Below are 70,870 nucleotides of genomic sequence, written 5' to 3'. Positions count from 1 at the left end.
TAAAACATTTTTCTGTCGACATAAGCTTTAAAATGGCACCACACACAGCCTTATGAACTCTCACAATCACTTAATATTAAATATTAACACCATTTTAGTGAAAATCATTACTGTTTAGGATTAGATCCACAGTGAAGGATAAAAAGCCTCGAATTACGGAGCTTGAATAGGTCAGGGAAATTGTTATGAAATACAGAGAGCAGTGGCTAGCTGGGAACAATGCCATACACAAGGCCAGCATGGTGGCAGTAAAGGCAGGAGCACAGCAAGCTCAGGGCAGGAGCGGGCTGCATGGCCAGACCCTGACCCAAAGCCAGTTCAGAACGCGGTCCGGGGCTGGTGGTACCCGTTTAGACTAAAGCCCATTGTATCACACTCGGTGTTTTTCTTCCGGCCCCTGAGTTGAGTGATTGCTCCCCATACACCAGCTTCCCATGAGCTCCCAGGGTTCTCCTGTCCCAGGCTCCAGCCTTACCACAGGGGCTTCGGCACGACAGATCCCCAAAGCCATTTTTGTGTGGGTTCTGGGTGTTCACAGGCAGCTACTCACACTTATACATTACTTGCTAAGCCATCTCCCTCGCCCCCATCCCTCTATTCTAATAATTCATAGAGGGCAACAACCTGCTCCTCTGTCAGTCAAACCTTCTCTCATGCCAGTCACAGCTGTCGAGTCTCAAGTTCCACCATAATTGCTCCACTTTGCCCCGCTGTCTTCCCACTTCTCCATCACATAGCCACATGTCTTAGTGGCCTTGGGAGCTGCGGTGTGTCACACAGGAGACCCTTTTGTCCAGACAGCTTTACTTATGTTCATTTCAATGAGTTGTTGGTCGGGTTCAAGGCTTCTGGTACACACACCATCTATAATACAGGATGCTCACCTGATGTCTCTGCTACCCTACTGTTGCCCAGAGTTGTAGAGAACCTGCGGCTATGGTGTTACAGGACCAGCCCCTTCACGTGCTCCAGAAGCTCACAGATGGGGTAGATGTTGGGGTTGAGCCAACTCAAGGCCCTGGATCCGGGTCTGGATGGTAGCCGCTGACTTGGTCAGTTGACTCCCACAGAGAGGGCAGGGCCAATAAGCAAATTCTTACAAAGAAAACTATGACACAAGAATGATTATCCAATTATATAATTTACCATGGATATATCCACATATGAAGAATATGACCAGGATATATACGGAAGTAAAGTTGTCTGTCTTAAAGATATTAGTGAAAGTCTGTGGCTAAGGGCTATGAAATTTGGGTGTGCATGTGTCAGTTTATTTATGAGAGATTTTTACAAGACTACACTTGTAAAACATTGGCCCAGAAAATGCTTGGTTCAAATTAAAGATGGAACTGAGTTACAAGTTTAAAAATAAGTGAAACTCTAACAGCCTATACTCTGACTGACAGCCTACACTCTGACTGACAGCCTACACTCTGACTGACAGCCTACACTCTGACTGAAAGCCTACACTCTGACTGACAGTCTATACTCTGACTGACAGCCTACACTCTGACTGACAGCCTGTACTCTGACTGACAGTCTGTACTTTGACTGACAGTCTATATTCTGACTGACATTCTATACTCTGACCGATCGATAGTCTATACTCTGACTGATGGCCTATACTTTGACAGTCTATACTCTGACACACAGTCTATACTCTGACCAGCTGTGCTAGGTAAACCAGGTGTGCTATGTAAGCCAGGGAAAGAGCTAGAAGGGAAAAGTAGCAAAGGTCACACAGAGAACAGACCACAGAATGAGAGAACTGATTGTCAAAAGCAGGAGAAGAAATTAAGAAGGCTTCTGGAATTTGTATCTTGCCTAATTATCCCGTTAAAATCCATGTGGGGGGGGGGGAGTCTGCTGAAGGGCAAGAACAAAGCACAGTTTCTGAGGGGAAGAGCACAGAACCCAGAACCTAACGGCAATTTGTAGTTGGAGATTTCTCTTTTAAGGCAGCAAATACCGACACGAGGATTTTGTTAAAGGAAATTCAATCACAGAGGCATGGGGGATGGTGTTACGGCTTCGCAATCACACAGGCTTTGGATGAAAGAGTGATGTTCAGAAAAACACCAGGTTTAAACTCCAAACAAATGCATGAGATCTCCTGACTAGTTAATGCTAACGAACAGGGTGAGGGGCTTTAAAACACACATATTTATAAAATTAACAGGAAGTACTAGTATTGAAATTGCTGAGTTGAATGGTGTATTAAATTATGATATGAAGACATTTCTGCGATTTTAGCGCTTCCTCAGGCAACTTCTTCAGGGCCCCTGGGACTTGGCATAGCCAGACTTTCATCACTGTTAATTCTTCAGTGCTGTTCTAGGCTATCACAGTCCTTCATACGTCACTTTGATTTGTTCTTTGATAAACCTTCAATGAATCTGTCAGTTTAACATATCGAAATACATGAGTTAACCTTTGATTACAAAAAAAAAATCCCAAGCAGTATAAACTATAGTAACAAATCTAATATATATGGATATCTGAACCACTTTTAAAAACTGACGAAGTAGATTCACATTCCAACAAGCAAAGTCTAGGATTTACAGCTGTTATCAGTCTGATGACAAACTCAGGCGTATTAAATCAAGGTTCTCTTACACATTCAAGCACAATTTAAAAACTCAAGCACTTTCCTTATACATTTCACATTTAAATCTTAAATCTAACATCAAATTATTTTAGTTTTCTAATGTAAATCACAATCAGAGACATCAGGCTCTCTAATTGTTAAAAAAAATGATTAAAACGGAAGCAATTACAGTTTTAGCCCCAAACCTAACCTATCCACATTAGGCTATAAGCTAGATTCACTCTACTACTTCACTACCGGTTGGTCTACAGAGAAAGAGAGATTTTAGTCAGGCTAAGTCAGATATCCTCGATAGTATTAGATATTATTGGCTAAGTCAGATATCCTCAACAGTATTAGATATTATTGGCTAAGTCAGATACCCTCAATAGTATTAGATATTATTGGCTAAGTTAGATACCCTCAATAGTATTAGATATTATTGGCTAAGTCAGATATCCTCAATAGTATTAGATATTATTGGTTGGACATGAATTGCTACTTCCATGTCCATTCTGCCAAACTCATAAACTAATCCATAGTGTCCTTGAACTTCTGTATGCACAATTGAGATTTTGCTTTGTTTGTGGTTGCTGTTGTTTTGAGACAAGGTTTCTCTGTGTAGCCCTGGTTGTCCTGGAACTCACTCTGTTGTACCAGGTAATTTTTTTTTGGGGGGGGAGCACCCACCAGCTCCCAAATCATGACATAGGGATTTATTAGTTATGATTGGCCTTATCTTAGCTCTTATTTTAGCTCTGTTTCTCTTCATCTACGTTCTGCCTCAGGGCTTTCTGTCTTGCTTTCTGTATGTCCTTCTCTGTGTCTGCAGACTGGCAGCCGTCTGACTGGGCTCGGGCGGCTCCCTCTCTTCTTCCTTAGTTCATCTTCTTACTCCTCCTATGTATTGTCTCTGCCCACCAGCCTCGTCTATCCCTCCTCTGCCTAGCTATTGGCTATTCAGCTTTTAATTAGATCAATTAGCCAATCAGGTGCCTTAGGCAGGCAAGGTGAAACAGCAACACATTTTTACATAATTCAACAAATGAAGCATAAACAAATGTAACACATCTATACACAGTTAAAGTAATACTCCACGGCATAAATAAATATAACACATCTTTACATAGCTAAGAATTCCACAACACTCTGTAGATCACCCTGGCCTCAAACTATAGATTTCTCTGCCTCTACCTCCTGGGCGCTGGGATTAAGGACTGTTCCACCACTGCCTGACTGTACTGTCTCAATTTAATGTTGCATAACAAACTTCCCTGAAACCTACTATCTGAAATAAGTGTAATTTGTTTTGTTTTGTTTTTTTCAAGACAGGGTTTCTCTGTAGCTTTGGAGCCTGTCCTGGAACTAGCTCTTGTAGACCAGGCTGGCCTCAAACTCACAGAGATCCACCTGCCTCTGCCTCCCGAGTGCTGGAATTAAAGTTGCGTGCCACCACCGCCAGGCTGAAATAAGTATCATCTGATTGTGAATTATGATTCTTCAAGCCAAGCAGAGACTAACTGACTAGGTGCCTCCTAATCCTCTGTAACTTAAACTAAGGTGGTGGTGTACTCAGCTGGCATCTGGGCCTGGCCTGGTCTGTGACAGTGGAACCCTGGTCCCTAGGTCAGGGACACATGTGTACCAGCTCAGAAGACCAGACTTAGGCAGAACCCTGCTCCTGTGCTCTCTCCTGGGAGATGTTCAAACTCCTTAAGTGACTGTCAGTCAGCGTCCCAAAAGGGAGTGAGTTTAGAAGTTAGACAGAAGACTAGAAATGACTCCAAAGTTCCAGAACATTTTCTCCTCTCTCTGCTGCTGGACAAACCAGTTAAGTCCAGTTTAGACTCCAGGACTGAGGATGTAGCCCTCAGCTCTCAACGAGAGGACCCCAAGAGGAGTGTAGCCATCTTTTATTCACACTGGCCCTGCTATGATCTACTTCCCCTGGAAATCAGACATTGCTAACAGCTTCCAAATTTCACATTTTCCAAGTTTCTGATGTAGCTCTTTTCAAAACTGAATTGCCTAATTCAAGAAAAGAAAGAATGCTCCCATCCATGGTGAAGCTAATGTCTGGCTAATAATTATTTGAGCTAATTTGCTTCTGTCCCCTGCCACAACTTCTAACTGGCTTCAAACGAGGATTACGTTTTGCTTCCTGCTTACCTCTCTAGTCCCAATTTCATATTTACAGCATTGTATCACTAACCGGGAAAAGTCCAGAGGTCACCAGGTCCCAAAATGCCAGCACCGAGATTGAGGTCAGAAATCAGAGCATCTGCAGGACAAAAGAGCTGTCAACTAGCAAAGGGTTCCCACGTCCCAAGCAACCAGCCATTACCTGTAAGGGGTGTGGCAAAGGCTATTTCAGCAGCAGGCACAAGACCTTGTAGCTTAAATGTGGGCATCTGCAGGGAATGCCCAAAACTGACTTGAGGACATTCACAGGAGGGAAGCTTTGATGCCCCACCCAGGAGTGAGGGAAAGCTCCCTCATTAAATGGACTTAAAACCCCTACAACAAAAACCAGTGTGCTGTTATTTACAGATGGGAGCTCATTGCATTCAGCTGCAGCCTTAGTAATATTTTGTAACTTTCTTACTAGTCTTTGGTGAAAAGTCTTCTACCCTGCAGACTATCCCAAGCACTACAAATTTCCAAAGCGCTGCTGTTATCAAGGCCCTTCGTCTTTCTCAGCCGCTGACCCAGCTTCCGTCTTCACAGACACCCTCAATTTCCTGTCCACCTGTTCCCCAAAGCTCCCTGTGCTCGTGTGTGTGCTTCCTCATTAACACATTGCTGTCTCTTTTTAGCTCTAGATCAATACTTGCGTTCGAGTTAAACTCCATAAGGAACTAAACTAAGAATAACTGGAGGAAGCCAACCCGACCGCAGAGAAGAGCTGCGTTCTGGCCTCTCCTCGGGGTGCAGGAAGCAGCCACCTTTTAGGTAGAAAACTTGAAGGGGCACCTCTTGAGAGATGTACAAATTAGGACCTAAAGAAAGTAGGGGACTAGCCAAAGAAAGAACAGAAGAAAGTGAATTAGGCAGAGAAAGGCAAAAGTCCCTGAAATTGGGATAGATGTGGTGTCTTTTAAATATTAAAGGCACCGATGGCTGGCGTGGAAACAGGAAGACAATACTGAAATACAGACAAGCCTATAGGTCATATCGTTATCCTTTAGGTGAAAAGTATAGGTTTAACTTCAAATTATACATCACAGTGAGATCTATAGGTAGAAAGAATTTGGGGAAAGGGAAGAGTAGCTGAGGAAAATTAGGACCGAGACTAAGGAAAAAGACATTCATTTCTGACATACTGATTGTGAGACAGAGGCGGGGCGACCAGGGCTTGGAGTCTAATCAGGGCTGCATGAGACCCCATCTCAACAGAACAAACGAAAGCCCCAGACCCTAATCAAAACAATGTCTTTTAGTCTATGGGGGGTGCTTCAGTGGGTATATTAGGTGAAGTTAAACTTATACCTTAGGGAAAAGGTTCAAAGACAGCAATACATTAAGTTCTTGTATGATGCAGTCCCTTTAGATAGTGAAATATATTTGGAGAGTCCGCAGCTCAAAGCACAACCTGAGACTCATTAGCCATGAACAAAAATCTGGTAATGAGCTAGGAGACTTTGGGAAAATGTCTACGAGACAGGGAGCCTAGAGGTGAATCATAATGCAGGGTTTAAAGGTGAGAAAAGACGGCAAACCAGCTAAGCCGTTTGCATGATTAGCTGGGTAGCTGAGGAGCCCAGGGAGCACAGTGCTGAGGGAGACACTCGGGAGAGGATCAGGGAGGAAAGAGGGTTGACGGTGCTGTTAGCTGGAGAACACCCGCCCAGGACACACTAGGCCTTGGGTTCAATCACCAGCACCCTCCCCAAACAACGAATGGGTGTGTGCTTGCCTGCTTCATACAGTGCCAACAGACCGCACTAGAGGAAGGAAGAGGGGTAGCAATGCTCACCGACACGCACGGTAACCAGGGAGAAGTGGGCACCGGATCAAGACCAGACTGAGTCAGTGAATCCATTAGGATTAAAGAGATTCAAGGAAATGGCGGTGGCTAGAAAATACACAGTTGGGGATACGGGGGAAGGGGGACAACATAAGACAGAAAAGATGGATGATTACTATTAAGATGGAATCTTTATGGAGAACAGAGACAGACAGAACACAAGAGGGAGTGAAGACCATCTCCTTGCCGTCTGGGAAGAGAGAAAACCGGTACAGTACATGTGGTCATGTTTACAAGTGAGTGGTAAGACCAGGGCATTCCTGCCAAAGAACCCAGTTCCCAGGATAAGATAATATTACCAGCTGAGAAGGAAGGTATAAAATGATTGATTCAAGGTGAGGAAACTACATTCACCAGTAGTTTAAACATTCAATATAATATATTCAGTAAAATATAGTCCACACACTGGAGAGTGTCTCAGTTAAGGTTTGTGCCTGTGAAAATACGCAAAACCTCTTACCTGGGCTTACACGTCCAAAGACTATAACTATTATTTATAATAACTACAGTAGTATTGCTATTAAATGACAGAAAAACAACATTGACAATAAAGGAGGGCATACACTTTGAGAGGTAAAATTACAGAATGAAATACTGTGTGGCTATGAAAAGAAGTAAGTAAGTTTATGTGAGGCCAGAGACAGAAGTCTAAGAGCGATTACTCTCAGATTAGAACAGCATATAGGAAAACTCAGGTCAGGCTTGCACAAGTTTCTGTTGTATATATAATATATGCACATATATTATATAATATGTATAATATATAATATATGTATATATAATAGTATACAGAGGGGGGAAATATATAAATTTGAGGTCTTCAAGACAACCAAACACTTTCTTATCTACTACAGTTCAGAACAGAGAAATGAGTCAAGGAAATAAGGCAGCTGCGAAATTGTAACTTTCACCAAGTTGACCTGTTAACACACATACGTTTCCTGTGGGTAAACGACACTCTGAACACCGAGTCCCATTACTAGAGTATTGTCCATTTGCGGTGCCGTCCTGGGCACTTACGGAGCTGGCCATCGGAGGGGTTCTCAACCACAGGTGCTTCCTGTCAGCAGGCTTTTCACCAAGGAGGAAGAGTTGAGCCGAGCATCGCAGAGTCTTCTTCAAAGACTCTGCAATCCCAGCAGCAGCAGACAGAAGCAAGGCTGTGTGGGGTAAAGAAGCCGCTGTAACTATCACGGCAGAATGTAAACCCGAGAAGAAGGGGACAGGAAGGAGGGAAACCTGTCACTGACTGTGAGTCAGGTCAAGGTCTGACAGCACAACCTAAACAGAAAGCAAGCGCTTGAGGGAAAAGAAGAGAACTTCCTAACAGTCTCTAATTTTGCAAGGGTGTACAAATGCCAGCACAAATTCTGGAATTACTACTTGTTCGGACCCATTTATCACATCAGGCAAAGGCTCCCTTCTCAGGTTGTGACTTGTAGGCAGTAATAAATGTTAATCTTCCAGTCACGAATGTGGAATCTAAACGATTTACACGTTTAATGGTAGACCCGTGAGAATATGCCAACCTGTAAATGGACTCTCACACTAAAAATGCAGTCATTTTTAGCTCGGCTTCCGAGGCTCACAGACACTATAAAGCCAAACAATGGGCCCAGTTTAAAATCTGTTGAAAATAAAATCAGGATTTGGTAGTATAAAGTTTCCCCTATTTATAGTTTTAATTTCCTTAATGAAAATAGACAATGTTAAAATTTATAATTGTTCAAAAACCAATCCTATCCTGCATACAGCTTAAAGGATATTGTAAAATAGATTCATTGCAGAGTGAACTTGTCAAAAACTGACACCACTGGGTTAGAAATTATGACGACACAAGGCACTCGCTTTTCCCATCTGCAAAATAGAGTAATTAATATTAACCACGCACTCCGCAGCTCGGAACAGCATTTGCAACATGTTAATAGTTGCGAACTTCCGGGCCCCATGGGGGTAGTCTCTCATTCAAACCGTTGTTTCCTTACTTAGAGGCGAAGTAGATACAATGGCTCGGCTGTTACTTCAGCTCTTCTGTTTTCTGGGAAGGAACACCTGCCTGGAACGCACCTAAGGAGCGATTCCTTTGTTTTCTGATAATTAAAGTACCTCCGTGTTGATGGCCGACATCTGGATCCACTTTTAGCGCGCTCGCTGTGTTTTTCTGCCTCCTCGGAGACTGGGGAGGTATAAAGCAGTAAATGTGAATGCGTGATGCGCTTCATTTCGCAGCGGCAATTTTCTCCTGGTTTGTTGTCTCTCCGCCATGGCGAGTGGGGGGCCCGCGGCTGCCCTGAGCGCTTAAGGGAACCGAGCTGAGCTCCAGAAATTTAATACGCTATATAATGCCTGATTTATTTTTATTCTGGCTTTGACTCGACTTGATAAACTCGCCTGGGACCTTTGTGCAGAATCAATACCCAGGGATTAATTTTTTTTTTTTTAGTTTTAGACAGTTTTTAAAAAGTTCATTTTTGACATTTTTAGATTCATAGGGAACATTAAAGTTCACGTCTTCTGTGTCTAATAATACCACTAGAGAAAAAAAAAAGAAACTTGGGAAGCCATTTTAATATTACATATCATTTCCACAAGGGTTTGTTTTCTTTCACTATACACCTTGGTTTCAAATTATAATGTCTTAGCCTGTTACACACAATAGAACCTATTCTGACTGCGTATACAGAAAAGAGGTGTATTTTAAAAGTATCAGGAAACGCAGAGAGTCCCTGGGACTCCAGAGAAGAGTGATCCCATAAGCTAACTCGTTTCAGGGCTTAAAAGTCTCCCTGACCTGGCCTAGTGAGAGAGGCGGTCACACTGATGCGCCCACACTAAGTCTGGTTGAAGCCACTCCTGTTGTCCAGCAAAACTGCAGCCACCTTTGGAATCCGGCCTGACAGGGGGCCTTTAACACACGCTGGACTTTTTGCAGTCTCCTTCCTTTCAGCTCTTAGCAGCCAAATCACCATGTGCAGGTGAAGCCGAGGCCACAGATCTGCACCTTTAAGAGTCTGGAAGCACTTTTAGGGTTCCTCTTGAGGGAAAAACACACAATGATGTGTCTCTTATTTCCTTTTCTCGTTGCTTTGATAAAGCACCTTGATGAAAGCGGCTTACTGACGAAAAGTATTTAGTACTGCTCATAGTTCAAGGAGCCGTCCTCCATGGGGGAGAGGGGGGACGCAAAGCAGCCAAGGCTTGGAGTCACAAATGCCCTCCTCCACTTAAACAGTCCAGGAGCCAAGCCAGGAAATGGCTTTCCACCTCAACAAAGCCAATAGGACCCCGAGGAAGCCTCGCCCCAACTTCCCACACTGCTGTTTTAGACTCTATCAAGTTGACAATTAACTATCATACTGTGTGTAAAGGGCAATGGTTGCTCACACCTTTAATCCCAGCACTTAAGAGGCCGACGCAGAGGCAGGCAGATCTCTGTGAGATCTAGGCGAGCCTGGTCTACAGAGTGAGTTCCAGGACAGCCATGGCTGTTACACAGAGAAAAACCCTGTCTCGCGAGGGGGGGGGGGGGCACACGACGACAGGACAAAAAACCTCTAAACAAAGAAAAACACATTTTTAAAACCTTGGATACTAGAAAATATTAAGATGTCCATGACAAGAAGGAACCACATTTCCTTAAGAGTGCATGCTAATCATCATTGTTTTAAATCACAGTTTTTGATAGTCGCAAAGTAGATACTGCCATGATTTTAATTATGGGAAAAACTGAGGCTCAGAAAGGTTATTTACTTATCCCAGGTCATTTCATTGGTAAAACAGAGAACAAGATTTATATCCAGTCCATTTCCTTTCCTAACCTTGTGAGTTTTGCAGGTGATTCTAAATTCTATTTCCCCATTTCTAGCTCATTCAGAAGAAGGAGTGACACAGCGAACTAAACAGGTCTGCTCTTTAGAAACGTTGGAAGATGTCGCGAGACTTCAACTGTTGTGGGATGTTTGTGCACTGTGTGAAGATGTGCTGCTCTGATTGGTGTAATAAAAAGCTGAGCGGCCAATAGCTGAGCAGGAAGGACAAGTGGTTCTTGGTGGGGGCGGGGGGGGATGGCGGGGGGGGGGGGCGGAGGGGTCGGGATGGAACTAGGGAAGATGCTGGGTGAGACACCAAGGAGACAAGGAGGAGTCAGGTTACAGAACAAAAGGAGGATAAAAGGCTGCGAGACAGAATGTAGATTAATAGAAACCGGTTAATTTAAGTTATAAGAACTAGTCAGGAACAAGCCTAAGCCTAAACTTGTTTCACGGTCAGTAAGAAGGTGTCATTTGGGAGCCAACTGGCAGGACAGAGGAAGCATGGTTACAGTCAACACTAACCAGGGTCAGCAGTAAAGGGTCCTTCTTCTTGGTGATGGTGACCTGCAGCATTGGTTGGTGCCTTGGAGCATGTAAGAAGTCCTCAATTCAATCCTCAAAATATGTGGGAAGTTTATAGGCTGTGGATGTATGTAACTCACTGGTGACTTGCCTAAAAACACAAAGCCTCGCTTCTAATTCCAGTACATGAAGGATAGAAGGTGTGAGAGTACCATGACAGACTCCAGATAAGTCAGTTAAGAATGAGGCCTCAACAGGCGGATCTCTGTGAGTTCGAAGCGAGCCTGGTCTAAAAGAGCTAGTTCCAAACAGCCAGGATTATACACAGAGAAGCCCTGTCTCAAAAAACCAAAAATAGAAAAAAAACAGGCCATGCCCAATCTGCTTTCTCTCCTCTCTGCTCTGCACTCTTCCAGGTGCCTGTAGAGCTTCTCTCTCTCACACACACCACAAACCCTCCCCCAACAATGGAGCACTGGCAACAGCCGTTTCTCCACTGTACCCCCCACAAACAGCACTCCTCTACCTTTGTGTTCGACCATTTTATTTGAAATTCCCCAAAAGATAACTGACTTGTGATCTCTCAACTTCTCCTGGTTTCTTTGCTAGAAGCACTGACTTTGGCGATACCACAGCCCTGTGCACCTCTCAGGAGTCATCTTCTTCATAACGAAAAGAAAACACCATGTCGTAGACATTTTATCTCCTGAATGTCTCTCAAAAATGTTGTTTTTCCTTTATGGCCTATTCCGACCCTAAACCACTCACCTAAACCACCTTGACGTGCTGCTGGCTGGTCGCCCTTTCTGCTGGCAACCTCGGTTCATGCGGATTCATTGTCCTTGAGTTGTTGGGGTCCTTTAAGAAGGACGTTATGAAATTTACTTGCTTCAGATGTACAATGCAAACTCTTCTGACTGGGTGTACAGAAAAGAAGTTAATTGAAAGAAGGCAGGAAACCCAGAGAGTCACTAGGAAGCCAGAGAGCAGTGATGCGATAAGTTAATCATTTTCATGCTCGGAAGTCTCCCTCAACCTGGCCTAGTCAGAGTGGCTGTCACCAACACCGAGTTTGCTGGAGGCTATTCCCATGGCTCAGCAAAGCCAGGGCTGCATTTGCAATTCATCCCTATCAGAATTTCTAGCAATTATGAGATTATTATGGACATTATAAAATTTACTTAAGATCTGCAAACTCCTCTAGCAAAACTTTCCCAAAGATGCGAATACATCTTACTTGTATAGATGCGTCCCTAAAAATGTTCTCAGATCCCAACACTGGAGTACTGAAAACTTTGGAAGTCTCACCTGTAGAGTTTCCTTAGCCCTTCCTGTGAGTGCACAGGCTGCTAACTGAGCTGCATAGCATGCACTGGTTCCCTTTCCAACATCTAAACAATGTTGAATATGCTGGGCTCTCTGTTCTGTCCCACAGCACGAGAGAAACTACGGGAAAGGGCTCGTTCTCTTGTCTGGCTCGCTGGCTCGTAAGCTGTCATTAAGGTGGTGGCTTTGTCTTTTACCTTTGGAACTGCAAAATGTTGGGTGGGAATATTATGTGATTAAAAGCCAGGTCCCATGTGCTGTATCAATTGAGGAGAGGATAGTCTAGATAAACCAAATACATATAACCAAAACAGAAGGCATAGGATACAACCCCGGAAAACTCCAGGGCTGCTTCTTTTGTTCCTACTTTGAGGAAAGAATGCTTAATTTCAGATTTAGGATATAATGGGGGCACACAATTGAGAAAAGTTAAAGAAAAAAACATGGCAAGTGAGAAGATTAACAAGTGGAATTTCAATACCAAAGATTCCCCCAAGTTGGAGGAACAGTTTGGGCTCCAACCCTGATCGCATAAAATGGAGTGTAATATAAACCTAGCAAGTGGTCCCACTGAGCATGTAATAGAGCCCTGGAAAAAGCTGATGATGCAAGCTAGGTATTAAACGCTGGCTAAGGAGACATCATTGCATTTCGAAGGAACTGCAGGAGGCAAAAAGCCATGATTAGCAGAAGAGTATTTCAACAACAGTGATGGTCCAGGTGAGAAGAACAAGGTCATTTGTCATCGTTCACCATCAGCCACATGCAGTAAGCAAACGGCGGTTCAAATGCTGGCTCCATTAGTTATTACTGAGATGACCTTGAACGTGTTATGTAACCTGGCTAAGTCTACAGTTCCTTGCTTATTAAATTTTTATAATGAGATGTTCAGTGTTCAGATAAATGACTGATTTATTTCAGCTGCAAAGAATAAACATCCAGCCCAAATTAGCATAAATACATAAACTGTTACAAGACTACTGACTAGGTCAATGGAACAAAACAGAGACATAGGCTCATACCAATGTAGTGATTGATCTCTGATAAAGGAGCAGGACAATGCAAGGGAACAAAATCCATTTTTTTCCAAAGAGGGTTGAGCATCTAGAAGAGTTAGCTGTGTATTCACTTAAATAAATGTTGACATGGGACATACAAACTTCAGAAACGTTAATTCAGAATTTATTGAAGGCTTACATCTAAAATGCAAAATTATAAATGGGGGGAAAACCCTACAAAACCTTTGGCTTGGCGATACCCTTTTGGTATCAAGATGATGCGTAGAAGAAAGAAAAGACCCCTAGTAATCTAGTTAAAGCCTTCCATCTGGTGAAAGATGTTAATGTAGCTGCAACATTTTTTTTTGAGACAGATTTTGCAGGATACTTCTCCAGTGAAGGACTGGTAAACAAAAGAATGAAGAACTCTTACACTGAAACAAGATAGCAGATATGTCAATTAAAAACGGGCAAAATTTACTCAAAAACTGTACTTGGAAGTGGGCCACAAGCTATTTGTGTTACATTTTGGCCACAGAAAGTTACCTTGCGCCTGGGTCCCTAGAACTTGAGTGACGCTTACTCAACTCTAAAGCGACGGATGAGGGATGCAAATGGCTCAGTGAGTAAAAGTCACAACACCAAGGCAATCCTTGCAATGTATGGAGGAAGAGGAAAGCAACTCCTAGAAGCTGTCATGTGTTACCATGGCACGTGCGCACCTGTGCCTATATACATAAATCACATGCATTTTTCTCTTTGTGTGTTTGTTTGTTTGTTTTTAGTTTTTCAAGACAGGGTTTCTCTGTAGCTTTGGAGCCTGTCTTGGAACTCGCTCTGTAGACCATGCTGGCCCCGAACTCACAGAGATCCACCTGTCCCTGTTTCCCAAGTGCTGGGATTAAAGGTATGCACCACCACTGCCTGGTCTGCACACCCAGTTTTTAAAGTAACATACAAATGTTTTGGTAGAGAAAGTTTTGGTACAGGACAGCATTCAGGTGGTGGTGTGGTTACCAATCACAGCTCTTATTAGGGTTTGTAGTGAGAACAGACATAAAACTACAGTTTGGTAAATAAAGGAGCATGGCAAGTTTTAAGATCACAGACTCCATGGGATCAAACTATATACACACACAGAGAGAGAGAGAGAGAGAGAGAGAGAGAGAGAGAGAGAGAGAGAGAGTAGGTGGAGTCAAAGGAGGCAGATGCCATGGAGCTGCCCAAGAAGCGAGAGGTAACAAACCAGGAGCCTCGTGGCAATACATAAAATAACAGAAATGGGTTGTTTAAGATGTAAGAACTAGTTAATAAGAAGCCTGAGCTAATAAGCCAAACAGTGTTGTAATTAATATAGTTTCTGCGTGATTATTCAGATCTGGGAGGCTGGAAACTAAAGAGCAGTCTTTATTTACAGTCAGGAGTGTAAAGGTCTCTTGAGAAAAGCTGCACACATGGTACAGAGCTAGACTAAGAGAGATTTCTTAACCTGTGGGTGGCAGAGCTGGAGGAGGGGACTTCGCAAGGCTGCTGGGGCCCAGATGATTCCATTAAAAGCCCCAGACATTAGAAATGGAACTGAAGAGGGCGGTACTTGGCCTGTTAGGTTTCGGTCTTGCTTTGACCTGATATTTCTTTGCTATGCCTCTATTGCTCCCTCTTGGAATAGGAATGTTTATATTGTGCCAGTGTATATTGGGGTATGTCATCTTTAAAACAAGAAGCACTGAGATTGCCGTGAGTCTCAAAAGACATGGTTTTTCAACAGAGCTAAGCTTGTTAGACCATGCAGACTTTTGAAGTTGTAATGGATGCGTTTTAGATTATCAGATAGTTGTACACTACTTGGGACCAGGGCTACAATGTTGCCATTTGAATGTGAAACATTTGCATTTGCTCCATTGTTGGAACACTGGGTTTCCAACATGTGGTGCTGTTTTGAAAGATGTGGAAGCTTTAGGAGGTAGAGCCTTGGCTAAAGAAGTGAGCCCTTCCAGGAGGACTCTGGGATTTTACATCCTGGTCCCTCCTCCTGTGCATTTCTTCTTGATTGCGGACACAGTGTAACCGGCTGGACTGTCACAATGTAACCGGCTGGATTGTAACAATGTAGCCAGCTGGACTGTAACAATGTGGCCGGCTGGATTGTAACAATGTAGCCAGCTGGACTGTAACAATGTTACCAGCTAGACTGTAACAATGTAGCCGGCTGAATTGTCACAATGTAATCAGCTGGATCCTCCTCTTCCTCCCTGCCCTAAAACAGTGAGCCACAATAAACCTTTCTGTCCTTAAGTGCTTTTATCGTGTTCTGCCAGTACTACATATGGAAAATCTGTTCAGTGTTTTTAAAAACTATCAAATGTTCATCAAAAGCAGTTCCATCATTTTTATTAGCAATGCATGAGCCTCCTATTTTTTCCACACCATTGTCAACACTGGTTAGTAGATGTTGTAGCCCTACTAGTAAACATGAAGCGAAACTAATAATGGTTTGGATTTACATTTCCCTGGTGACTAACGCTGAGTGCCTGCTAACAGGATTATTGTCCATTTGTATGTCTTTTGTAAAACGTCTATGTAGAACTTTTGCTTATTTTTAAACCTGCCCTATGTTCATTACTGAGTACCAGAAATGTCCATGTTTTGGGATCGTCTTTTTCACATTTGACTAATATCGTTTGAAATAACAAGTTGTTTTATATAGCTAAAATTCAGCTTGTCTATTTTCCCTTTTGACTCTTTTTATTTTGTATTATTTACAAAGCATTGGCTGGCTGAGCCCAGTAACTTTCATTTTCGTATGGTGAGCGTTAGGCCAGAAAGTCTGGTAGCTTCTAGAAACTTCTGGAACCAATGTCATGGCTTGTTCTCTCTGTCAAGGACACTGGTATTAGAAAACAGAAAACCAAAGCCCCTTCTCCAGAAACCTATCTGCCACTCTCTTTTGCTGAATTTTCTTGAGCTGGGAATCCTGAGAGGGTGGGCTGGCCTCTAACTCTTCCATCTCTTTGTTAGTCTCTGCAGGACTGGGACTCCAGGCTGGAATGACATCCTGCTATTCTGGATCTTCACAGCGGGCATCTCCTCCTCATGGTAACTTGGTCTATGCAGAGCCACCAGGCTCTGGGAAGACCTGCTATCCTAACCCTCTCCATTATGACTGTAGATATCACTTTAATCAACACAGCATTGCTGTTTTGAAATGGAAAATTGTGAGTCTTCCAACTTTTTTCATCTTTCCGAAGAAGGATGTAGATTATATTTTGAATCCCTGGCTCTGTGCATCTCAGAACCAGCAAAATAAGACAGGATTTTTAATGTGGGTAGCACTGAATTAACAGATCGACTTTGAAAGAAACAGCAGTTTTAACAATATAACATCTTCTGACCCATGGACATTAGCTTTATTTCTACCTATTTACGTTTTAATTTTTAAACAGCTCCATGGCTTTTAGCATGCACGTTCTACATTCCTTTCATTAAATGTACTCATCAGTATATTTTTACTAGAGTAAATGAAATTTTTATTACTTTATTTTTAGATTTTCCATTACCAACAGCTGAAAAACACTTGATTGTTACATATTGATTTTGTAACACTGCTCAACTCATTTATTACTTTCAGTAGGTTCCTTAAGATTTTTCCATAGACAGTATCAAGGCATCGGCACAGATTTATGTCTTCATAAATCCATTTATGTCTGGATTCTTTTTTCCTTGTCTAATTACTCTGCTAAACTTACAGCATGATACTGATCAAGGCTGCAAGAATAAGCATTCTATCTTGTTCTATTTTTAGAGTGAAAATATTCAATCTTTTAACCATTAAGTATTACATTATTGTAGGTTTTCATAATGACTTTTATTGGGTCGAGAAAATTCACTTTTATTCCTGGTTCGCTGGATGGTTTACATCATGAGAGTATGCTATGTTTTGCCAATATTATTTGTGTATGTCTATTAAGATGTCTATGGTATTTTTAGCTTTATGATATTCATATGGCATATAATATTGATTTTCCGATGTAAAACCGATCTTTGATTCCTAGAATAAATCTCAAGATTTATTCAAGGGAGCAATATCTTTGTTGTGTCCTTTTGAGACAGGGTCTTACTATGTAGCCAGACCGGTCTCGAACTCGTAATCCTCCTTCTCATGGGCACTGGGGTTATAGGTGCACACTACCATGTCCAGCTACACACCCCACTCGGTTATGATGCATAATTCTCATTATACATTGTTGAATTTCAGCTGATAATATTTTGTTGACAATTAACTTGTTTTTAATTGATTATATTTTCTTGACAGTGAGTCATGGATAATGTATTTAAATACTGTTAGTTAACCATTATATGCAGGGCTGTGCACGTGTGACTGAACAGGGCTGTGCACGTGTGACTGTGCAGGGCTGTGCACAGGTGACCGAGCAGGGCTGTGTACGTGTGACCGTACAGGGCTGTGCACGTGTGATCGTGTAGGGTTGTGCACGTGTGACCGAGCAGGGCTGTGCACATGTGACCGTGCAGGGTTGTACACGTGTGACCGTGCCGCGGGGAGTTTTGCTCACTTCAGTTTGCTTCTTTGTTCTTAAGCTCTTCTTCTGTGTTTCTCAAAGGCCTCAATTATCTCAGAGATACTGAGACTACTTTAAAATATTTAGTATTTGCTACAATTAATTTTCTTTCTAAACACAAGTACGCCCTGTTCCCTTCAACGTAGGACTGTTTCTGTAATCAGTTAACCTGGAGAACCAAACCACAGGAATCAAAAGCTACATTAGCAACACAAGTCCTACTTGAGCTTGGAGCCTGGAGCTTACCAGTCCTCTGCCTAGTGGAAGTAACATGTGACTTGCAGAACTGAAGTCCAGACTGGCTTCCTTGGTGGGATTACAATAATCATTGTACAATTAACCTCCATTTCTTCTTAACTAGCTATTTTATAAAGCAATGCTTTGTAATATGAATTGAATAATTTTTTTGGTTTGTCTTACTTTTCTATTGCTGTGATTAAACAAACAACAAAAACATGACCAAGGCAACTTACAAAAGAAAGCATTTAATTTAGAGCTTACAGTTCCAGTGGGTTAGAGTCCATGGCCATCGTGGCAGGGAGCATGGCAGCAGGCAGGCATGGGGCTAGTGCAGTCGGTGAGAGCTTATGTCTTGATCCAGAAGCACGGAGCTGAGAGCAAACTGAAAACAGCGTGGGCTTTTGATAACTCAAAACCACCTCAGTGATGCGCCACCTTCATGAGCACACATCGTAATCCTTCTCAAACGATTCCATCAGATAGAGACTAAGTGGTCAAATATGAGTCTATGGGGTGGCGGGGGGGGGGTGTCATTCTCATTCTAAACACCTGTTATATTTATTATGTCAGATTGAAGCCAATAGTTTATATCCAAGTTGATTGACAAATTACACTTCTCTGACGCCACTAAGAAAATGGTGGTTAGTGAAATTCACTAAAGGAATTTTATTTTATTATTTGCTCCGTTGTTTCTGCTATAAATAAAAGAACTTTTAAAAGGCAGAATATGGCTGGGAGATGACTTAGTTGGTACAGTGCCCCACTTCTTTCTCCAAAGTGTGTGAGGACCTGAATTGGGATCCTCCATCGTCCACAAAATGCAGAGAGCCCAGCGACCTACAGACATAATCCCAGAGCTGGGAGGGCAGAGACAGGCAAACCATTGGGGCTCCTTCGCTAGCTCAGTGTAGCCCACTCCATGAGTTCCAGCTCAGCGAGCTGCTGTCAAACAAGAAGTCAATAAATAAAAAAGTTAAAAAGGTAGAGAGGGAGGACACAAGACACTGCTCTCACCTCAAAGGCAAACTGAGTTAGTGAGCTGAAGATTTACAGTATCAACACAGAACATCTTAAATAAATTAAGTCTTTCCAATACATCGGTGGAGACGTCAGGTGGAAGATCTCTTTTCTGGCCCCTATGTAATCTCTGAACTTTCTTAGCTTCTGGGCTGGTGGAAGGAAGCTGGTGCCCTACTAAGAAGCTAACACATTCCAAGGGTCTCACGAGATATTCACCAGGAAGCTGGCCATTCAAGGACACTGGAGGACTTGAAAAAGGCAGCTCAAGATAGAGTATAATGAGGCTCCGGACTTGCGGCAGTGTAACTTCTCCCCAGTCCCTCAAGTTCTAAGCAGTTTTTCACTCTTGCAGAACCTTCAATTTAAGTTTCGACTCCTTTCCAGAAATCTCCTTCCTCACACCCAAAGTCCACCTCAGGCCTACACCGGTAAACAAACCCAAGTTCACGTCCACAGTATGTACGCACACACAGCGTTAAAATAACACTTCTTGGCCGGGCGGTGGTGGCGCACGCCTTTAATCCCAGCACTCGGGAGGCAGAGGCAGGCTGATCTCTGGGAGTTCGAGGCCAGCCTGGTCTACAAGAGCTAGTTCCAGGACAGGCTCCAAAGCTACAGAGAAACCCTGTCTCGAAAAATCAAAAAAAAAAAAAAAAAAAACACTTCTTAATTTAAAAAGAAAAATGCATAAACTGGCCCAGTTCTATTTCGACACAATCAGACATCAGAAGCTGCCGTTCTCAAGGTTTTCCTATCGTTTTCAAACGGATTACAAAACTCTACATGGAAAGTCCTACTGGCTGTACACATCCGCTACAGTAAATGTGCGAGCAAGCAGGACGATCCTCAGTCTCCCCATGTGCCCTGCTCCCTCTACCAACGGGAAATGCACACACTCTCTTTTTGCAGGATAAAGGAGATCGCTTCCACTCGGGGACACGCGAAAGACTTCCAGAATTACCCTGCTCTGTCCCTGACCTCACCGTGAACTCCTACACCCGACTCGATCGCGCAGCGACCACGAGCAGCCGCTACCGCGCAGGAGCCCGAACCGCCGCCCTCTCCAGGAACCGGGCTCCCCGACTTCACTCGAACTTCCCGGCGGGAACCTCGTCCACCAATCACAAGCGTCCTTCCGCGGGCTCCTCCCCCTCCCGCCCCGCCCCCCGACGCACGCGGCGCGCTGACGCCAGCGGCGAGCCGGGGCCGTTGGGCAGCGGAGGCCCCGCCCCGGCTGCCCGGGTGCGCGGCCCCGGCGGCTCGACCTCCCTGCCCCTCCGCCCCCGATGAGGTTGTTCAGGCGGCGGCCGCGGTCCCCGGCGTTGGTGCTGCTGCTCCTGCGGCCGCTGCTCGCTTCCTCCGGAGCCTCGGTACCCGGCTCGCAGCCCCGAGCCATGAACGCGGGCGGCGGCGCGCGGGGCTGCTGTCCCCGCTTGCTGCGCTCCACCGTGCCGGGCTCCGACCCGCAGCGCTGCAACGAGCTGCTGCTGCTGGCGGCCTGGGACGGGGCGGCCCTGGAGCCGCGGCACCACGTCCTCTACTTCCCCGGGGATGTGCAGGTAACGCGGGCCGGGCCTCCCCGACACGCCCACGCGGGTTGTCACACGGGAGGCGGGCGGGGTGGGGGGGTGGGGGAAGGGACCTTGGAGGCCGTGGTCTGTCTGTCCCGGGGCCGCTGGGGTGGGGGGAGAGGAGAGGCGTTGCAGGGAGTGGGACATGCTCGCACAGCTCCAGCCTTGTCTGGGACGACGGTGTGCGTGCTGGGCACGGGGTACTGCTTGGAAAACGCCGTCTCACTAAAATAACAGCCGTTGATCCGTTACTAAAGTGTGACCTCTTCCGTAACCCTCAACACGGAGTGGAAGAAATTGAATGGCCAACCCCATGCTAGGGATGCTGAGGCCCATTTGAATGCAGCGCGGTGCGGTGTGCGTACTTGGTGTTGCTGGGTTCACAGCTGCAGAGCGACGTCCACGCTGGAGCTGTCCTGGAAGCCGGGTTTTCGTCTAAAACTGCGTTGTGTGATGAACACATTAACCAACCACGTGAGAGTGTCTGAATTGGTTAACAGGAAGAGGCAGGGCTATCTGTCTCTTTAGTTGTGTGCCGAGTGTCAGTCACCCCAGGTGACTTGTGTGTACTATGTTGGACGGCGCAGATCGCAGATCCACAGAGCCTTTCCATCGAGCATCAGCCAGCCCAGAAAGTTCTGTTAGCGCTAGGGTAGACATGCAAGTTAGAATAGAACAACCGGATGCTTTCCCCATACTAGGATTTGGTCATTGTGTGAAGTGTGGTGTTTTATAGAGGGAAGGAAATGGAAGGAAGGAGGTTCCAAGGCCAAACTGCCTAAATTTAACACTCCCTTCCCTGCCCTTTAGCCTAAAGCCTGTAGGGAGGGCAAACCTCTCCTCTGAGGGCTTCAGTCAAGGTTAAGTACAGGAAGAGCCCAGAGAGTGCCACCCCTCCTCCCCTTCAGGCACTGGAGTGCTCCCTGTGTGGACTTCTCTACGCCTTCACTCTTGTGGCTCTGCCTATTGTTCCCTGACAATATTTATTTCGTCTAGACATAAGCTGGATGTTTATGGATTCACCAATTGCATGCCAGTTGCTTCCTTTGGATATTTAGTAGCCGTCTAGAACCGAAAATCTATTCACTCCTCAGCAGTCTTCCTCGTCCAGGTTAATGAAAATACCACTTAAGTCGCTCAGCTCAGAAATTTGAAGTCCTCCTAGGTGGATTTCCTACCTTATCTCTAACCCAGCGCTAACTGCAGTGCCTTCACCGTGCCTCTTAGTGCATCTGAAACGGTGAAGGTCTCCTTATACCGCCCCTTTCGAAACCCTCCACAGAAAGAACCAGCATCCCCGAGTACCGGAATCGCTGATGTCATCAGATCTTGCTTTCCCGAAGGGTAAATGACCATGAGAGTATGTCTTGACCTTATTCTCTGGGGTCGTCCAGCCCTTTCTTAAGCCGTTCCCTTTAGCTGGATCCTAGTCCCTGCTTAGTTGGGCTGTGTACTTTATTCCGCTGGTGCATTTTTAGAGATGTGTAGCTTCTCTTGGCGTAGCGCTCCTCTTCCTTCTCAGGTGGTTCAGAGGGTAGCTCATCAACTCTAGATCCTCGGATGACTGTTTCTAAACTCTGGGAACCATGAGGTTTTTGGAAAAGATTTTTTGGCCCACTTCAGTGTAATGTGGGCTGGACCTCTGAAGTACCTGCAGGCCAGCAAGAGTCTACCTGGGCTGAGCCCTCCTAGGTCCACCTCACTGGGCATGAGCAGAGGCGTAGCCTTTACCTACTTCCTGCAAGCATAGTTAGTGTGGCTTATCCCGGTAAGACAAAGATTCGAAAGAAACCCCTTCCAGTCAGTTAACTGTAGTTAACAGCCTGGGTGTGGAGAGAGTTTGACTATGGGGTGTCTGGGCCACATCTCAGGGTGGGGAAGCACCTGCCCATGGTTCTTGGGTCTGGATTTGATGTAACTGTAACCGTAAGGATCCCAGTGTTCATTTTGCTGCTCAGGTCGTCAAATTAACACTTTCCCCCATTTTGATCATGTAACTGGAGCTGGTGGGGGCTGATGTTTAGATTTACAGCCCCTGCTATAAGGCACAGCCTGAACTGAGTCAGCAAATCTGCTTCACTTGGCTCATGAAATAGTAATGCAAGCAATTGTATAGGTGCGGGACTTTGGAGTTCTCAATTATAATAAGCTTGCTTATTTTTTTATTTATTATTTCTCGATGGCTTCACTGTGTGTAGCCCAGGCTGCTCTTGAATTCTGGATCCTCTCGGGCTCGGCCTCCTGAGCGCTGAGATCACAGGCATGTGCTGCCACACCAAGCTTAAGAAGTGAACTACGTAGGCGGCAGGAAAACAGCACAGTGTCTTTCCAGCTACATAGCGGGTTCAAGGCCAGCCTAGACCACCTGAGACCTTGTCTCAAAGACAAGGTGGCTTAGTGGGTAAAGGTGCTTGTTGTCATGCTGGACATCTGAGTTCAGTTCCCAAGACTCACAGGGTGCAAGGAGAGAAGCTTTCCTGCAGACATCCTGTGGCTTCCACACACGCCAGTACTCACAAAAGTAATGTTTAAAAACAGTAACAGAAAGTAACAGATAAGCCCTTCCAGATCTAAGCTGCTTATTTTATGAATTTTTTGTATAATAAACCTGGATGTGAAGAAGGTAATGGCAAAATCCATAAAAAGTCAACTTAAGAGCCGCTTGGAATATATTTCAAACATACACAGCTACTAATAGACATGTGACAAATGATTAATGAAGTAAATTATTAGGAGTTGAACATTACAATGAGGAAGTTATCAAAGGACATAAACATAGTATAAACAAAAATAAAACAAAATAAAAAATAAAATAGCCAGAAGGCAAAAAATGTTTAACCTAATTTGAAATCCAATATGAAAATTAAATCTAGAACATTGCATAATCTTATCCTACCAGGATTTTTAAAAATGAACCATTAGCATTGAAGCGAAGTAAGAGTGTGGAAATCAGTGTGTTCTTGTGCCTTGCCAGAGAGTGTGGAAACCAGTGTGTTCTTGTGCCTTGCCAGAGAGTGTGGAAACCAGTGTGTTCTTGTGCCTTGCCAGTGCAGGCTTTACTGTTAATTCCAGGGGTATTTTACTGACATTCAAATACTGTTATGCAAGTCTGTATTGCTATAGAGTCATGCCTTTTAGAATAAGAGAAAATTATATCTAAGCTTATGTTTGCTTAGTGGAAACCATGAGGTAAGGCTTTTTCACTTTAAAGCCTTTCACAGTTTGAATATTAAGTGTTATGTACATTTTTCCTGTTAAAAATAGACTACTACCAAAATTAACTCTACCTACAAATATATAAAGAAAAAATTCTAAGTTCAGCAGTATCAGAAATGATCAAAATGTACATGGCTAGCAGGTCAGTGTTCTCTAGTTACACATGTACATGTGTGATTATGTATATGAGAAATACTGTATGGGCAGAACAAACACCATTACTTTATACAGAATGCATCTAAACAAATAAAATCTGTACAAAAGGCAAATGGTATGGACAGACAAGAGCAAAGATCTAGATAGTAATAATTTTTAATACATCTAAATTTGAGCTGTCCCATGCCTGTGAAACTGAACAAGTTAAAAAGAAAACCACGGAAGGCAATTTTGTAGTCTTGATCACCAACTTTAACTTGTGATTATTTAAAACCTGGTGTCCCCTCACGGGAGTTTTAGATGTTACGGATTCACGTTAAGATTTTCTGTGCCGTCCTGCAACTTTGCAAGAGAAATACTGGCGTCAGGCATAGCAGTCAGGACGCTGGGAGAGTCTCCATGCCTGGGACAGGCTTCATCCCGGATAGCAGAACCGCAGCTCATAGCAGTCAGGACGCTGGGGAAGTCTCCATGCCTGGGACAGACTCATCCCAGAGAGCAGGACCACAGCTCCTTGGTCAGAAAATATTCCTAAATTATGTCTTGATCAAAAGATCTGTAATCAAATTTATATTTTCAGTTGAATTAGGGAACTTCATTACATATGCACTAAATAAAAGTTATAAATGATTTGTAAAGCTAAAATTTATCTTTCTAGATTGTTTTATTCAGAAATTCTTAATACTTAGTGCAAGTATATTTTATTACCCTGTCTCTTAATGAAATTAAGGCCAAGTGAAGTGTTTCATTCAAAATCTTAGAGCGAGAAAGCACTAAAAGGTTTTTGATTTTATTTTGAGTACATTAGCCATAGGTCAACAAACCTTTGAAAATAATGCAAAGCTTTCTTTATAGGCAAATACACTTTTAATGTGTGTTCATCTTTCTTTTCAGAATTACCATGAGGTCATGACTCGTCATCCTGAGAATTATCAGTGGGAAAACTGGAGTCTAGAAAATACCGCCGCCATCCTGGCCCGTCGTTTCCCCGACAGCTTCATCTGGGTGGTCAAGTGCTCGCGGATGCACCTGCACAAATTCAGTTGCTATGACAACTTCGTGAAAAGCAACATGTTTGGCGCACCTGAGCACGACCCGGACTTCGGAGCCTTTAAGCACCTGTATATGTTATTAGTTAACGCTTTCAGCTTAACTCAGAACGGCTCGCTGTCCAAGACGAGGAGTGTTTGGAATAAGGACTGTAAAGCAGTTAACTGTGAGTCTAATCCTTCTACTCCTCGTAATGGTGGCCACGAGGAGAACGAGAGGACCTGTGGAAGCGCTGACGAGGCCGCTGTGAATTTCGCTCCACTGTCACTGAATGGCGCCTCGTTCACTTTGGTTGGATTCAGTAAAGGCTGCGTAGTTTTGAATCAGTTGCTGTTTGAGTTGAAGGAAGCCAAGAAAGACAAGAACATAGACACTTTCATCAAAAGTATAAGAACAATGTATTGGCTGGATGGTGGTCATTCTGGGGGAAGCGACACTTGGGTCACATACCCAGAAGTCTTGAAGGAATTTGCTCAAACAGGGATTACTGTCCACACCCATGTGACACCGTATCAGGTACAGGATCCAATGAGGTCCTGGATTGGCAAGGAGCACAGGAAATTTGTTCAGATCCTTGGGGATTTGGGCGTGCAGGTGACTAGCCAAATTCATTTCGCAAAGGAAACTCCCTCCATAGAGAATCACTTCAGGGTTCATGAAGTGTTCTGAGACCTAGCATGCTTCCTCAGCGGGAAAACTGCGTCCTTGGTCATGATTACAGATGACGCAATGTCAGGGTAGTTAGACGCTTTGTCAGCGCATGGGCTAAGAAGATGCACATTCCAGAACTCTTGAGTGTCATACACAGTAGGACTCCTTGCTTGTACATGTGGGCAGCTTTAACTTTGGATTGGATCAGAATTAATTTGAAGTCCAGAAGGGTCGTGTGTGATAATTGTATGTCCTTTGAAAATGGGAGAAACTTGGTGTTGGTCTTTAAAGGTGCCCGTGTTTGTGTTGAGAACAGCTGATCTTTAAAGGTGACCGTGTTTGTGTTGAGAACAGCTGATCTTTAAAGGTGACCGTGTTTGTGTTGAGAACAGCTGATCTTTTGCGACCTCTTCCCCACTAACATTGGCAATAACAGCAGTTCAGCTGTTGACCACAGACATTTCATTCTTTCTCTGTCCAAGGGTCCTGGGGAAGACTTGCACCCTACATCCTCCCTCCCGGGAAAGTTTTGTGAGCCCCTGAACTCATTCTCAGTTCTCCCAAGTGTTTGGTTTTTTTTGTTTTTGTTTTTTGTTTTCTAAAGTTAAAATATATTTATTCCTGCATATCCAAGATCATAGAGTTGTACAGTTGGTTTTTAAAACATAGTAGACTAAGCACTGTAACTTAATTCTTAATTGACAGTTTTTAATTATGTTAGTTTGCTGTCATAAGGAGACAGATTCCACAGACCTAAATCAGTGTTTCTTCAGAAGCATGGTTTTGTCTGCCAAGAGAAAATAGCTTTCTTTGGCCAAATGTAAAATTACATTGAGATAAGAAAGGTTACAAAGGAAAGTTTGAAGACACAAATAATTTAAATTTTGGCCCAGAAACTGAATTTGCTTAACACTGCTGCATAATTTGGGTGACGCTTCCTTCTGCCCATTTTTCTTTACTAGATAAATGCATTTTGGAAAAAAAAAAACCAAAATCTAACGAATTTCAAGTAATACTGGAACAAAGCTGTGTGACTATTGAAAGTGGCACTTTTTATTTATGAATAAATTTGGTTTTTTCATGACCTCTAAAGTTTTAGCCAAATAGGGAAATAACACGCTGTTTTGGGATGGAAAAGAAAATGTATTCTAAAGCGCAGTGTTAATATACAACATGTCAATTTCTCGATCTCTCCCAGAATTACAATCACTCTATATTTCCAGTATTCACTCACGCCAGATGTTTGAAATGAATGTAGTTCTGTCGACTACAGATGAGTAGCTGTCTATTGTTTCACTTTGAATATCTTTTGATATAGCACTTCCCATAGTAGACCAAGTCACCTGGTTCTACCTTATTGTGCATTTCCTTAACTTAGAGCCCTATGATTGGGTGACTACATTCAACTTGTTTAACCATCATCAAAGGTGCCACTCACTGTAGAACAGCTGAGTTCGAATGGTCATATGGAGGGAAGGCTTGTCTCGGTCCTTCAGTCTCCACTCATGGGAGTATTCTGTTGTTGCGGTAAGTGGACATTGATCCGAGGGACACCTAAAACTGCCATGGCCTCTGGAGACGGTGTTGAGTAACACGAGTGCTTTGGAGTGGAAATGGTTGTTTGTCCCCACACGGGCATTTCTGTGTAAAACTACAAATTCGTCCTCTTCCACATCTGTTTCAACACTGTATGCGTTAAATCTGTTACTGTCAACGTGGGTCCTACTTGACTGTGCCTTTGTAAAGTCACCGAGAGAAGCGGTCCTAGAGATGTGAACTTTGTTCCCACCACAGCATGGATGTAAACCTGTATTAAAAATGGTAACCCACAGAAAGGTCGTTTGGATGTGTTTGTCCACCTTGCTACTGTGTCTGCTTCGACTTTCCTGTCTTTTCCAGGCAAACAGCTGTCCTTCCACTGAGTACACCCGTCAGCTGCTCCGTAACTGTCCGTAGGACACTAGAGGAACTCCTAAAACCTCTCCCTTTTCTTTGCTGCTCATCTTAGCTATCTATGCTCCTTTATCCCCATAAAAGACTGTTAGAATATAGTGTGGTTCACTTCATTTCTGCAGTATCCAAGCACCCGCCTAGTCTAAGGAGAATCTAAGCCACAAGGATCTAACAAGTCCCAACAACATGTTAGCGGTGAGACAACACAACAGACCAACATTTAGGAAGGAACATCTTATACAAAGTATCCCGTTTGAAGTCCTCTTAGAGGAAGGTGAATTAAGAAACAAGGGGTAATGATCTCATGGGTGACTCACACTGCTGTAACTGAAGTGGACTTTGCAGTTCTCAGTGATGGAGACAGTGTCTCCTGGATGTTTCCAGTGATGACTTCCGCGTTTGAAGCAAGGTTAACACCAGAGTGCCAGCCTGTAATTCCTCTTGACCCACCTGTCAACCAACACCGGAGGAAGGAGTCACCACAGCCCACCTTTCACCTCCCCGAACGACCTACCCTACTCCACACCTAAGATTTAACGTCAGCTTTTTGTAGGTAAGTAGATGTTCACATAACTGCTATAAAAGGGTAAAAGAAACCTAGCCTTGTGGACTGTCTCTTGGTATTTCATGTATTTTGAAATTATGGAATACCTGCTCTTAATGTCCTAGGCCAAGACAAATACTGAGTCATGCAAAGCTAACAGTGTTTTGAAATGTCTTTGAACACGACGTACCAAGTCACAGGTGTGTCTCCCACGGCCACTCGGCCTCATCTCAGCAGCTGCTGTCACTAGGTTGGCTGTGTACCTAGCAGAGCTAATTCTATGTAAATGTTTACAGAGCACACGCAGTACAAACGGCAGAGGTCTAAAGGTTTTTGTCTAATTAAACTGGACGAATTCGATGCTAATTCGTGTCTGGACTCCTTGGGTGCATATTTTGTATATATTCTGCCATCCTCCCATTGACTGTTGGTTTCATTTATGTTCATGTCTGCATCTAGTAAGCTGTATATTCGCTTTGTTGGGAGACAGTGAACTCGTTCAGCCCTGGACCAGCTGGAAGGATGGGGTGTGACTAATATGGCCACCACCACTGTAATCTGTTTCTGTAGCCGCTCAGTTAACCAGAATCTCTGCACTCCAGGGTGAGTATGTGATTTCTAACACACATTCACTCAACAATTAAGTATTTTGAATCCAATGAATTAGTTAATGTTTATGTTATTCACTTCGCCTAAAACCAAAAGATGAAAACATCTTTATTTTAAAATATGAGCAGGAGAATTGTCTGAAAACTTCTCAAAGGATTCATTGCAGTGCTGTAGACTTCAGGAGGAGCTAGCAAGTCTCAGAGGAAGTCGGATGACTAGCCTCAGTCAGGTGCTGGTCCTTACCTGACTTTGTAGACTGTTATAATCGCTACACTTTCAAGGTGAAGATGAACAGAGCCTCCAGTTCCCTAGGCTACCTAACAAGGGTTCTGTGTAGGTCGGTTTGGTTCTGGTGACCAGGTCCCTGTGCTATGTGAGTGCTCTACCACCGTGCGTTCCCAGCCCTCTCTATGACTGGTTAGTTTTTCTAAATACTGTGTGAAGTAAGGATTTATATCTTTTCCGTTCTAAGAGAATAAGTGCTTTGCTCAGGCTAAGAAGATGAAAAAAAGAGTCTGATAATCAGACGTGGCTGATGTACTAAAACATTTTTTTCCAGTACACATTCCACCTTTGCTCATTTCAGTAACTTCAGTTTTACTTCCAAAGATGACTAGGAAAAGTCATGATTCTTGTGTACTTTTCCTTTCTTTGTTCAATGCCTGAAGTTACTCCAGCTCTAAACAGGGCACCAGTGGATGAGCTACCTTCAACAGTAACAGTTTCCTCTGTAATTAAAATGTATTTAATTGCCGGGCGGTGGTGGCGCACGCCTTTAATCCCAGCACTCGGGAGGCAGAGGCAGGTGGATCTCTGTGAGTTCGAGGCCAGCCTGGTCTACAAGAGCTAGTTCCGGGACAGGCACCAAAAGCTACGGAGAAACCTTGTCTTGAAAATCAAATAAATAAATAAATAAATAGATAGATAGATAGATAAATAAATAAATGTATTTAATTGATGAACTCATTACTTTAGATGGACACTTGTACATTAAAGACCACTGTTCTTCAATGGCACTGAGTAATAGCCATAAAGAATAGCACACACACAAATGGGTCATTATCTTCAGAGATGACATCCGTGGGCTTTCTCACCTTTCCAGCTATTGAAGTTTTAGATGTAAATATTTACTAAAAAGAGACAGACAAGATCAACGTGGCAGGAGAGGCCAGGGTCAGACGAGATACTTGTTTTGGACAAATCCCAGAACTCATGATCCATCACAACATCAAATGTGTTCATTGTTAGCATCCTGTAAGCTTTACTAAGTATCTAACCCGTTCTGTTCTCTCATACACTTCCATCCCCCTCAGTTTAATCTTACAGCGTGTGACGACTGGCTCACTGACGGACAGGCTAAGCCGCTCGGAGCATTAAGGCCACAGGCTTGGTAGGGAATGCTGGAAAGCGGCTGCATGGAAGAAGCCTGTGGACTCCGGCAGGCGACTCCACTGCATACAAATGAAGACACACAAGGCCCCAGCTGCTACTGGCAACCATCCAGGACCACGAGGGCAGCTGGACCTAGGATGATGCCAATCCTGTGGCTGAAAGAGTGGGGTGGGGCGGGGCGAACAAAGGTTTCTGGTGGACTAATAAATCACTGCGAAAACCAAAGGTCATTCCACCAGCAGACTTCATGTAGTGATTCAATACATTTTTTATTAAGTAGGAATTTTACTTCTTTATGTCTTAGAACACAAGAGTAGTTCCACTAAGCACTCTCAGCCTGTACCAAGTAGAAATCAGATATGCATCTCCTTTTATACCACAAATCTGAGACTGATTTATCCAATTTTTTAAAAAAAGCATCTTTAAATGTTTATATATTATAGTTCTTGAGCTGATTTTTATTTATTTTTAAATTTTTACTATAGTTCATTATTCTTTTACTCCAAGTTCTTGCTGTAGGCTTTGTCTTGAATACGTAGGACCATTTGGCGTGCATAGAAGTCCCTGTACTCCTCTGGTAGTTCAGCCAGTGTTTTCAAAGCTCTGTCCAAGATTTGCACAGCTCTGGACGCGGCCACAGGGTCTTTGTTGCCATAGGTGTCTGTCCTGTCGTAGCATTCCGATGGAAGGTGCTTCCAAAAGATATTCACTCCGACTCCAAATGCCTCAGAAGTCACATTATGGAACCATAAAGCTGTACAATGTTTTTTTAAAAAAACAAGTTAAAAACAAAACTTACAGTTAAAAAAAAAAAACAAATGTCAGTGAAATATCACGACTGCACAGAGCAGGCTCCTGGGGCTGGCATACCCTGCTTTCCAGTCAGAGTGTCACGAGCACAGCCTGTTCTAAACCCCTTAGGGATTTTCATTTTTCCCACCTAGCTTGAAAGACATAATAAAGTGTATTTGCTTTGCATTCTCTGATTTGGGGCAGGCTTTTGTGCTACATGTTTACACTTCCTGACGCACACAATCACATCAGAACATGGAGTGTTTTTGTACACAGAGCATTTTAGTTATTTGAAGACCATGCCTGGTCCTTTGTGATTCAATTCCGTACTTGTTCTCAAAATCTTCCTGTTCCAAAGGCAATCTAGTCCCCTGACTCAAGGTAGCACACACCGTAGCTTCAGGTTTTAGATTCTAAAACCAGACAGATCCAGTCCTTTACCATAACTATGAAAACCACAGTCAGCCTTGGGTGGTGAAGAAGAAACCCGACCACACTAGTTAGCTATTTTTCATTTTCACTAGCAAGTTTACTGTTTTCCACTAACATCTTCACAATGTACACGCTATAAGAGTATTAACACCTCCATGTAGCAGATGGGGCGCTAACCATGCCAAAGTGTTCAGTCTTATGAAGGAGGGTTTAAATCTTAAGAGACATTTGTTCTAGGAGTGTTCATGGAAAAACAGTAATTTATAAAAGTCGTCTTCAACATTTTGGTTTTAATTATAAGGTCTTTCAGAATCTTTATTTACTTGTTAATATACCAGAAAAATCTAACCATTCTGATAGGTAAATCTAAAGATGGAAATCTTTTTACATTAAAATATACGCAAATACTTAATTTCCAGATAAAATGAATATAGAGTAAGAGAAAACTACATAGCTCTAATCATGTTCTAAAGACACAAAAAACAAATTTAATTTATTAAATGGCAATAGACTTTAGATAAAGGAGTAGCTGCTGAAAAAAGTACGGTGCCAAGTCAGTGCATCACGGCCCTGACCAGGCCCCGACCAGACATGTGAAGGGTGCTGCCCCGGAAGAGTACAAAGACTAGCAAGGACGTGGTTCCTGCCGCTCACGGGAACTACAATCTACCCTCAAGTGTGTCAACTGACTTTCACTGGTTATAGATGTTTCAAAAGTTAATACTATCACTGAATAAAGATATAGTTTATGAACTACAAACTTATGAATTACAGCAAATAGAATTCCACAAGGAACCTTGGTCAATAAACCCCATTACTTAGGTTCTTTATAATTGTAAGGTATGCACGTAAATGATAATTACAGATAATAACTATCACCATAGTTACTAACATGGAAATTTTATGAGCATCCAAATTAATGTTTATTGAAACTGTATACAGAAAGGTTTTCAGATGTTGATATTATAATATTTTGATATTAACAAAAATCTATAATCTTCTTAGAAAATATTTGCCATTTCTAAAATGCCTATATATTTCAGAAATAAAATAATTTTTTTTTTTTTTTGGATTTTCGAGACAGGGTTTCTCTGTAGCTTTTGGTTCCTGTCCTGGAACTAGCTCTTGTAGACTAGGCTGGCCTCGAACTCACAGAGATCCGCCTGCCTCTACCTCCTGAGAAATAAAATAATTTTTAAAAAACAACCAGGTACAACCTTTTCCCAGATATAAGATATATTAACACACACGGAACAGCCTACTACATCTCTAGACAAGATGGCACAGCCTTGTGCAGCAGCAGCTCACTGTCCTGAAGACGGGAGGCAGCTGTGATCCGATGATAAGCACCTGTATATCTAGACAAGAAACACAGCAAACACACTAGTGTGCTCTAGAGGCCTTACCAGGAATGAAGAGAACATCACCGGCTTCCAGGGAGCACTCATACCTCCGCGCCTTAGGGAAGAGTGGGTATTTATCTAGGTCTGGACTGTCAATATTCAGCACTTCTGACTTAGAACCTAGTTCCCAAGAGAGATCACACAGATTGAACCAAGTCCCGCACTGTTTAAAAAGTAATCACAAATATGAACTTGAAACTTAAATCTTTAAATATTGTATTTACACTGTGAGAACTATCTTCTGAAGCCTAAGATAATTTTCAGTGACCATTCTTTATACAGACAACCAACATCCATCATCCATGCAATAGAGTAAAATAATCTGAAACCTTTCTGTGGTTTTCTGAGACAGGGTTTCTCGGTCCTGGCTGGCCTAGAACTCACGGAGATCCACCTGCCTCTGCCCTCAAGTGCTGGGATTAAAGGTGAGCACCACCATGCCTTGCCTTGAGACTCATTCTTTATACTGCCTGTTTTCACTCACACACACAATGGAGACCACATCCTAAAGTGTGACCTTCCTACATTATTAAAAACAACAGAATAAACTGTAGAAACATAAACTCAAGCCATACCTGATAAATATAAGTAGTGTGCATCTCGAGGACTGAACAGTGTGACTCGCTTCTTCCCTGTCACTTGTATTAAAAAGTTATCCATTACCTAAAGATCAATGAGATTTACATATGAGCAGTATCTACAATTCAAGTCAACAGAGCCAATGGCACTCTAGAGTTAACTTCAAACCTCAGGAGCCAAAGACAATCTAAAGAGTTAACTTCAAACCTCAATCTTTCCTTTTCTCCTTTTTATTGAAAGGGGGTTCACAGGGTCTCACTATGTTGCTCAAACTGGACTTCTGATGCTCCTGCCTCAGCTTCTGAGTAGCTGGAATCACAGGCATCCGTCACTGCATGTTAAACCCTATCCCTTCTGTGAAATTCAACCCACATAAAAAAACAGTCATAATTGAATCCTAGTAATGAAAAGGTTGTGTTCCATGTACAACTATGTCTTTATTGAGGACACTTCCCCATGTTTCTGAACATGGGAAAGACCAGCATTAGGAAAACAGGAAGTGGAATAACAGCGCCCATGCGCCTGCACTGCCCTGGGTTAAGGTTTGTCTTCTGGGTTATCGAGCTGTGCCCTGGGCCAAGCAGAAAGCACTGCTGCAGCTGCTGCTGACCTCTGCAGACGTGTCCACCCACAACGTGGTCATCAACACCGCGATTGTGAGACTATTGTACAGGCCTCCCATGAGGCAAATTCCCACAGTGTACTTTCCAATGAACCAAGGCTGACTCTCCCTGAGCATAAAGACAGTGCCCTCTCTGCACTGAGCAAGATGTGTGCCTGGTCATCATATATTAGCAACACTGACACATTTCTTCTTTCAGTACAAAACCTTTACTTAGCAAAGTAATTCTGTAATTATAATTACTATTCCTGACTTTTTTTCTTTTTTCTTTTTTTTAAGTTTTTCAAGACAGGGTTTCCCTGTGTAACAGTCCTAGCTGTCCAGAAACTCGCTTCCGCCTGCCTCTGCCTCTCAAGTGCTGGGATGGAAGGTGTGTGCCACGACCACATGGCTCCTCTGATTTATTTTTAAGACAAGCATTTATGTAGTCTACTGTAACTCAAGGTCAAAGGAAACTACTTAAAATTTAAAGCATGATCAATAACGTTAAAAATACATGAAGCACATTATTTTCTCACCAATCATTCAAGCAGAACTTTTAAAATATGCTAAGACTCCATGTTTGTCTCATCTAATTATAGAGTTACTATACTAGAATCCCCTGTAAGTTCTAAATGTCCTAGAAGAAGTATGCACGTGCCCTAACAGTTTGGCATGCTGCCACATGCTGGAATTCCTGCCAGCTGGGAGGCAGAGAAAGAAAGCTCTGAGGTCAATCCAGTCAGTGCTTCAAAATGTAGCTCCTGTTTCAACACAGTAAAAGCCTATGGAAACGCTACAGGTGTTACAGTTTCCTGTTTCTCCAGCCGCCAACACCAAACTACTTACAACAGCACTTAAAATCTGCTTACTGTACTTACAAATACTGTCAGCAGATAAGCCAACGAGAAGACAGAAGCAAGATCAAAGTCTGTACACCCTGCTTGTGTACAGATCAGCAAGCATTTCGTGTTCTCTAGGGGTACATATCCTAAGGCCTTCAGGGACCCCAAATTCCTGCCCTTGCAAACCATCCCCCACAATTTCTTCCGTTCACCTAAGTAAGGACGTGGATGGCAGTCAGGTGTTTCACTGAGACACCGTGTTCCCACATCTCCCCCCGCTAAACCATGACCCATCTCATAGCTACAGTAAGAACCAGACCACAGAGGAAGGTGTAGGACTAGGCTTTGCTCCAGCCGACACCACGGCACTACTGTCCCGCAGATGGCTGACTCTCTCAGCTCCATGTTCCGCCAGCGGCAATGCTCAGGTCTAACGGGGCCAGTAAAGCTCAATCTATGAATGTCAGACCCGCAAGAGCAGCAGATGTCTGAACCTTTCCATTTCTTATTCCGTAATTTACGCACATCGTAGTGAGTCCAGAGCTGCAGGCCAGGTGAACTGATTCGAAAAACACTGGAGAAGAACTGCTCCTCTTTGAAGAACGCTGGAAACTTAATATCTCCTCCTAGGGAGGGAAACTGCTGTCGGATGTCTGCAACATCCTGCATTGACAGACACACACAATATTTAGATTAAAACAGTATCTGGGAAGAATTCAACAATAGCACGTTGGTGCGATGGTTCCTGGAAGGCACAGTACGTGGGCAGTAAGGACGAAAGTGGCAGGCATCTGTCGAGTGCTGTAACGCCTGCTGAAGCAACACCACCAGCCCCTCCCCCAGGGCTGCTTAGCCTGTGGCTCAGCACTCCTGTGTGGTCACATCAGAAGTCACAGTAGGTTCCTAACAGTAGCAAAGTTACAGTCACCAAGTAGCAACGAAAATCATTCTATGGTTGGGGACAGCACAGCATCAGGAAGGTTGAGAGCCGCTGCTCTAACCTTTCTAGTGAAGGAGAAACGGACTGAAGTATCACTACTGTCAGCTTCAATATAGGTAGTGAGATTCTGTTGTGTTTTAATAAACCTCGTCTGAAGATCAGCATGCAGAACTAAGCCACTAGAGGCCAGGCAGTGGTGGCTCACACCTTTAATCCCAGGACTCAGGAGACCTCTGTGAGTTCAAGGTCATCCTGGACTACTTGGGATTGATCCAGTTTCAAAGAGAAACAGCCAGAAGGTGGTGGCCCACAGCTTTAATCCCAACACCAGGGAGGTGGAGACGGGAAGTGACATGGCTGGGCGGAGAGGAATGTAAAGCTGGAGGGGACAGGAGTTGGGATGCAGTCTGAGGATTAGAAGGACACGATGCCCCTCGGTCTGAGCACTGGTAGTAGAAAGAACTCCCTAGTGGCAGGCTGCACCGCATCTCTGACCCTGGTATCTGACTTCAGGCTTTCATTATTAACACAACTAGAATCTGTGCTACAAATATCCTCACTAATACAGCTCATTAGCATTTTCAGCAGGATTCACAGAACGCATATCTAGTCTAGCCTTATAATTTGCCTCTGAATATATAAAGGCTCATCTAATGAATCTTCAGGACTCTTAGGTAAGTATTGCATTAGTTGAACGGCCATCTGTAAGCTATATAGCAGTAGGGACTCTTATTGCATAGAAATTAGATGACTGAGATTCTACAGTCCTGAGTGACTAAATAATCGTCTTTTAAAGATTCCTCAATCAGGGACACAAATCATTAAAGAAACCAAAAAAGGCCGGGCGGTGGTGGCGCACGCCTTTAATCCCAGCACTTGGGAGGCAGAGGCAGGCGGATCTCTGTGAGTTCGAGACCAGCCTGGTCTACAAGAGCTAGTTCCAGGACAGGCTCCAAAACCACAGAGAAACCCTGTTTCGAAAAACCAAAAAAGATGAAATGGGTTATGTATCCAATAATATAAACTTTTTTTTTTTTTTTTGGTTTTTCAAGACAGGGTTTCTCTGTGGTTTTGGTGCCCGTACCGGAACTAGCTCTTGTAGACCAAGCTGGTCTAGAACTCCCAGAGATCCACCTGCCTCTGCCTCCCGAGTGCTGGGATTAAAGGCGTGCGCCACCACCGTCCGGCCAATAATATAAATTTTACAGCGACAGTGTGAAGATGCTCACGGACATTTTAAGTAACTGCTTTAAACCACAATTCTTACCTTCCTCGGGTCTTCTCCCAGTGACCGCAAGTAGTATTTCTCATCCTAAACATCCCAAAGAAGAGCATCAGCATTGACTAAAAAGCAGTGAGACATAAGAGATGGAGCAAGTCTTAAAGCGGCCGAGTTAACCATGTAAAGATTATTATCTTACCCTTCCTACTGATGCCCCCTGGAGGCCACATAAAGGAACGTTTTTATAAGCTGCTCAGGACTGGATCTAAAGGCAGCACAAGCCACCAATAACCAGTGCTTCAGTGTACACTGCTTTAACACTAGGTAAGCCAAATGTGAATCCAACAAACAACTTCTTAATACAACTAAGAAATGAGATAAAAAAAAAAAACCCTTATCCTTTAGCACATTAAAAAAACAAAAAAACAGGGAGACCTTATTAAACCAGACCATGCCTAGTCCAGCAATCTGCATTCTCCCACCGTAACCTTAGGGTCAACTCATGCATGATTTAGAAATGCATCATTTATAAGAGCAGAATTATATACGAAGTTTTAAAGTCAGCATTTACACTTCTGACAACATGAGTAGCTAAAGAGGAGAACGGATTATAGATTGGTCACTGCAGGGCTGGGACCCGTGACGCCAAGCGCTGTGTGCATTTCCCAGACAGGTCAAGTAAGGCACGGCACACTCCAGAGCGCTGCCTTACAGAAACCAATGCAGATGCGTGAATTTGATATCTCATTCAACCCCACAATAAACTATCAACCTGCACTCACAAGTAACAGCTTAGCTGTTCTCACATTTTGGTGCCACACTGAAATGGTCCTTTAGCTAGACTCCAAAGCACATTCTTCAAAATCTGAACTGTCACTCAGCAAAGAGGCACTGCTAGCCGCTTCATCAAGAAAGGGCTCTTTGCTTATCTGCAAAGAATGTATCTAATTTGGGGCTGCAGCTGCCGATTTCGTCAGGTTCACTCAGCATCTGACGCAGGGTCACACGGGATAGATCCAAGCAACAACCAAAGAAGATGGAAAGCGGTCTGGAAGCTGCCATCTATGCAGGACCCCTCTAACAGAAATGTTTGCTCAGGGTTCCGTGAACTGGCAGACCATCAGGTGTGTATCGTTGTGTCTGATGGACACATGGGCCGTGGGCATGCACATGTGCACACACGCACGCGCACACACAAAATCCATTTAGTATATGTCTATTAAAGGTTTCTAAAAACATTACCTCTGAAATAAAGAATTCTTTATGCGTTTCTTCAGCTGCTCTCTGGACCAACTTGTTAAATGGTAAAGTTCTGAAATAAACATAACAGAATCCTGAGACATAAAAATAACATACCAACTAGCAATACCATCATGATGCATGCAGGCTTGGCGCAGTTGGATGCCATGAGCTTTGTAATACCCAGCTTTTAGTATAATCCATGTCAACAGAATTCTGAATATTCAAAATTCATTTAGAGGTATATAAATTTGACCTGTTACCTGAAAATTTAGACTTAAAGATTTAAAATTTATGGTTCAGATGGCTCTTCAAAGGTCAACATCCTTCTTCACAAGAGGGATGCTGCCACGGTATCAGGTACTGGGCTGAAGAGCGGGATCAGCGTAAGAGCACTTGGTCCTCCTGAGGACAACGTGCACTGAGCTCCCAGCGCCCACATGTGCGGCTCAAACGGTCCATAACTCCAGTTTCAGAGGATCTGTCACCCTCTTCTGGTCTCCATGGGCACCCGACACACATGCAGGCAACTCATCCACATACAAAGTACAGTCATAAAGTAAAATACACCTCCTCAGCACAGGAGGGGCAGTACTCTCCCATCTCCTGCCTTCCCTGTCACCTCCTCAGCACAAGAGGGGCAGTACTGTCTCACCTCCTGCTTTCCCTGCCGCCTTATGGCTTCTGGAGAAAATGGCTGGACATTCTAGAAACAATGTTTGCTTCCATTACCACACTCTTCAAGTTAGAGAGTTATCCTTGCTCTACTCATCCGAGTAACTAAAAGCACTTCCTACATGGAGCTCAGGGGCAGAAGGCTTCCTAGTTCCATTGTCCAGTCATGAAGATGCTACTGTGTCAGTAGCACGACGAGGAAATCCTCCCAAGCTTGTCCTCCAGTCCCTCACTGGAATTTGTCCATCTCATCACCAAGGATATGTAGGGGAGGAGGGAGAACTGTGAACTCTCCTCCACGAGGAGCTGACCTTGGGCTAGCTAACGTCCCCTAGTATTGCTCTTTCCCTAGAAACACACGGAGTACGGATGAAGGTTTAATGTTAGCTAAGATACCAGGCATCACAGTTTACTGGACGAGAAAGTGGTTTTCCTGGGTACAATGTGTGAATATGCCCCCGTGGCCTATTTCAACTTACAAGCTTTGGGGGACACTGCCCTAAGCTGGGGTTGTGTTTCAGTACCACCTCCATGGTCTTGCTTTGTTATAACTAAGCTGCCACTGGTTGACAAAAATGACTCTTGAACCACACAATTCACTGATAACATTCTCCCAATATGCTGCTTCCTGCCTCGGATTTTGTCACCCCCCCCCCCCCCCAGCAGCTCCTGTGGGTGTGACCATCAACCTGAACTGAGGCTGTTGTGGGATTGGTGCAGAGAACGCAGGAAGGAACCAGCCCGCCATGTACTGAGACCTACGCAGGTCTACTCAAGGCTCTACCAAAGGTTCACCATACACACACCATTCAGACCTGCAGGCTGCTGTGCCCAGCTACCGGTGTAACTGCTGCACTGCCCACACTTAGCTTCTAGGAAGAACGATGAATGCTTGTAACTTCTTCCCCAAAGCAGCACTGACCAGTGACCCTGCAAGAGCAAGATAAAGCAGCTCCGTGCAAGGTCAGGCGTCTGTCTGCCCACAATCTGCCCCTACACAGCAGCTGGGAACTCCTCAGCCTTAGGCTTGCACTGTCTGGCCTGTTCTAAGCAGGAGGTCTTCTATTACAGTGCCTCTTCTTAAGACCAGCACACAAATCCGTGAGACGGTATCAGAGAAGGCTTCTCATGGATTCCGGGATGAGCAAATTTGAATATACACCCTGGGTTTTTTTATTTTAATCCGCACGATCCAAATTGTTTAATATTTTAAATTTAATTAAAAATTATTACACACATTTATTTGTGTGGGGGGGCCTGGATGTGGGTGGGTGTATTCATACCATGGCGTGTGTGCGGAGGTCAAAGGACAACTTGGAGGAGCCGGTATTTCTACCAAGTGTCCAGGGCACTGGACTCAAGTCACACTAAAGTGACAACATGCACTTCATCCTCTGAGCCATCTTATGAGGCCCAAGTGATGTTTTTAAAAACCTTCATTTCTCATCCATAAAATCACTATAAGCAATATCTACATTAGACTATCTTATAGTTTAAATGGGAATATAACTTAGTGTTGGCATGGGACCTAAGACGCTGTGATAGTGGCAATGCACCTTTACAACATACATTAAAACACCACCAGCAGCCCTGAATTCATCGCCCAGGGGTCAGTTTCTGGAATGGCTGCTTTCCGAGAGAGACAGTGAGAAGAGGGTGCAGACAGAATCAGGTGCTGCAGTGAGTGGAGTCTCCAGCGCAGCTCACGGGTGCTCCTGCTGAGAGCATCGTGGCTGGGGAAGGGGCAGGGGCAGCACACAAGCGACATGGAGATGCTACTGCTAGTGAGTTCAGGCGCGACCTCTAGACAGCTGAGAAAGGATAAGAACAACCAGAACCGATGTGATTACATATCAATACATGTTATGGACATGTTATCCACACGGTCCCTGATGTTTTAATATCTCTAGATTAAATTCCTTCTGTCCTTAGTAAACACTAAAACAAAACAGAACAAATTAAATTTACTTTTATCCTTGTGCAAAAATATTTTTTCCTGTTTTTAGTAGCTCTAATGAAAGGCTTTGCAGAAGCTGCAATAGAAATTATTACATAATATATGTGTTTTAAAAGCAAGTTTTGAAAAGTTTAGAGGACATGAAAAATCATCCGAACCATTCGAGATGAAGTTTCAACACCCACTTGCTATGGCCTTTGTCTGGAGCATAAATAGTCCTGACCGCAGGCTGAGAAACACTCAGCCCTCCAGCACTTTCTTCCACCTTTTTGACTGAATACAAAGTGCAAAGTTCTTACACTTGGAAAAACTTAAGGTAATTAAGTTCAATCCATGGCCTGTTCAGTAACCCGGAACTACAATGGTGAGGGCTCGGCTGGAAACAGAGAAATGCTTTGGCGGTTACTACATAGGCTTGGACCGCACCGGTGAGAGAGGGATGGCCCGACACCAGAAACCTCTCTCCGTTTAGCTCATCTCTAACCGAATCTGTGAACAATGAGGTCTTTCAACAGATTTAATTTGCTGGGAACCGCACAGGCTCAGAATGTGAAAGTTGTCTTTAATGACTCTTGCAGGAATAAGCAGCACATGACTTCTGCAGGACGGCACAGCTTTCAAACGTGGGCGTTCAGCGGCCGATTCACCTGCTAGAGCGCACAGCACACAACCAGCATGGAGCTACCGGCACTCGAAGCTCAGCGAGGTTTTAAATGCTACTAAATGGAAGACGGTGTGCACCAAGTACAGCTGCCCTGTGCTTCTTGAGAGGCAGAAAGAGATGCCAGCCTGGGACAGTGTCCTGCACCGGGCAGTCAAGACTGGACGAACACCGCACACAACTTGAGAGGCCACCTAACTCCAAGAATAGAAATTCTCTGTTCCATGACTCCACAGGCTACAGGGTGCACCCTATATTAAAAGAATAAGACTGTGGAAGTGTCTCTGTACAATTATATAAACTCGGAATTCTTGTCTTTTAAGCCACTCATGAAAAAGCAGTAAGCTATTCCCTGATTACATAAACTGGATTAAAGATGAGACGCAGAATGGTCTTATATAATGATGTAAAAATATTTTCAAAGGTTTAAAAAAGTTATTTGTGTCCCCGGAGTAACCTCAGAAGAAAATACCTATACACAAAGTTCTTACTAATGAAGTCCATCTGTGGGACGGCAGCGACGTGAATCTTCACCTCTTTCACACCCCCAGCTCGGCTCAGGTAATCCACTGTCCATTTGCTTGTACAGGGCCCCAAGTCGAGTCCTTCCAACACAAGAGGCTTCCTCTATAACGAAGGGAAAAACACAACTGTGAAAACACACTCCACGGGCCTGCCTTGGAGTCAGAGGGTGGCTCTGAGCTGAGCAGAAGGAGCTCCGACTGAAAGCATCTAACAAGTTTGTGCTGTGACACAAACACTCAGATCACCTGATCACACACCCAGAACAAACCTAAGGTCAGGAAAACAAACAGCCTTGTCAGCAGATAAATTCAAAATATTAAATATTTTCATGTTATTTATGGCAAAATATACTTAAATTTTACTTTGTTTTTGTAGCTTTTAATTTTGCTATCACTTCGCACTTTTGAAAACAGTGTACGAACGTGAGAGCCGTCCGTCTGCTGGCTACCTGACTCTGCAGTGTGCAGCCCGCCTGTGCTGTCAGCTGTGCGACCACTTCAAAGCGAACTGTTAATATCATGTCCTCATCTCTAAAACTGAAGTATGTTTTCCGAAAACAGGCTATTCTCTTCCAGAGCAATTACCCAAGATGCATCTCACACTGACGTTATTGTGTAACCACCACGCACGTTTAGGTCTCACTAATCATCTCCTTCCTTTCCCTGACCCAGAATCCAGGCTGAGAAGCACTCGGATTCAGGGATCACAGCTCCTCTCATCTGGCTCATCAGCTTTCTTTGTCTTCTTTGCTTTGAATATTTATGAGCACATGGGCCAATAATTTTGTTGGAGTCCCTTGGATTTGGGTTCATCTAGTTTCTTCATGGTTAGATTTTAGGTCCCAGAGAGGAACGGAGTAGTCCCCCAGGGCACACCACGGGGCACATGACATTCAGTCTCTCTTGCCTCCAAGTTTACTGGTATAATTCTAATGCTTAAATTATCACAGATTTGACCAGTAGGTCTCTTTGGATTGGTCCCTGTGACTTTTAAAACTAAGCACCTCCTTATTTTATAACAAAATAAAACAATCCAGGTATCTTTTTCATTGAGTCTGCAATCCATCATTTCTTTAAGAAACTCCGGCTTCTCTGAAGTGAGAACTTTTCTTTTGGCATTTTAATTATGCAGAGTGTATTTTTATTACATGTATCTACCCTAAAGGGGCTCTTTTCGTGTGGTATAATAACTTCCGCCTTCTCAACAGTAAGAGCTGAGAAACATATAAGGGCATGTGTACACCCTCCAGATACACAAATCTAGACTCACAATCACACATCTTTATCTCTCATCATCTGCACCACATGTACATATACATAAACTTAATGTATTATGAATAATACATGCATCAAGGTTAAATCTAGCCTTTGTTGTTTGTATTTTTTTGTTCAACAATGAAAAACTTACTTCCCATTATCGATATTTAATCATCTGCAAAACTCCAGACTATTTTTTTTTCAGAAAACAGTTTCAGAACTGCTATTTCGCAGGGCTATAAGAAACTTACCCCATAAAGCCACCAAACAGGCTCACTTGTTACTTATTTCCTTTCTTTCCTTTTTTTTTCTTCCTGAGACAGAGTTTCTGTGTAACCTTGGTGGCCACTGGAACTCACTCTGTAGACCAGGCTGGCCTCAAACTCAGATAAGCCTGCCCCTAAAGGCACGTGCCGCCAACAATCCAGCTATTTCTACTTTAGGGTTATTTTGTTTTTAAATCATTTCTCACTTCTGTTGAATTTTGTTTTTGTTTTGAGACAGAGTCTCACTAAGTAGCCACGGCTAGCCTAGAACTCACTATGTAAACCAAGTTGGCCACGAACTCACAGAGATCCATTTGTCTCTTCCCAGCCCGGTCACTGCTTGTTTTTTGTTTTTTGTTTTTTTTTTAATTATTACTTTAGAATGTAAAATATTAATCTAATTCCCCTCAAAGTCAGCTATATCACCAAATTTTTCCAGCACATACTCACTCATCCTCTAAAGACAGCCGATTAATTATTTTCTTCCTTCCTTTCTTCTTTTTTCTTTTCAGTTTTTCGAGACAAGGTTTCTCTCTGTAGCACTGGTTGTCCCAGAACTCATCCTGTAGACCAGGCTGGCTCCAAACTCAGAAATCTGCCTGCCTCTGCCTCCCAAGTGTGTAAAGACTTGCACAACCATTGCCTGTATTTCTTTTATTTTTGAAGTGCCCCCAAACACACATTTGTTTTGTTCTCCCCATCCCCCAAAAGAGTACATTTTCCTTTTAAAAGTTTAAAAACATATACTTTGAAAATTATTGCTATCAGTTCCCACATCATTCTTTTTTATTGCTTCGTGTATCAAAGAATAAAAGAGCAAAATGTACCTAATTTCCCTCTCTGTAGGGGCCCACGGAAGTGGGTCCGCTGGCCTTGGTCCAGAGTCAGACTTTCAAGGTTACTGACCAGAAGTCTGATTTAAGGTGTGGCTACAAACAAGACACCTTGACCTAGGGTCTATTCCTGCTCCTTCAAGGCCGTGACAGGAGGTTTGTCGGGGGCCTACAGGATGCTAGGTCTAAGGTGTGTCTCTGCTTGTCCTTCCTAAACAACAGAAAGCGTAACTCAGGAAATAGTCACTTTATGTTTCAGGTACTGAAGCAGAGTAACTACTCTGTTCTTTGTGCCCCATTAACGCGGTCTTTTGCCTTCTCCCCTCCTTTTGGATTGGGGTATAGAAGCATATGGAAAATAAACACAGATGAATTCAGTATTCACTAGCTTGCCCTCCTGAGTAGAACCTCCTGGTTCTGTTCCTTTTCTTTCCTATCTCTTTTTCTCCTATCTAATATTTCTAATCTACACACCCCCACCATGGAACGTGTGAACCCCCTCAAGGCTGGACCCTGACATCTCTCATGTATACTTAGTTTATTTCTAATAATAGTATAATAGAATCCTGTAAGTATTATCATATATTTAGAGAAATATCTGCTAAGTAAATCCCTAAATAAGAAATTGTTTGGTTAAAATTAAACTCACTGGGACACTACACACAGCCATGAAGCAGGAGAGAGACTTGTTGATGAAGTCGCAACAGGACAGAAGTGAAAAGGAACAAAATTCATTTTGTCATGTATAAAGCTGTCAAGGAATACAGATAAATAAATTTTAAGAATTGCTGAGTTATAAAGTAAACACATAGCGTGTGAGTTGTACCAACAGTTCAATCACTTGGTCTAAATCACTTGGCTGCTAGTTCAATACACCCCCACCAAGGGGAAATTATGTCTTTAATCTTAGGCAATGTAGGTGGTAAGAATTAGTATCTCAGTGCAGGAGTGAGCAACCCTGCCTGGTTCGCAGACATAAATGTTGATTTAAAAACTGCTGTGTTTTTCTGTCGGTTCGTTTGGTTCTGCCTCAAACACACTGTAACTGAGGCTAGGCAGAAAGACAGGGAAAACAATGGGGGACCTCCGCCCTGCAGTCTGAAATCTCCCACCAGCTGAGTGTGAAGAATTCAGCACAGCTAGACTGGCACTGTGGTACACACCTTTAATCCCAGCACTGGGGAGGCAGAGGCAGAGGCAGAGGCAGAGGCAGGTGGATTTCTTTAATTTGAGGCCAGCCTGGACTACAGAGTTAGTTGCAGGACACAGAGAAATCCTGTCTTGAAACCTCCCACCAAAAAAATTCCAGCACAAAAATTAACAAAATTCACTGGGAGGTTGCCTCCATGAAGACAGTATTCCTTTTTATAAGGAAATACTTCAAATAAAAATATTATAGCAAAAATCATGTCTAAGGCCAAAGCATATATAACCAAGTATGGCTTTTCTCCTCTCCCAAACCTGTAAACCAGCTATTTTCTAGGATAGTAAAAGGCGGGTCTTAACCTCCGTGTGTGACCCACGGTTTTACCCGATAAGATTATATCACCCAAAGCATCTCTCTGCTGAAGCAAACTTAAACTCTACCTCATACGGACTCGATCAGAAACACTGCATTAGAGCGCCGTCAGGAATTCTGTCTTCCGAGCAGAGAGCTCTCAAAGGTGCACACACTGCGGGCTGGTCCAGCAGCACGCAGCAGCTGGGATGTCCAGATCCCATGACACTGCCACTAACTACCTTAGACACCTTTTCCCTTTGAATATTCGCCAGAATCCTTACTGGTTTTCCTGAAACTTGGACTATCTTGCAACATCCTGAAAGCAAACCCTTTTTCTTTTCATTTTAAAAACTACTTTCTGCTATTTTTTTTCCTTCTTTGAAAGCTAATGCTAGTTTTTCTTTTTTCTTTAAAGGCTAAAGGGTTTATTAAGGCCTTAATAACGATTCAAGTTAAAAATCAAAGACCTATACCAGAGAAAACGTCAGGGGAGACGCCCATTGGTTTCCCTGCTGCCCATCTCTCATTGAATTGAAATGTGGTGCTTCAAAAATTTATTACCTCGAAATAGAGACTGCGAGGACCGGGGGTGCGGGGAGAGGATCCTATGCTAAACTTTAGGAAACCCCATAGAAGAGGAGCAAGCGAGGCCGGAAAAGTCACAACACTCGGCGTGCCGCGGCCGTCCCCGCCCTCCACACTGGGGTCGCAGGAGAGCCGACGGGAGCCCCGGTAGATCTTCCCGCCGCGGGCTCCTCACCTGTGGGTAGAGATGCTCCAGGAACTGCTCCCGAGTGACGCCCCGAAGCCTGGGTACCGTAAGGCTCTGCTCCGCCATGCTGGGCCCGGGCTGCTTTCCCCGGGCGGACGTGTCCTTGCGCGAGTGATCCTCCCGGAAACACAACCCCGGGAGAAAAGGGCCGCCAAGGGGACGGACGCCAGAGGGCGGCTGGTTCGCAACGCGGGTCGGGGGAGCCCGAGGCCGGCTGCCTGGGTTGGCTGCTGTTTGGGCGGCGTGTAACACAGCCGCGACGGGTGGACTCACCAGAGGCGGCAGCAGCAGGCGTCCTTGGCTCCCTTTCCCCGGCACCGCGGAGCTGGTTTCCCTCCGGCCTCCTTTCGGGACTGCACAGGCGTTCAGAGGTGAAAGGTCACAGACATGGCGCTGGCCGCCCGTCTCCTGCCTCTGCCCGGCCGGGCCGCCCAACTCCGGACTCTCGGCGCCGCCGAGGTGAGGCTGACGCTGGCTGAGTTTTGCTGCTTGTGCCGCCGCCGCCTGAGCTCAAGCGCGGCCGCGATCCCTCGCTGCACTTGGGTCCTGTCGAGCCCGGCGCTGCGCTCCTGGGGCCCCCGGAGGCCGCTGCTCCGCCGGGCAGAGCTCCCTCCGTCCCTCGCTTCCTTCCCCGCTGCTCCCAGCCGCAGCTACAGCACCGAGGAGCAGCCCCAGCAGCGCCAGAAAACCAGGATGATCATTCTGGGCTTCTCCAACCCCATCAACTGGGTCCGGACTCGAATTTACGCCTTCCTTATCTGGGCCTATTTCGACAAGGACTTCAGCATCGCTGAGTTCTCGGAGGGGGCGAAGCAGGTTGGTTGGCTTCCCCTGACCTGGGCGCCTCATGCGTTTCCGCTCTGACATGCTCAAGATTTTAGCTGTGAACGACTTCGTGGCAGCCCGAGTTACCAAACGATGGTAGGGACCCAGACACTGAAGGTTTCAGCCTCTTCTTGGCGTTAATAAGCAGCTAGGTGTGTTTGCGTGGTCGTCAAGAAGGAGGGGCTCGGTTAAGTTTGAATCCAGACTCTGTGTGTGCCTCTTTCAAAGACGGAAGGGTATTTTAATTTTCCCTTCACCTTTTTTGGCCAATGCCTGACATTTCAGAGAACTATTGACGGATAACAAAGGGAGAAGGCATAGTTTATCCCCCAGTTCATATTGCCAAAGACCAAAACTTATTAAGCATAATTTAATAACACTGACTATAATTAACTATTTGCTGGTATTTATACTATTACTCCTGACCTATTTCAGATTTTCTTTCATCTCGTAGCCATAGATACTAAACTTCCATGTGATAGATTAGTTAGAAATTAGTGTTTTCAACTTCCTGTAATCAGTGCCAGTGTTAACTTCAGTGGCCTTGAATCAGCTCTTGGCTAGTACGGGTGTTTACACAAAAAATAAAAAGGAGCCAGCTTGAGTAATATTGCCCACCTCAACATTCGGATGAAGGGTACATTTGCTAGTCGGTGTGCTGTGTCCGTTGTGCACGTAGAGGTACATGGGTGTGATTCTACACTCTGCAGTGCTCACGTGAGAGTCTACCTGATCGTCTGGGCCCGACTACACTAGTATGCATGCATGTGTCAAGGATGAACATCCTCATATAACATGCAATTGAAAGGCCCTCTTGTCTAATCCTCTTTTAGACACGATGAAATCAGGTTTTAGAAAGGTTAAATTTAGTGTGCTTGTCACCACACTGAAAGAGCTCACTGGTTAAAGAACGCAGGCCACTTTACCATTCCCAGCACCCACGTGCCAGCTCACAACTGTAACTCTGGCTCCAGGGAATCTCACCCTATCCTCCAGCCTCAGAAGATACACTGTGCTCACGTGGTACACAGACGCACATGCAGGCAAAGCACTCACACACATCAGCAGTTTTAATGGGTAACAATCTAGGCAAGTGTTTATCATGAGATATGGGAATACACATTCTAATGCACCCACTAGTTGTCCTTACATTAAAATAACTTTGTCTTCCTAACTACCATTGAGCCGTGCACTGTTTCTTAGAGCTTTCTTGTATAGTTGTTCAGTGCTTTCAATGAAAAAGAAGGCTATTTCCGGAAATACCTTGAGGAAGACATTCCCATGCCACTGAGATCTTGCCAGGGTAGCCTCATGATTATTGTTTAGGGCAGTTTTCCCAGGTATGATTTTGAGCACACAGACTAGAGATGAGGTTTCTGCATAGTCCCTTTTGTCCATAGTTCCAGTCATATTACAAGTGAGAGCTTCCCAAGCACTGTAAGACCTCTGGCCCTGAGGACCTTTAGTATTCAGGGAGACCCTGAGTCCATTTGTCCACGTGCATTTTCTGGGCATCATCTGCACTGATGGTAGTTGTTCACTAAGTGTTACAGCGGAGGACCACAGACTGTTTCAGCATCTCAGCAGCAGCAGCTGCGCCCAGCCCCTGCTTGTGTTTTGTCCTGGCACCTGGCACCGCTACACGCTTCCTCCTGTCGTGGATGACGGTGGTCCTGGCTTAGGACCTACTGAGCGTGAGCCCCTCATAAAGGGGTTGTCTCCAGATGGAGTCACAATCCCAGGGAGAATTCTGGGCTTCAGCATAAGCGTGACAGAGAGGACAGCGGAACCAGTGATACTACAAGGTGTTCTCTGTCTCCCACAGTTCTCCAGACCTCAGCTACTTCCTCTGAGCCCTCTGTGTGCCCCCAGGATGGGAGGAGATGTCTCTCTGTGCGCTTCTCATACCCACTCTTTTTGCCCTCTGGTAATTCCTGAAATTGTCCTCTCGGCAGGCTGAGGGCTCCTGAAATACAAGCAGAATCAGAATGTGCCAACTTCCTTCATTGCCGGGAATGTATAGAGTGTGCTTTCTCTTCCCGCCTTAAATCAAGACCTCAGAGTTGAGGCTGAGGTTCCCTGGTGGAGATGAGAGACTGGTTCTTCTCTCCCTCTTCTCCTAACCTATCTTATATCTCGTCTAGGGGTTCTGTCTGTCATTCAGCTCTCTGCACTTCCAGTACAGCCTAGACTATAGAGTGCCCTACTTTCTCACCGTTGTCTATAAATGACAAAGTGGTAGATCATAGTTACTTACATCATCATTTTAAAACACACAGTAATATTTTATTGAGATATCTATTATATATGCCACACACTGTCATTTCCCAGGACGTAAAAATGGGTTCATAATTAGTAGTTTGTTGACTGAGGTTTTCTGTCCTGCCCAGTCCTGCAGCTGTTAAGTCCCAAAGAATCACACAGAGGTCTACATTAGTTACCCAGTAGCTCAGGCTTCTTTTTAATCCATTCTTATAACTTATATTAGCCCATAATTTTTGTCTGAGTTAGCCATGTGGTTCGGTACCTTATTTGGCGAGGCAGTCACATCTTCTTTCTCTGCGTCTGCAGAATGAAACTTCCCTCTTCCCAGAATTCTCATTGCCCCGCCTCTGCTTCCTGCCTGGCTACTGGCCAATCAGCATTTATTTAAAATACAAGTGACAGGGTACAGACCCTTGCCCCACAGCAGTAGTGAGCTCATTTGCAGCTGCTCATTTCTGTGGCCATGCCATCTGAAAATAGTCAACTTACAATAGCCGCCAGACCCAACGTTATTGCAATAGTTACCATAGAGCAAATCTTTGTTACAGTAATCACTTATGTATGTTGTATGGTATTTTATGTGATTTTTTTGAAATAATTGTCATCTTTACCCTTCTGTTTTTGTTTTGCTTTTCAAGGCTTTTGCTCATGTATCTAAGTTGCTGTCACAGTGTAAATTTGATCTATTGGAAGAACTTGTAACCAAAGAGGTAAAGTTTCCTTTTAATTTAAAAAGTGTATGATTCTTGCAATAGAATGATACAAACATAGTCTCACATTCTATCAGAAATTACTGAGTTGAATAACTTTTATTCTTGAGGATGAGTAGATAAGGCAGATATTTTAAAATAGGTTTTGGAGAATTCCATGATAAATACCACTTTTTAAAATGCTCTAAAAACTTAAATGGATAAACTTCTTGTTTTCTTTCTTCGACTCAGGTGCTTCAGGTATTAAAAGAGAAGGTCACCTCGCTGTCTGATAACCGTAAAAGTGCCCTTGCTGCCGATGTCGATGATATTGTCTACACGTCAACAGGAGACATCTCTATCTACTATGACGAGAAAGGTAACGCTAGCCGAGACAACTTTATGACCCTTAATTGAAGTAAACCGAAACAGTGAGTGCCACAGGACAGAGGAGTTACGTCTGTGTGAGCAGACGCTTGTAGCCCTTCAAAGCCTGTATCAGTTTTCTAGTTTGTAGAACCAACCATGTATACATAACAAATGAAGAAATAGAGGAGTTTTAAAAGAAAAAAAAAAAACTATACCATATTTGCTGTTTAAATACCTTACTCTGGAAAGAGTTGGTCCCTGGTAGCAGGTTCTGGCTAGATTTCTGCCTGGTTACTACTGTTTACTATACAGTAGGAAAGCCCAGGGCCTGGTGTGATGGCTCACACCTTTAATCCCAGCAGAGATGGGAGGATCTCTAGGTTGAAAGCCAGGCAGGATTACATAGACCCTATCTCAAAAACAAAAAAAAGAGAATTCTCACATATGTTGATGAAAATAGTTTGTTTAGAATAGGCTGCTCCCAGCCAGGTGGCTACAGACACCTTTGCACACCTTTAATCCCAGCAAGCAGGAGGCAGAGGCAGGTGGATCTCTGCAAGTTCAAGGCCAGCCTAGTCTATAAAAACTCGTTCTAGGACATGCACCAAAGCTATAAAGAAACCCTGTCTCAAAAACAAACAAACAGACCAAAAAAACAGGTTGCTCCATGTTTCAAATAAAAATATTTATATATTGGATTTCCTAAAGTGTAGAAAACACTTGAGTATTTTACATTTCTAGCTGTGTGTTATAAGGAAGGAATAAAGTATAAAACAAAACCAAAACAGCATCAGAAGATAAAGACGGATGAGAAGATTATAGAACTCCCAGATTGAATTTGGCAACAGTGGCAAAGCTGGAAGAACTCTGGTGGTTATCTGGTTCTCTTCCTTTTCCAGTACATGAATTTTCCAATAGCACACCCAAAAGTTTATCGACTCATCGGTCCAATTACAGATTTCCTATGTATGCATCCCAAGGCAGGCACACGAAGGGATAACCTCTGCTCATACCCTTTCAGGCAGTGATAGCACGGACCTTTCATAGATAAATTCGCATGCAGGTTGATTGGAAATATGTGGAAAGGTATCTGGGGTGATATTTTATCCTTCCTGACATTTCAGATTCCATGTTAGCACCCTTGTTGTTAACCGAGTTACACAGACGCTGTCAGACTTAGGGCGCAGCAGAGTCAAAGGACAGAGACCATTCTGTCAGAACAGCACTGTAGGTGTGGGGTGGAGCAGGCATTTGCCTTAAGATTCTTTTATTTTAGGAAGTGGTGTGAGTTGAGAATGATCCCTCTGCTTCACTCAGTAAAGCACGGATTAGCGGGCAGTAGATTGGTTATTGAGATGCAGAGAGGACAGAAGATCTAAAGAAAATGGCATTTACTCACACATCTGAAGTTATCTGGAGGACGCACAAAGGCTGATCTGCCTGTTTGATTTTGTTACGGCTACGAAGTTGATAGATTATTCTGATTTGTATGTGTGCTTGTGTGTGTGTGTGTTTTCTCTCTAAGGAAGGAAGTTCGTTAACATCCTGATGTGCTTTTGGTATCTGACTAGTGCCGACATCCCCAGTGAGTCTTTAAGTGGAGCCAGTGTGTTCCAGGTGAAGCTGGGGGATCAGAACGTGGAGACTAAACAGCTGCTTAGCGCCAGCTATGAGTAAGTACGGCCGTGCATGTCGTTTTCACTGCAGAAAATGGATATTAAATACTTGTTTAATTTAAATCTATTAATCACCTCTTAAAATGCCTGTTTATAGTTAAGATCTGTGTCATCAGTACTAGATTTTGTCTCTTGTAATATTCCTTATAAGATCAATGTGGCTCAAAAATGCTAAGACTGTGGTCAGGGCACACACTGCTCGTGCAGAGGACCCAGGTGCAGGTCCTGGCTTCACAACCACGTGTGGTCCACTCAGGGGAGCTGATGTCTCTGGCCTCCGTGAGCACCCTCATCCACATGCACACACTCACACACAGACACATACACACATAATTCAGAATAAATCTTTTTAAACCTGATGTTTGAAAGATTGATTTAATGTATAGGAACTGAACCAAATTCCACTGTTTTTCACTAAATTGAAAACAGTGTGTGTTAAACAGTCTTTTCCTATGTGCTGATATTTAAGGTGAGTTTGCAAACCCAGAGCCCAGTTTGCTTCTGCTCACTTTAGCATGTACTTCAGTGAGTATTCAATAACAAGATCCAGTTTGTCAGGGATAGTGGGTGTTGAATATAGAACGGACCATTAGGAATGTGGGAATTAAGACTGTACTTCAGTACTGTGGGATTGTTCTGACTAAATTAAGAGTAAGACATTTTAATTGTGACTTACCATTAACCATTAAATTAGCTTCTTTTTAAATACTGCTTTAATTCATGCTTGCGAGTTGTGTAGTTACCTGAGAACATTTGAGTTGATGGAAGATCACAGTATTTGTTCTGTTTTTCCTAGATTTCAGAGGGAATTCACACAGGGAGTAAAGCCCGACTGGACGATTGCACGGATTGAACACTCGAAGCTGCTGGAATAATCTTTCTGGGAAAAAATCAGGGCGTGAACTCTTAATAATTGCTGTGGAAACTAAAGAAGAGATGTTTCTGGATCATTTGATTTTCACTTAATTAAGGCTGTGGATTACTTTTGTATTTGGAAATATTTCTTGCAGTATATTGACATGATACAATAAAGCATTTTCCACTGATTGGTAGCGTTCTTTAAAGGGGGTCAAAGTAAAACACAGAACTGCAGCACCACATTGTCATGTTCATTGTCATGCTAATGTCACATATGTGCACACGCAAACACAGAACTGCAGCACCACATTGTCATGCTAATGTCACATATGTGCACACGTAAACACAGAACTGCAGCACCACACTGTCATGTTCAGTGTCATCCCAATGTCACATATGTGCACACGTAAACACAGAACTGCAGCACCACACTGTCATGTTCAGTGTCATGCTAATGTCACATATGTACACACACACACAACTGCAGCACCACATTGGGGTCATGTTCCGTGTCTTCCTAATGTCACATATGTACACATGTGAACACTGAACTGCAGCAGCACATTGGTTATGTTCTAATGTTTTTTTGTTTTTTTGGTTTTTTTTTTTTTTGGTTTTTCGAGACAGGGTTTCTCTGTGGTTTTGGAGCCTGTCCTGGAACTAGCTCTTGTAGACCAGGCTGATCTTGAACTCCCAGAGATCCGCCTGCCTCTGCCTCCCAAGTGCTGGGATTAAAGGCGTGCGCCACCACCGCCCGGCCTAATGTTTTATATGTACATTTGTCACAGACCAATTTTATAGACATGAATTATTGGAACTACTGTCTCTAAATTAACAATCCAGGTTTCTGTAAGATTTTAGGTCTAATCCCTATCCAGATAGACTGGATAGAGTTCTAACAATTTGACCTCTGTAGAAGAAATGGAGCCAGCCCAGATGTCCACCCACACACGTACATGAAGAGAACGCGGTACATACACACAGTGGGATTTTATTCAGTTGTAATGAAGAATGAATTCACGGCACTTGCGAGAAAATGAATGAAACTGGACGTTGTCTCATGAAAATAAGACTCAGATTTTAAAAACCCATCTTTTATATGCGGAGTCTAGGTTTAAATTTGTGTGTGTTGGCGTAGACCATGGAAGTAGTAAAAGAGAGGGAAATGTGGGGAGGAGGAGAATAGAACACGTGATACACACGTGATAATAGACCACACATGATACAGGATATCAAACTGAAAGGGAGGTTTAAGATGGGGAAAGAAGAGGGCTGGAGAGGGTACAGGGGGGTAGGGGGCAGAGATGAGTATGGATAGAGTGAATTGTGTGTGTATGTGCAAGTGTGTGCATGCGCATGTGTGTGTGTGGGGTGTGTGTGTGTATGTGCATATGTGTAACCTCAGTACGTGATATGATAAAACATTAATTTACAAAAATGAACCAAACATCCCCTAGGGAACTTGAAGCCTAGGAGCGCAGTGCTCCAGCCAGTGCATGGGAACAGTTTTACATGCTTGGCTTTGAACTAAAGGCTAAAGGCTGGGTCCGGGAGACAAAAACAACATGTTAGGAAAAAATAGCTACGGGTTTTCCTAATCAATGAAAACCATAAACCAACAGAGCCAGGAACTTCAGCAAGCATGGTAACACGTTAATTCTTTTTCTTTGATTTCTAAGGTTATGATGTCGTTGTTTCTCCCTCCCCTTTGTCCCTTTTGAACTCTTCCCATTTGCCCCTCCTTGCTCAAATTCACAGCCTGTTTTTCATTAATTGTTGCAGTCTGTATAATGTTACTTGTATGTATGCTTCCAGGACTGACCACTAGGCACTGGGCAATCGATTGTGAGGCTCTTCCTTGGGGAAGGCTGTTTCTCCCGTTCAGTGTTTCTCAGCTGCTTGTACATTTTAAAAAACAATCTCATCTGGTTTATCAATGACATTATCAGAAACCAAGCAGCATTGCAGAAACATCTGAAATGTAGGAGCTGGGGGTTGGGGAGCAGATATTCCATAAACACACCAAGCTGGAAGTGAATACCAACTTCTCTCCTGCTGCAGGGGGATAAGGGGTGACACCTTTAAACACTGACACACAGTGCTACCTTTATAAACAGTGGAGCTGACCTAAGGCTTTCGGAGAGAAACTAAGAACAAATGTGTTACTAACAGACACGTTTCCTAAGAATTGCTGTGGGCCACTGGACAAAATGAGTTCAGAAATTGAACCAAACACAGACGACTGATTTTACAAAGGTATCAACGTCATTCAGTAAGCAAAAGATTTTTTTTTTTTCAAAAAAAATGGAACAATTGATGTTCCTACAGGAAAGTAGATTAAACTCATGGTTCACAATTTTGGGGCAAAGTTCAGATTTAAAAAAAAAATGGATGATAGACTTAAAAGCCAAAAATAGAAATTCTAGAAAGAAGCAAGAGAAATTTTTGCTGTGTGATGGTAAACATAACCAGGAAAGAGATTTTTAATCTTGAATTTAATACGCTGAAATTGCTCTTAGAAAGACAGCAGCGAGACTCAGACAGCAGTTCCCGGTTGAGAGAATTGCTTACCGTGCACGTATCTTGCAAAGGCATGGTGGGAATGAGTAAACAAGCCCTTCGAGTTCAATAAGGAACCGGCGACCAGTGTGGCAGAGTCGAAGTCAGCACCAGACATCCTGAATACCAATAAGACACAAACCTCTGCAAACCCACCAGGATAGCTTGCAACCACTCCTGCTTCGCTCTTGATTTCTGGGGATGGCAACAACCAAACCGGGTGAGACCTCGGGCTTTACTTTGGGGCAGTTTGGCAGGTACGAGGTTGAGCCGCTACACCCTTCGGCACCCATGCCATGCGGCGCACCATGGCCTATGTGCCACCACACAGTTCCTGGGCCAGGCAAGGGGCTGGAGATTGAAACACACAAAAACACAGAGAGACAGAGACACAGATCATCCTTGATGCCGGAATCCTTGAACCAGGAATGCCCCTTTTATTGTGTCCAGGGGCAGCTTATATAGAGATAGCCACGCCCCAGCCAAACCCACCAGAAACCACTCTCCTACCATCAGGAACTCTTGAGGGTCTCGTGCTCAGAGCAGCTGTAGGCACTCAGATCAGGGGAAAACAAGTTGTTTACAAGAAATTCAGGATCTGGGGGTACACAGCTCCCAATAACACCCAGTGTTGGCCTTCTTAGAGGACCTTACTGTCTAGAGGAACAGAAGCAACCAGGTGAATGTGCATCCTTGACAAACCACCAGGCAGTCAGGAGGGTTCCACCCAATGACCTTCCCTCCAAACACAAAACACTATAGGTCAAATCTCTTAAGCTACAATAGGGATCAGGTTTCCGTACAATGAATGCTCAGACCACATGCCAACCAACAAGACTGCTGATACTAACGGTTGAAGACCTGGAGTAATTGGAGTTCTTGTACATTGCTAATAAATAGACAAAAGGGGGGGGGATGGAGAGATGGCTCAGCGGCTAAGAGCATTGCCTGCTCTTCCAAAGGTCCTGAGTTCAATTCCTGGCAACCACATGGTGGCTCACAACCATCTGTAATGAGGTCTGGTGCCCTCTTCTGGCCTGCAGACATACACGCAGAAAGAGTATTGTATACATAATAAATAAATTTATTATTACAAAAAAAATAGTGCAGGCACTTTGGAAGAGAGTTTGGAAGCTTCTTATAAATTAAATACAGACTTACCGTAGGGTCTGCAGTAGAGAAGTCTTCCTGTGGACTCGTCTACTAAGCATTTGATCTCTGGTTGGTGATATCTGTAAAGCTATGGAACAAATGTTTGAAAACGGTTGTTCAGCTTCCCGCTCTGGCTGCCGGCTGCCATGTCCCCCTGCCCCTGCCATTATGAACTCTCCCTCTGGAACTGAAGCCGGAATAAACTCCCGTTAAGTCTCTCGGTCAGAGTGTTTCACGACAACAATGAGAAACAGTGTAAGGTCCCTCCGTTCTATCCTCAGACGTTTACCCAAGAAAAGCAAAAAACAACTCTCTTCTCCATAATTATTCGTACAGGGTTTTTGTTTGTTCGATTTGTTTTGTTTTTCTTATTGCCTCCAAACTGGGAAGGCCTGAAGTATGCAGCAAATGCAAGTCCATTATCTGCTCATTTTAACTGTTTGATTGTAATGGCAACCTGGTGGGTGCTTGGGACTGTGAAACCAGAGAAGGGATGCAGGGGCAAGTGTGGAGCTGTGATTTTAATGTATCCAAAGCAGGTGTGGGGGTGCAATAAAAAGGGTGTATATCAGCTAGTGGTGGTTATGTGGCTTGTCAAAGTCAGCCTAAAATGGGAGAATTGTGCTATGTTGTTTGTATTTGTGCAAATTATAACTTTATATATATATATATGTTTATAGCAAGAAAGCATTTTATACAAAAGTAAGGTGAAAAGATTCTATTTTCGTAAAGTATTAAAAACCTAATCTGTATTCCCTCTAAACTCAGATCTAGTCTTCACGCGACTGCATTTACTACGTCACAGACGAACTGCACCTCGATGAAATGGAAGTGGTAGTGGCTAAACTAAAGTGGGCAGGACCGAGAATCGCAGCCCACCATTACTCCTTGTCAAGCTTTGAGGTGCATCCCCAAAGGTTTCAAAATGGATGAGGACAGCGAGTTACAGCCACGGATTTCTACTGACAACTGGCAGATGTCAATTATACTTCAGAAAGCTGGGGGCAGGGGAATGGCTAGTGCCTAGATCGTGATCTTTGTAATTTCAATGAAATAAGGAACTCTTTAGGATCAGTAAATTCCTAGTGTGCAGAAAATGTCACCCGAGATATATTTTTGTATGAGAAAAACACCATCAAGCATACCTAGAATAACGTTCAAAAGACGAAGAAGCCAACGTGAAAGGGACACACGAGTTAAGATGGACCAATGTGGGTGTCCGTGAGATGGGGTCTCATGGACTACAACACAACAGTTGTCGAAAGTCATCCGTTTCTTTCAAATACAGGAACATTTTTTTGAATACTTGGGACATCATTAGGTGTTTCATTCATTATAAAATTGATCAGGATTAAAAGCATTTGTGGCGGTTAATATTGCCGTGTACTTGGTAAGATCTGGGATGAGACTCTGGGAACATTTGTGAGGGAATTTCTAGTGTAGATTCGTGAAGATGGGACGATTCCCTGGGCTGGGGTCCTAGACTTTCTAATGTTTTAAATAAATGTAGTATCAATTATAGTTATTATTCATGTTGATGCCTACATATTCCCCAGTTTTCCGGGGAAGCCCCGAAACTTCTCTGTAAACACATTAAATGTTGATGTGACCTGATTTTGATTTTTTTTTATTGTTCTATGTTTTCTGGCATAAAAACACACTCTACAGTATTCTTTTCCTTCTGTCACAGACTTGGAATAGGGAATTTCTCTAATGAATCCTAGATTCTGTTCAGTGTGAGAAAATTTCAGAGCCAAGATAAACACATCTTGGTGCCGTTCAGTCTTTGAAGTCTAAGAGAAGGAATGCTCACACGGAGAGCAAAATGGGGGCGGACAGATGCTATGTCTGTTAACTTGGTTTAGAATAACCCTGCCCCCATGGTTACCTGTACTCTGGTCCTAATTTTATCTCCCATCGTCTATTTAACTGAGAGGCAGGAACTCGCAAACCGCTGTAGTCCCAGATCCTACAGAGCAGAAGTCAGTCGATATTAGTTGAACGTATAAATTGTGACGCTCGCTTTCTTGAACGTCCTCGTTCACATGAGACGAATAATTTCCCTCTTCCTTTTGCTTTGGCATCCTAGAAAGCCAGATGGGATTCCTAAAATTATACACAGTCCTTTCTCAAGGAGTATAGGGTATTGGACATGCGATTCGTCTGCGACGGGCAATAAATGTCATTTATTCCAAGTAACCACAAGGTGGAGCTCACTGTGTGTGGAATCCAAATGTCAGCACTGGCACTAAATTTGGTAGGTTCCAAAGTCATTGAAGATGACACATGCCTTTAATCCCAGCACTTGGGAAGCAGAGGCAGGTGGATCCCTATGAGTTTGAGGCCAGCCTGGTTTACAGAGTGAGTTCCAGGACAGTCAAGGTGACACAGTGAAACCCTGTCTTGAAAAACAGAACAAAACAAAAACACAAACAAAAATGATAGTCAGTCCAAACAAGACTTAACCTTCTTTAACCTTCACCTGCATCTCTGCAGCAGTTAACCAATCATGCATGACTGTGAAGTCCAGCTTCCACCATTGCAATGAGACCTTCCTTGGGGATCAAAGACAGACGCCATTCCGGCTGAGTGTGTTGGTTAGCACCCTTTTTACAAAAAGAAAGTACTTCGCTGAATTACTCTGCTTTGTCCATGCATTCCTTTTGTGTGACATGAAGATGTCCCCTTTCCCAACAGTAGGAAGCAGCATTGTCTTATAATAGCCTCCGCGCCTACAGTACTCTAGGGTCTTCCTGAGTGTATTTCCAACAACCCTTACCAAGGAGTCCTTGTTATCTTCGTTTTACAGACAGGAAAATAGGGAGCATCAAATGATCTATAAACTTGTCTAGGTTTGTGCCATTGGTAAAGTCTGGGCTTCAAACCAGGCCACGGGTTGCGGGACACTGTGCTAACGGGAAGGGGCACCGCTGGGAGAGTATTTGCCTGCCCACTAGTGCAGAGACCGGGAAACAGCCGGGCTCCCCAACCCATGCGGCCACTCCGAGTGATCGCGCCCACGTTCCTGTCTAAGCCTTGGCTAGTGCTCTCGGCCCTCATTATAACAGTAACAAGCAGGACTGAGTCGGGGTTAAACACCACTGGCACATGTGAAAATACTTAGCTGGTTTCTGGCACGCGGCTCGTTTTGAATTCATCTTCCTTCCTCTCCATATGGCTCCAAAGCCCCGAGCACTGAAAGCAGATCCTAAACACCTTGGTCAGACAGGTCCGTTGGGAAATCTAACCTTCAAGCAATCTGTACTTCACTGTTAGGGTTCAGAACCGAGGAGGGGGCAGCTTCCTCAGAAACAGCCCGCCGCGCTGGCATCTTGGCTCACCTTGCTAATGGCCAACAGTACCAGCCATCAGCACTTGCCCGTTAAGCCAGAGGGGCCTTTAGAATCTGTACTGATTGGATGTCATGGGGCCGGGTTGACAAGACGCCTCCCGCTCCATTTCTTGGTGGGAATTCATAGCCTGATTCATTGTTTCCTAACACAGCCAATTAAGTGAGCAGCCTGAATTATTTTGGCCAGCAGGGGGCAGCCTTGGCTAACCTAACGGTTGGCGCTCCGCTACCTGGCAGAACCCCACCAAAACTTGGTGGCTTGTGAAGTTTACCACGGGGCAGTTTTGAAACTGGGGCGGGCCACAGATCTCCGTGGACAGAATTCTGCGTACTGGAATGGGAGGAAGCCCCGTATTGATTTTCATTCCCTGCTAAGTGAAATTGAGAGTTTGATTTCATTGTGAAGGTCGCGCGTCACAAGGCAAGTGGGATGTTTGCAGGTCCCACTATGGACAGCTAGAGAGACCACGCATGTTTGTGGTTACTTTAAAACTGCAGTGGCCGCAGAACCTGCGGCTGGATCTTGCTGTTTAGCGGATTGATAAAAGAAGGACGCGTAGGTCCGTTTCGACATTTTAAGAATTACCTTTTGAGATCCTCGGCTCGCTTTGAATCGTTACAAACTGTTTTATTGCATTTTCAGTGTATTTAATTTGAAGTATTTCTATGAGGAGAAGTCTATGGACCTCACCGCATTGTCAACAGATGCAAAATTTACAAACAGGAGCAAGAGCATCCAGCTACCTAAGGCTGCCCCGACTGTCTCAGGAGAAAAGACCTTGGGAGGGTTGCACCCATCCTACCTTTCCCCACACGTGGCCATCCCTGTATCAACACTGTTAGCCACGACGCCTGCAGAGCACAGTGTACCTCAGAGGGAACTTTGGCGGTATTCAGATCCCATTACTAACTAAAGCTCCAGCATCTAGGCCTTCCTGGCCCGGGGAAGGAAGAGGCCCAGCGTTCACGGCTGTTTTCACATTTTCGTGTTCTCCTAGATTTATTGCCACGACTCAGGAATCTCCTAAAGTTGCCGAGAACAACTTCCTGTCCAGCAAGAAGCCCTGGGCACGCTGAAAGTGTTGCTTCTGGAATCGGTGTCCCTCCTCCTTTAAGAAATTCCAGACTAGGTTTAAGAGGAGAGGAAGAAGGGGGGAGCTTCAACACACTTTCTTTTTCTGTCTTCGTGTTTCCTTTCTCCCGAGTAAGGCAAACCACACTAATTGGGCAGACCCAGTTCGGGGCCAGGTGCAGGGTCCATTTTCCTTACACTGTAGCCCGAGTGTTGTCATGGAGACTGCAGGAACCAAACAAGTCCGCTGGAGGAATGTTCCCCAACTCTTTGTGATTCTCACTTTCTAACCGTGTTCTCAGCCAGGTCTTCCTGCTGTCTCTGTCCCTGCTGTCCCAAGGCAACTTAGGGGAGTTTGTTTCGGCTCAGAGTTCCAGGGGCCTAAGAGCCCCAGATGGCAAAGGGGGGTCATGCAGTAAGCAGCAGGCGATAGGAACGGGGATGAGGCTTGCTTACTATACCTTCCTCCCTCCCTTCCTCTCCTGTCCCCCCCTCTTTTTCTTTCTTTCTTTGTGTGTGTAACTTTAAAAAAAATTTTTTTTATTGATTCCTTGTGAATTTCCTGTCATGACCCTAATCCCACTCATCTTCCCATATCCGATACCCTCGGTCCTTGCAACTCCCCCCACCGCCCCTTCCGCCCCCCAAAGGAAATAAAACAGTCAAAAACTTGTGCTACGGAAGCAGCAGTGAGTCTCACTGTGGCACTCAGCATCGCCTTTTGCCGGAACAGCCCTACTTGCTAATGTTCATTGGAATGAGTCCTTTGGTCTGAACCAAGGCCTCTGGCTTCTGTTATACCACCAGTATGGGGTCCTCGGGCAGACTATTCCTGAATATTCTAGTGGTGCCCTGTGTCATGGAGATCCTGTGGCTATGGTTTCAGGGGACCGAGAACCCTCATACACTCTAGCAGTTCACAGATGGGGTACATGTTGGGGTGGGCCAGCTCGAAGCCTTGGATCTGGGCCTGGGCAGTGGTTGAGTTGGTCAGACCGCCAACTCTCCTGCACCTACACCCCATCTCTCCAGCACTGCTGAGGTAGGGCCAGCTCTCACACTCTCAGGTCCTTAGGACTGGCTTTCCTGTGTCCACGCCACCTGGCCCAGATCTACTGTGCTGTTCAGGTGAGGTGCATGGCCCATTCTCCCCCGTGCTGCAGCTGACACAGGGTGGGGCCAACTCTTCCATGCCCACACCATGAGGGGAGGAAACAGCTAAGCATGCCCATGGACATAAACATGGCTTCTGGTGGCAGTCCAGACCACGGACAACCACTTGACCTTTGTTAGCAACGCAGGTCACAGTCATCAACACAGATCCTGGCCACAGGATAGCCACAGACCCAGGCATGGCCCAAGGTGGCAACACAGGCCACTCAGATCAGTATAGCCCTCAGACATCAACATGGCTCCAGGGGGCAGCACAGGCTCCTCTAACAAGCTTGTTCCTCATGGCCACATCTCCAGTTCCACCCCTCTCCATCTCCCATCTCTCTATCATCATATACTCGGTCTTTCCCATCTCTCTGTTATATATTTGTTCATACCCTGGCCCCCGGAGGGACGTTCAAAGCCCACCCAAAGTGACATACTTTCAGGAGGTATGTCACACCCTCTAACCTCCCCAAACAGTACCACCAACTGGGGACTAAATATTCAAATGCCTGGGATTACGGGGCACATTCCTATTCAAACCACTGCACCCCCTATTCCCTAAAAAGATACTAGCAGCACCTACACCAGCAAAGAAACAAAAGCAGTAAGATCCCCTCTTATTTATTAAAGACTGATGAGGAGCAAGTACTGAATGGCGTGTCTCTAACTGTCCCTTCCCACGTATCCTCTCAACCAGCCATTGTGTGATGGTAGTGCCTGCCAAATCTGCATCCACCTTCAACCTGAGAACTTGATCTTTTGGGGGTCTTTGCATATGTATCACATTAAAAAAAAAGAGAGAGAGAGAGAGAGAGAGAGAGAGCATTCTGAATTAGGGTGAGTCCTGAGTCCAGTGACTGGTGTTCTTTCGAGAAGGGAAGACACAGCAAGAAGGTTATCGTGTGAAGATGGGGTAGACCCTGGAGTGAGGCTGCTGAGACCTGAGAAGGCCTGGGGTCACCACAAGCTGGCAGAGGCAGAGGATTCTGAGGACACATGGCCTGCTATGTGATGATTTTGGACTCCCAGGCCCCCAAACTATGAAGGGAAAAGTTCCTGCTATTTTGAGCCCCTAATCTGTGGTACTTTGTCAGGGTCTATGGGGGAAAACCAACACAATGAGATGCACACAGTGAAATGACAGCCAATAAGATGGCCACTATTCCTTGCCAAGTGAAGAAACGTAATCAGATGATTCTCTTTTACCCCCCTGTTCCTAAATACCCACAGCCACTTCCCAAATCACCACACAGGGACTTGATATTAATTATAAATGCTCAGCCAATAGCTTAGGCTTATTACTAACTAGCTCTTACATTTTAAGTTAACCCATATTCCTTATACTCTGCCACAAGATGGTACCTTTATTAGATAGGCATGTTTAATCTCCTGCTCCCTCTGCATCTGGCTGGCGACTCCTGACTTTGCCCTTCTTCCCATCATTCTAGTCTTTTCGCCCCACTTATACTGCCTGCCTGGCTAATGGCCAATCAGCATTTTATTAAAGCAATTGAAGTGACAAATCTTCAATGTACAAGAGGATTATTCCACAGCAAAGGAACCTAAGCAGACAGGCTGAGTGCTTAGAGTGCTGGGATTTGAGTAACCCTAATACCTTCCACTGCCCCTCTGTGTTGGATCTGTTTAGCTGACGACTGTGTATACTGACCAAACTGATTTATATTCAAGCATGAGGGGTCATTCAACATAACCCATCGTAGCTGTGCTGTCAAGGGGAATAAGGATTTCCCAATGGACCTGCTGCTCACCTGAGGAAGGGAAGATTGAAAAAGGGAGCTTCACCCATCTCCTACTACATGCTGGGACTTCCCTCCTTTCCTCCCCTCACTGCCATGCCTATTCAGGCTGCTGCAAGGATCCACAGCTGTGCCAATGAGTGGCAGACATCTCATCTTCAGAGACAGCCTCCTCTTTCCCAGCAGAGCATATTGGAGACATTTTCAAAAGCCAGAGTGGCTCTACAACATGCTGACGTAGGCATTGCTCAGGAAGGGCAGAAGGTACTGCTTTGTTCTGGCGCATACCTACTTTTACTCATAGGGACATTTCTAATAAAATGAAATGTTGTCCTTATGAAACTACTCTATTCCCTGGCTCAGGTCAGTCCTTCTCACACCACACACCCTCTCCCCTGGTGTTTGGGTCTCAGAGATCCCCCACTACGGTCAACTTCAAATTATGTCCCCATGCTGGATTGCTGGCCTGTGACTCGGTAAGGTAAGAGTGTCAGGGAGTCAATGACGTCAGGTCACACGGCTGAGGGGCTGGCAGTCTATCCATGTCCCTATCCCAGGCTTGTCAAACGATACCTGCTTCAAACTGACAGCGGGGTTTTCGTTTGAAAGAGCAGGATTTCTGAGACAAGATCAGCGATGATTGTGACGATCCTGATACTGTCACGTTACATAGAGCTCACGCCAGTTCAGATGGCTGCTCAGGTCTCACCAGGTGGGCGTCCTCTAGCAAGTCCCTGAGCTTCTGCCATGATAATATTAGCTCATTTTTAAAGGCTTCTTCCAGACTGAACGTTTCAGTCAAATAGAAAATACAATAAAAATGAGAGAAAGCAGAGCAATAAAAAATGTGTTTTCTTTCTCCAAATTTAATACAAAGAGTTATAATTGGATGTGGATATAGCCAGAGAGCTACTTTCCCCAAACAAGAAGCAGCAGATTTTTCCTAAATGAGAAAAAACAAAACAAACAAACCAAAGAACCTGTTGGTTCCATTTTTTCCAGTTCCTACCTAATGCTCACACACACATAACACTCATACCTATCTTTAATCCACCCTCACCATTCCTGAGGGTGCTCTCGCTGAGGGCCTCCACTGTAAAACTACCCCAGTTCCGTTCCGTGCTCTACATTTTTCCTCAGGAAGCTCCACCCTTTTTACTTTTTCCAGCCTGGAACATCTGTAGTACATGAGGCTGGCTGACCAGCAAGCCCCAGGGATCCACACTAGTGCTAAGATTCAAGTATGTCACCACACCCAGATTTTGAAAAAAGGGGGTTCTGGGCATTAAACTCAGGGCTTTATGTTTATGAAGAAAACATTTTACTGAGCTGTTTTCCCAGCCCCTAGGTTTTTATTTTGCTATACAGCCTTACTAAGTTGCCCAAGCTAGCTTCAAACTCACCGCATAGTCCAGGCAGGAAGTGAGCTTGTGGTTCTCCATCCTCAGGTGACCTGGTGGATGAGATCATTGGTGTGTGCTGCTGGACTTGGCTTGAATTGTCTCTGCCATCTTCGATATTGGTAGTATTTACAGCACAGCTTAACTGGGTGGTTCACCAACATACCAAGTCTGTGTCCCTGGGACTGAGAGGGCAACACAATTGTTTGTCTCCCTTGGGGTGGCAGGGGCACTGTGTACCACAGGAGATGGTGGGGAAGGAAGAGGAAGGGTGAGCTGCTTCCAGTTCCTACACAGCAGAGGCAGTGTATTCCAGATGGCAGTGTGCAGGGTCTTCCCGAAGACGGAGTGCACCAGAACTACACGGACTCTCTCCCAAGCCCCTTCAGTTCAGCCCTGCCCACCCTCGTCCCTGATCTGAGGCAATCACTATTTTCTGTTGTCGTTTCTTCTTGATACTTCAGTGACCCACTTTTGCTTTTTATAAATCTTTATTGCCTAGTTAATGTTCGTGATACTAAATTCCCATGGGTGAAGTAATGGGACGAGCTTAGCTCTTTTCCCTGGCATCCTGGTTGGTATACACACAAATATAAAATTATATTTTTATATTATATATGGTTCATATATTATGTGAAAGTATAATAATAGAAGTCAAGGCAAGTTGAAAGCCATCAGTGATAGCTCCTCCTCTTTTTTATTTTTTTTATTTTTATTTTATTTTATTTTATTTTTGCCCCTCCTTCTCATATGCTGCCCTGTGTCCATTAGGTCCCTTTGGCTGTGCCTGTCACTTAGTTCTTTCTCTACAACACATCAGAGCTGACATTAGGTATTGGTCCCTTCAGAAACTTAAGCAACGACATTTACATATGTGTGTCTGGGGCTGGAGAGATGACTCAGAGGTGAAGAGCATTGGCTGCTTTTGCAGGACTGGGGTTTGGAGCCCAGCACCCGCATGGAACCCACAGCCATCTTTAACTCCAGTTCCAGGGCGTTCTGTGCCTTTTTCTGACTTACAATGGTACCAACAACACAAGTAACATATGCACACATACATAGTACATACATACATACATACATACATACGTACAGGCAAAACACTCATGCACATAAAACAAACAAAAACGTATGTGCGTGTGTAATGTTTGTTGCCAGACAGTAACACTTTACATGTTCTTTTTTATTTTTAAAGATAACTTGTAAGCATTTTCAAGTCTTAATTAGAATAGTCCCTAGTTCTTTAATCTATTCCTGTTTCACTCCCCAAGATACCATGCCCACGCCTTCTCTCTTTATTTTCGTGGCTTTTAATATAACTTATAAATATTAGATGCACAATAAAAGACATTCAGTGTTATTACAGCATAACCCGTCGCCTGACTTGCTCTAAAAATCAACCCCTAGGAAATTCTGTAAAATGAGTTCATTATAGGATGCTTGCGTGAACTTCATGAGCTAACCCCCCACTCAGTTTTGAGTCCCTTACCGAAATGTACAATGAGAGGAACCAGAGGAAGACACACAGGGCACTGCCCCTGCTCTGAAACTGTTCACCATCTAGCTGGGGACCCTTCCTGACAGTTGACAGCGCCAAAGGAATGTGAGAGGCAGTGCGTCCTGGGAGAGTTCACACCACGTGTGGAAACTAGAAAAAACTTTGCAGAGGAGATCCATGGAATTTGTCCTGAGCCTTGGAGGGTGGCTTGGGCTTGAAATAGAAGACACAGAGAGCGTTAAGAAGCCTAATTTATGAGGTCCAGATTCAGTGGAATGAGCTACTTCCTGCTTCTTAGAGCAGTTACAGGAATTCCCCCTCTGTGGTGCACCCGCGCAAGCAGCGATCAAACACAGTGTCTCTTTGCAGTCTGGGGAGCGATGCTTCTTGAATGTGTGTCCAAGATGCTCTAAAACAGACGATCTCTGCTTACCCTCTGCACAGAGCCGGCCATCGCTCACTGTCCCCTTCCCATTCGGTACTGCCCAAGGCCCCCTGCCCCACCTCAGGGGCCCCCAAACCTCCCTCAGCAAACGGAAAATCTTCTTACTATTCTGTTGCCTTCGTTCTTCGCCAGAATGGAATCTCTGGGCCCCGGTCTTACATTCAAAGCCAAGCCCTGTCGCGATATCGCCGGTAATCCTCTTAGAATATTTTTCTCTCTTCACGTCTCGATGGAATTCTCTCATAAACTGCCTTCTAGAACTGCTGGCCAAGTCAAGCACGGTTGCTGATTTTGCAAGATCTGTGCTAATGTAAAATACGTCTCTGCCGGGCCCCTTTATCACTCGGCTGCTCCCTGCTCCACTGTCTCCATATTGATGCCCTTTATCGGAGCTGTGCACCGTATATCAAATGAGCCTAGCTCTTCTTCCTGCCATGCCCTGAATACTGACTGGAGCATCATAGCCTATCTCAGAACTGGTTCGCGGGATTCCTTCTCTTGTTGTAGTTAAAATAGCTCACCTAGTAAATGCCAGAATGTATTTTTGCCGATTAGGGCTTTTATGAAGAACGGTGTCAACTGCCTTCCAGAAGGGTGTTTAAATTATTTGGCTCGGCTGTTCCACCCGTTAACGTTTTTCTTTGCAGTTTAAACCTCACAGGTCTGTGGGATGGTTTCCCCTACTGGAAAAAAAAAAAATATGGTGCCGATTCCTTTGTAATTAAACACAGCTTCCTTAGAGACTCTTGTATTCAAGCTGTGGTTTAGGGCTTCAAAACACGTTGCCCTGCTGCTGAAATCATGAAGTCCGTGGCCTCCCAGCTCTCTTCTGAAAGCTTCTTCTTTTTATTACGGAGTAGGAGCTTTCCCAGCGCCTGTCCTGCTCAGCTGCTGCCGCTGATAATTTCAAAGATGCATTCACAGAGTCTGCTCTGCGGCAGGCAGCTGTTGTGTGGCTCCAGAGTGTTTGCAGCGTTGCGTGTCCTTTTAAGTTCACTTCCATATGGGATTGTCCGCTCAAGAGAGGCTTTGGGCTTTCCAGCGCGCTTCCTGTTTTCCTTGGGAGAGCGCTGTACTGTAATCATTTTTCCATTCCAACTTCTCCTGGGCCGACTTGCTTAACTGTTCTGACGCCTTCCCTGGGTCTACATTAGCAGGACGCTTTCACCATTTGCTTCTCATGGGAAAGGAACATCGTGCTTCTGTCTCTGTTTATCTGAGCGCCTCTCCCATCCTTCTAGGCCCGAGATCTGAAACCGCAGTTTGGGTTTTCTGGAGCTTGGATGGATGTCAAGATGATTTATAAAGCGCTCGCGCCCAACGCCATGGGCCAATGATACCATCAGCTGCGCAGCTTCTCACCTGCTTACCCAGCCTTGCTTATCGATTAGGACCACTGCGAGATGCAGCTCTTTCCGCATGTTCCTGGCATGGCTGGTTTACAAGCCAGTCATTCTTGGTGAGCACCATGTCAGCGGCGTTGTTCGGCTTGCCTTTGACGCTTTTTTGATTCACATCTGTAGACCGGAGTCACCTGCATTTAAATTCTGCAAGTGCTGCACGAATTATTTTATCTGTTCATATTTAATTTACCTCCTTCTTATCTTGCCGCTCTCCAGTGATCTCCGGGCTTCATCTCGTAGATTTTTTTTTGTCTGTTTCTGAAGTTGAAGCTAGACTGATTACATATTGGGCCTTTGGGGACACTATGCTGGCCCTTACAGCAAATGAATGCCCCCTGTTACCAAGCTAACTTTCTTCTTTTGGTGTTGATTCTCAAGGGCTGTCCAATCATGAAAGTCACCTGAAGATGCTAAGTGTTCCATTAGACTGATGGTTCCTAACCAGAGTTCCTTTGTCCTCCAGGACCTCTTTGGCAATTTCTGAAGGCATTTCTAATGGTGTTTCTTTAAAAACATTTTTTAATTTTGTGTATATGTATTTATGTGTGTCACATGTATGCAGGAACCCACAGATGTCAGAAGTGAGTGTCGGATTCCCCCTGGAACTAGAGTTAAAGGTGTTTGTGAATCCCAGTACGGGTGCTGAGAAGCAAACTCCAATTCTCTGTCAGAGCAGCAAATACCCTTAACTACTGAGCCATCTCCCAGGGCCAACATTTAATTGTTCACAACTGGAGGCTGGGTGTTCCTGGAATCTAGCAGGTAGAAGCCAGAGCTGCTACTAAATTTTCCTCTTTGGGCATGGAAGACCCCTCAATGAAAAGTTATATACCTTCCTATTACGACAGCATTGGAGTGCGTGAAGGACCCTAAGCCTGAAGCTCGGTTTCTAGAAGGGTCTGCTGTAGCCATTCCTCAGCTAGTGAGGCGAAGCTGTGACACTATCCAATGGTGGAGAAAAGGAAGGGCAATGTGGTTGTTTTTAAAGCCACGAAAACGGGTTTTAGTCGAAGCAAGTTGGAGTATTCATTACCAATGTGATCTTCATCAGTTCCCTTCCCCTCCTGCCTTAATCACTGTTTCCTCTCTTCGGCATAGACAGCCCCCACCTCCACCCCACAGAAAACCTGTGGGGGCCAAGCAGTGAGGTAGTTTACTGAACCCTTGAAGACCCTTCCGGTTAGTGCAGAAAACTGGGAGAACAGGAAGACTGAGGTGTATTGGCCCTTGTGACAACTGGGCTAAGCTGGTGTCAGTAGGTAGAGGGAAAACTTGGCATGACTCAGCGAGGCCTGTGTATTGAATTTGGAGGGAGTTAAGACTAAGAAGGAATCATACTCTTGCCGGTTCTGCATCACTCTTCACTGGAGGGACTGAAAGCCTTGGGATCACATATTGAGTACAAATGTCATCACAGAAGCCCTGCAGTCTCATTCCTGGGTCTCCGGAGCACAGCACAAAGGCAGAGAAGAGAAGGGCCAGCAATCCTTCACCTAGTCACTGGCTCCGACCAAGCGAGGTCTACCAGCCTCAGCCAGGGAGGCCATTCCAAGGCAAGACGGGGGTGGGGGTGGGGGGGAATAGATTGAGGAGTTAGCGGCCAAACCGCTCAGAGAGCCTGTCTGCAGCTCTCCCCAACAGA

General features: G+C 44.3%; 3 protein-coding genes across 7 annotated transcripts; 2 read left to right on the top strand and 1 right to left on the bottom strand.

Moving 5' to 3' along the window:
• Positions 1-20,338: 20,338 nt before the first annotated feature.
• On the top strand, positions 20,339-30,303 carry C26H2orf69 (chromosome 26 C2orf69 homolog). Of its 2 annotated transcripts, XR_009056385.1 has the most exons (4): positions 20,339-20,668; positions 24,947-28,259; positions 28,710-28,853; positions 30,173-30,303. XR_009056385.1 is itself a non-coding variant. In XM_057758335.1 (2 exons), exons 1-2 carry the CDS (start codon positions 20,396-20,398, stop codon positions 25,769-25,771), a joined length of 1,098 nt encoding a protein of 365 aa, XP_057614318.1. In that variant the 5' UTR covers positions 20,339-20,395; the 3' UTR covers positions 25,772-28,561. The 2 variants fall into 2 exon arrangements, 1 of the variants encoding a protein (XP_057614318.1); XM_057758335.1 differs by lacking the exons at positions 28,710-28,853; positions 30,173-30,303 and having other exon boundaries at positions 24,947-28,561.
• A 315-nt stretch (positions 30,304-30,618) lies between these two features.
• On the bottom strand, positions 30,619-46,955 carry Tyw5 (tRNA-yW synthesizing protein 5). 3 transcript variants are annotated; one of them, XM_057758337.1, is made up of 8 exons: positions 46,739-46,955; positions 42,070-42,224; positions 38,308-38,377; positions 37,111-37,155; positions 35,429-35,566; positions 33,454-33,541; positions 32,882-32,998; positions 30,619-31,005 (listed from the first exon to the last, which is right to left on the bottom strand). In XM_057758337.1, the coding sequence occupies exons 1-8, from the start codon at positions 46,814-46,816 to the stop codon at positions 30,749-30,751; spliced, it is 948 nt and encodes a 315-aa protein (XP_057614320.1). In that variant the 5' UTR covers positions 46,817-46,955; the 3' UTR covers positions 30,619-30,748. The 3 variants fall into 3 exon arrangements, with proteins under 3 accessions (XP_057614320.1, XP_057614319.1, XP_057614321.1); XM_057758336.1 differs by having other exon boundaries at positions 38,308-38,399; positions 42,089-42,224; XM_057758338.1 differs by lacking the exon at positions 37,111-37,155 and having other exon boundaries at positions 38,308-38,399; positions 42,089-42,224.
• A 142-nt stretch (positions 46,956-47,097) lies between these two features.
• Maip1 (matrix AAA peptidase interacting protein 1) lies at positions 47,098-53,620 on the top strand. 2 transcript variants are annotated; one of them, XR_009056386.1, is made up of 5 exons: positions 47,098-47,566; positions 50,479-50,550; positions 50,782-50,908; positions 52,470-52,571; positions 53,371-53,620. XR_009056386.1 is itself a non-coding variant. In XM_057758339.1 (5 exons), the coding sequence occupies exons 1-5, from the start codon at positions 47,138-47,140 to the stop codon at positions 53,447-53,449; spliced, it is 855 nt and encodes a 284-aa protein (XP_057614322.1). In that variant the 5' UTR covers positions 47,098-47,137; the 3' UTR covers positions 53,450-53,620. The 2 variants fall into 2 exon arrangements, 1 of the variants encoding a protein (XP_057614322.1); XM_057758339.1 differs by having other exon boundaries at positions 52,424-52,571.
• The last annotated feature ends 17,250 nt before the right edge of the window (positions 53,621-70,870 follow it).

This window comes from Chionomys nivalis, chromosome 26, assembly GCF_950005125.1.
Source record: "Chionomys nivalis chromosome 26, mChiNiv1.1, whole genome shotgun sequence".
NCBI lineage: Eukaryota > Metazoa > Chordata > Mammalia > Rodentia > Cricetidae > Chionomys > Chionomys nivalis.
This window is presented reverse-complemented; position numbering and strand designations above follow the sequence as displayed.

What these genes read in the sequence shown, in the direction of transcription:
- Maip1 (XM_057758339.1), top strand. Translation starts at nt 47,138, where the DNA reads ATGGCGCTGGCCGCCCGTCTCCTGCCTCTGCCCGGCCGGGCCGCCCAA. An exon ending in TCTCGGAGGGGGCGAAGCAG is followed by an intron (nt 47,567 to 50,478) that starts GTTGGTTGGCTT and finishes TTGCTTTTCAAG; the next exon opens with GCTTTTGCTCATGTATCTAA. An exon ending in AAGAACTTGTAACCAAAGAG is followed by an intron (nt 50,551 to 50,781) that starts GTAAAGTTTCCT and finishes TCTTCGACTCAG; the next exon opens with GTGCTTCAGGTATTAAAAGA.
- Tyw5 (XM_057758336.1), bottom strand. Translation starts at nt 46,816, where the DNA reads ATGGCGGAGCAGAGCCTTACGGTACCCAGGCTTCGGGGCGTCACTCGG. An exon ending in CCCACAGATGGACTTCATTA is followed by an intron (nt 38,400 to 42,088) that starts GTAAGAACTTTG and finishes TTTATGTCTCAG; the next exon opens with GATTCTGTTATGTTTATTTC. An exon ending in ACACTACTTATATTTATCAG is followed by an intron (nt 32,999 to 33,453) that starts GTATGGCTTGAG and finishes CTTGGGAACTAG; the next exon opens with GTTCTAAGTCAGAAGTGCTG.
- C26H2orf69 (XM_057758335.1), top strand. Translation starts at nt 20,396, where the DNA reads ATGAGGTTGTTCAGGCGGCGGCCGCGGTCCCCGGCGTTGGTGCTGCTG. An exon ending in ACTTCCCCGGGGATGTGCAG is followed by an intron (nt 20,669 to 24,946) that starts GTAACGCGGGCC and finishes CTTTCTTTTCAG; the next exon opens with AATTACCATGAGGTCATGAC.